Below are 72089 nucleotides of genomic sequence, written 5' to 3'. Positions count from 1 at the left end.
CTTGTGGTTGCTCCATATAGATTTTCTCTTCTAATTCTCCATGTAGAAAAGTTGGTTTTACATCTAACGTTGTAGTTAGGTGTAGTTCCCAGTCTTTGTGAGCTACTATAGCAAGCAATATTCTGATGGAGCTATGCTTTACAACCGGAGAGAATATTTCATTATAGTCAATTCCTTTTTTTTGGGTGAAGCCCTTGGCCACCAATCTGGCTTTATATCTCAGTTGATTGTTGTTGAATGCTTCCACCTTCTTCTTATATATCCACTTGCACCCTATGGTTTTCTGACCATAAGACCTAAGCACTAGAACCCAAGGTTATTTTCTTATACAGTGAATCAATTTCATCTTGCATTGCCCTCAGCCACTTGTCCTTGTCATGACTTCTAATGGCTTCTTTGTATGAAGATGGCTCACGATACTCCATCTCTTCGGCTACAGCTAGAGCATAGTATAACATGTTGTAATCATTGAACTAGAGGGAAGCTTCACCTGCCTTCTAGTTTTCCCTGCAACAATGTTGCGTTGTGTATTGTTTCTGAAATTTCTTCTTGTAAGTGCTTGTCTCCAGTCAGCTCCCTCTCAACTTGAGTGCTTGTGTGCTTATTGGTCAGATAAGACATTTCTTTGTCTTGGAAAGTGACATCTGTATTGATAATTGTTTTCCCATTCTTTGGCAATGTACACCACAATTGTAACCTTTAACTCCATTTTGATGTTCCAACATCACACACTTTAAAGCCCTAGGTTCAAGCTTGCCTTACTTCATGTGTGCATATGCATTGCATCCAAAAATTCTTAACCTTGAATAATCCTTAGGTGAACCATACCATTGCATTATGGAGTACTGGAGTCTAGAGCTGAAGACGTACGTTTATTGATCAAAATAGTAGCCGTAGATGCTGCTTCTGCCCAGAAACTCTTAGTCATCCCAGAGGTGAAAAGCATACACCTTACTCTCACCAGAATTTGTCATGTTAGCTCTTTTTGCAACCCCATTATGTTGGGGATTGTTTAGGACGGTTCTTTGCCTTTTCATGCCCATTTCCTTACAATATTGATCAAACTCAAATGATAAAAACTCCAAGCCATTATCTGTTATTAGGCATTTCAGAGATTTCCCGTTCTCTAACTCTACTATTGTGCACCATTCCTTAAACATAGAGAATGCTTCAGATTTTTCCTTCATGACATATATCCATAGTTTTCTAGAAAAATAATCTATAATGGACAGAAAATACCTTCCTCAACCCATGCTTTGAGTTTGTGATGGCCCCCAAATGTGTGAGTGTGCATAATCCAGTGCAGACTATGAGTTGTGCTTTGCTGATTTAAAACTCAGTTTCTTGCTCTTAGATAGTATGCACACTGAGTGTCTAAGTGTGCATAATCCCGGGGATATTAGATTTCTTTTGATAGTTGGAATATATATGACATCTGAGAGGATCTTCACAGATCCATCATGCATACTCAGCTTAATACTACCAATTTCCTTTACTTCACAGGTGTGATTGTCCCCCAAAAGCACTGATCCCTGAATCATGCAAATCAGAAAACCATGCCCTATTGGATGTCATATGAAAGCTGCACCCTAAATCCAACACCCAAGATCCTAGGATTTGATCATCTGCAATATTAAGGATATGCCCTTCCTCAATTCCCTCAGTGATATGTGTTGTACCAACAGATTTCTCACCTTCTGCCTTCTTCCTTTTCCAAGCATAGCAGTTTTTCTTCAAGTGCTTGGGCTTTTTGCACCAATGGCAAGATCTAGTTTCTTTCTGATCTGACTCATTTGCTGGTTGAGATTTCCCCTTTCCAGCTCCAGTCTTCTTGTTCTTGGGAGGCTTCTTCCCCCATCCTTGATATTTAAGCTCTCAGCAACTGCATCAAGGGGGGTGATTTCTGGAATTCCTTGAGTTTGAGTGCGGAGTGCACTTTGAAGCGAGCCTCTCTATGCGTTCTTGCAAAATAAACAAGTACCAAAGCAGACTGGTCGAGCAGACCGTCTGGACCTAACCGGTCGAGCAGACTACCTAAACCTATCCACGTGTCGTTGGACGCATGATCAGAGACTGCGTTAAAAACCTTAAGCCATAATACTATTAGTACAGGGAAGTAAGGATCTAATCCCAAGAGGAATAATGCGGTAAACATGTGTTCGGGACATCTCGGAAGGGTTTTTGGCTGCTGCCACGCAACTGAGTGGGTTAAGAATTTATTAGACTTGGCATATTAAACAGGACTCCATCTAACTGGTTCGCTAGACGGACTACGTACACAAACATGCATGATGACTAAACTGGGATCAAACACTTAAAATCAAAGATTAAGCAACTAAAAATACCTGCAACTAAAAGACCATGCTGGAACTTTGCTAAAATAGGCAGACAAGGTGCAAAAGTAAGTGGGGACCAATTTTCCTAAACTGACTAGACTGGCAGAAAAGCTAAGAAAGTAAAAAGCATAAAACAAGTTGTAGATCTGATTCTCTAACTTTCACTACTTCATCTTCTTCATGCAATCAAACTGAAAACAGAGTAAAACAAAGCATGGAACAATCATCAATCGAAAAGGATCATAGCATGTTTGCAAATAAGACGTGAATGTGAAATGTGAGCTATGAATGACTGGATCTAAGCTAACGGACCAAGCGGAACAGCGTGTGAACAAGAACAAACCATATTTGTACGTGTTAATTGCTTAGCTGTAATTGAAACTACTGATCGAATCAAGAGGGAGAAGACAAGTATTGAAGTATCTTGGTTTTAGCTAGAAGAAGCTCAGCAGCCGTTGGATGCTATAGATCAAGATGATTAAATCCTAGTCGTAGGATTTGTTGTTTGTTACTGTTAGTTTTGTTAGTTTGAATAGCGGTAGATAAAAGGGGGAAATAGGAAGGGTTAGAGTAGTGGATCAATATGTAATCCAATTCGTTTAATTCAAATCCTCTCCAAGAAACTCAATAAACTTTTTCGTTTTACTCGTCATTTTCGATCATCATCTCCGATTAAAAGTTAACAATTGGAGCCATCCGGTGGGAACAAAGAAAGCTACGTTCGCAAATGGAGATGCGCTTGGAGTCAAAGAAATTCAATGGCAAAAATGACTATGATCTGTGGAAGATGAAGATTAAAGCAATCTTGATCGAGAAAGGATGCGCAGCTGTCTTGGAGAAGCCCGATCCCGTAGATAAATGGAAGGCACCTGCTCTTGACGAGAAGGCACATGCGAAGCTGGCGGAGATGCAGTCCAAGGCCTATGGTGCGGTGATCTTAAACCTTGGTGATAAGGTTTTAAGAGAAATTCAGGAGCAAAAGACCGCGAATGAAATTCTTGAGAGGTTGAATGAGATCTATTGCAGTAAGTCTCTGGAGAATTGATTATATATGAAAACAAGGTTATACTCCTATAGTTTTTCTGGTGATAGATCGATTCTTGAGCAGTTGGAAGATTTCAACAAGGCTATAGATGATCTGGTGGCCTGTGATGTCAACATTAGCGATGAGGATAAGGCTATCTTAGCCCTCAATGCACTACCTGATACGTATGATCAGCTGAGGGATGCGATCTTGTATGGTCGTGATAAAGAGATTACATTGTATGAGGTGCATTCAGCTCTTATGGCAAAGGAATTGCATAAGGGTGTTCGAGGAATCAAGAGTCACAGGCAGAGAGCCTAAACATCAAGAAGTTTAAAGGAAAGAAGAAGAATTCTAAGAAGGAGGACGGATTCAAGTCAGAAAATAATGATCAGAGGGAGACATGGTCCTGCCATTGGTGCAAGAAATCTGGTCATTTGAACAAAGATTGTTTCGCATGGAAAAGGAAGCAGGCACAAGATGCTGGTAACTCAAAGAATAGATCAGATTGCGTGGAAGAACATGAAATCACACATGCTCTAAATGTTATGGAAGATGTGCGTGGTGGTTCTTGGATTCTTGACTTGGGGTGTAGCTTTTACATGTGCCCCAGAATTGAAATGTTTGAGGAGATTTCAGAAGCAATTGGGATAGTAGTGTTGGGAAATAACTAGGTCTGCCTGATTAAAGGCATTGGCAAGGTCAAGCTCAAACTGGACGATGGTTCTGTTGTTGTTTGAAGCGAGGTCACGTACATTCCTGATGTAAAAAGGAATTTGATCTCACTTGGATTATTGGAGAAAAAGGGATGCTCTTTCTATTCTTTTGCTGGAACCTTGGAGGTCAAGAAGAATGGTGTTCTGATGTTGAAAGGAACAAGAAATGGAATTATGTACTACCTCTGTGGATGGGCTCTGAAAGCTAGTAACCAAGTCAATGTAGTGAAATTTGAAACCATGGAGCTCTGGCATATGAGGCTGGGGCATCCAGCTGATGGAAGCATCAAGGAGCTAATGAAAAGAGAAGTTATTCATGGGACTGCAGAGAGAGCAGGTCAGCCATGTGAGGACTGTACTGTATTCTGGGCAAAGCAAAGAAACTGCCGTATCAGAAAGGTAAGCACACTTCAAAAGCCCCTCTTGACTATGTGCATAGTGATTTGTGGGGGCCCTCTCCAGTATTGTAAGTTGGTGGTGGAAAGTATTACATGACAATCATATATGATTATTCTAGGAAGTTTTGGGTTTACATTCTTAAAGAAAAATCTGAAGCATGTTCAAAATTCAAAGAATGGTGTGTTGTGGTTAAGAAAGAGAGAAGTTGTGTGGTGAAGTGCCTTAGGACTGACAAAGGGCTGGAGTTTTTTTCAAAAGAGTTTGAATCATTTTGCCAGACTAAGAGCATTAAGAGACACAGGACTATTCCTCTCAACCCCCAGCAAAATGGGGTTGCAGAGAGAGCAAATAGAACAACTATAATGGAGAGAGTAAGATGTATGTTGGCATCTTCTGGGATGGAGAAGAAATTCTGGGCAAAGGCTGTGGCCATTGCTGTGAAATTGATAAATAAGTGCCCCTCATCTAACATTGATGGAGACACTCTAGATCTCATATGGTATGGAAGTTATTGATATTATTCTCATCTCGAGGCTTTTTGATGCAAGGCATTTGCATATTTGAAACAAACCAAGCTGGATGCAAGAGCAATCAAGTGTGTAATGTTGGGGTATCAACAAGGGGTGAAGGGGGTATAGGCTCTGGTGTGTGGAGCCTGGGAATCACAAGGTCATTATAAGCAGAGATGTCACTTTTATGGAGTTTGAGATGCCCTTCACGAGAGCAGAAAAGACCATTGTTGACTTGCAGCCAAGTTCTGATCTTGGGGTGGAGGATCAGGTGCCAGCTGTTGTTTAGGTGCTTGATTCTTCTGATGAAGAACATGCAGAAGAAGAAGCTGGGCAACCTGATCCGAGGAATTATCAGTTGGCTCAGGATAGAGTCAGGAGGAAGGATGTAAGACCACCATCAAGATATGCAGCCTCTGAAATGCTTTACTTTGCATTGTGTGTAGCAGAGGAGATAGAGTTCTCAGAGCCTGGTTCATACAAGGAAACAATGAATTGCAAAGAGAGAGATAAATGCTTGAAGGCAATGATAGATGAGATTGATTCTTTCATCAAGAATGGTACCTGGATCTTGGTTGACAAGGTGGAGGTCATGAAGCTGGTCACTTGTAAGTGGCTGCTCAAGAAGAAAATAGAGTCTGCTGATAATGAGCAAATCAGATTTAAGGCAAGATTAGTAGCCAGGGGATTCACACAGGAGCATGGAGTTGACTACAATGAGGTATTTTCACCTATGGTCAAGCATACATCTATTAGAATACTACTGGTTGTTGCAAAGATGGACTGGGAACTTGAGCAATTGGATGTAAAAATCGCATTCTTGCATGGAGATCTGGAAGAAACTATATATATGTCTCAACCAGAGGGTTTTGTGAAGTAAGGAATGGAGGATAAGGTATGCCTGCTCAAAAAGAGCTTGTATAGGCTCATACAAGCCTGCAGACAGTGGCATAGAAAATTTGATGATCATGTGCTGAGAAATGGATTTGTGAGATCCAAATATGATGAGTGTGTCTACATAAAAAGGAAGAAGGGAACTGTAGTTGCTTATTTGCTACTATACGTGGATGATATGTTGGTGGCAGGAGCATCAAAGCAAGAAGTTCAGACAGTGAAAGATGACTTGAGCTCAGTGTTTGACATGAAGGATTTAGGTGGAGCCAAGAGGATCTTCGGCATGAATATAGTCAGAAACAGAAAAAAAGAAGAGAAATTTGGCTGAGTCGGACTGACTACATATCCAGGATCTTCTTCAGGATGGGAGACACTAAGTCAACTGGAACTCCAATGGCTCAACATTTCAGATTGTGAATAGAGCAAGCTCCAAATGATGAGAAGGAAAGATTGGAGATGGAGACCATTCCATATGCTAATATTGTAGGAAGCATAATGTATGTCATGATTCAGAATATGGCTCATGCAATCAGCACCACAAGCAGATTCATGAGGAACCATGGCAGAGAGCATTAGTTGGCTCTGAGGTGGAGACCCAGATACCTAAAAGGAGCTGGAAACATTGGGATCTTGTTCAAAGCTGAAGCTGACAGTGGGTGTGATGCTCTGATGGGTTTTTGCGATAGTGATTTTGCAGGGAGCATTGATACCAGAAAATCCCAATCTGGGTACATCTTTACCATGTATGGGGCAGCTGTGAGTTGGAAGTCAAAGTTGCAAAAGGTAGCGGCTCTATCCACAACGGAGACCAAGTACATTGCCCTAACCTCATCAGTCAAAGAAAGTTTCTGGCTCAAGGGGATTGCAGCTGATTTTGGGGTGGAGCAAGAAGCCGTAGCCATAGGCTGTGACAACAATAGTGCTTTGAGTTTAGCAAGGCACCAAGTATTTCATGAGCCTAGTAAGCATATTGATGTGCGACTGCACTTCGTGAGAGAAGTGATAGAAAAGGGGAAGGTGAAGTTGTTCAAAGTTGATACCGCAGTTAACCCCGCAGATATGCTGACAAAGCCACTGCCGAGAAAGAAGTTTGAGCTTTATCTAAGGCTAGTTGGCTTGTACAGTTAGTAATTCTCATCTAAGCAATGAAGGTGGAGATTTGTAAGTGTTAATTGCTTAGCTGCAATTGAAACCACTAATCGAATCAAGAGGGAGAAGAGAAGCATTGAAGCATCTTGGTTTTAGCTGGAAGAAGCTCAGCAGTCGTTGGATGCTATAGATCAAGATGATTAAATCCTAGCTATAGGATTTGTTGTTTGTTACCGTTAGTTTTGTTAGTTTGAATAGCAGTAGATAAAAGGGGGAAATAGGAAGGGTTAGAGTAGTGAATAAAGATCTAATCCAATTCGTGTAATTCAAATCCTCTCCAAGAAATTCAATAAACTTTTTCGTTTTGCTCGTCATTTTTTATCATCATCTCCGATTAAAAGTTAATCATAATCATGCAGATCTAACACAGAGAACACCAGATCTAAGAAATTAAACTCTAATCTAACAAGGATATACTGAAATCAACATCAATAAGCTAGATCTAAGCCTCCTACAAACTACCAATTGCGAAAAGCATCCAACAAACTTGAAATGACATCAAAGATAACCCAAATCCAACAGAATCTGACACTGATATCCAAACAAAACAACTTCAAGATCCAATAACTAAAATGTTCAAACACCACAAACGTCTCAAAGCATGAAAGTTTAAAACAAAAACAGAAAGTAGAGATTGTTTCTTCACTCCTAAGAGCGGTGGAACACCGATTACAAACTTAAATGACGGTCAGAACAAGATTTCCCCCCTCCAAGTGTGGAGGCACAGAGCTGGAGCCGGAGTTGTGGAGTAGTATTTGATCTTGGATGACTTTCAGCTATGAGGAGTTGTCTCATTCTTCAATATTCGTCCCTTTATATAGAGAGGTTCGAGGCTCAAATCCCTAGGGTATCTCTCCTTTGATTTAACAATTGTGGCCTTAAAAGTAAGGGTATCTTCAAATTCTGCTCTTTTCTTCTAATCCTTGCCTCTGTCTTCTTCCGCTAAGATTTTCCCAGGTCAGTTTGGCGGCTTTCAGCAATTTCACTTCAGTTTTGCTCATCCTACATCTACTTGGTCGACCTAGCACGATCCACTGGACTTAGCAGCTGCCTACACACCTGAACTCAGATTTTGCATATTTACTCCCCGAAAGTATATTAATTTAGCCAATAACCAATGCATGAAACGAGCTTTATCACACTTCTTCATAAGTAATCTTGGAGTCTTTGCCAAGGAGTATGTCCTCTTTGAATTGCTCATAACACTTTGCCAAAGAATTGAGAAGCATGAGTGGTTTATCTTCATCCTTGTGCTGCTCATCAATATTCTCCAGATCATCCACACACTTCTCAAAATCCTCAAGCTGCTCCAGAATACTCTTTGACTCTGAAATCTTGAATGTGAATAGTTTATGTTTGAGATGCAGTCGATTGGCAGAAGACTTGGTCATGGAAAGTGACTTAAGCTTTGCCCAAACCCCAGCAACTGTCTCCTCACTCGAAACTTCTCATAATACCATTGAGGCTAAGAATCGAGAAGTTCCTGCATCTTGGGGTCAACCTTTTCATCCGCACTTGTTGCCGGTTGATCCTTCACCACCATTCAAGATCTCCCACAAACTCTATTGCATCATCACCGCTTTCATCTTTAGCTCCATGATTCAAAATCATTTTTCCCGGTGAATTTCTCCATCTTGAACTTCGCCGAAGCCATCGCGCCGATCAATTCCAATAAACTTCTTCCCACAAACGGCGCCAATTTGTTAGAAATCGGCGGAGGAATCCAGCCACAACCAGGAACTTAAACAAAGAATGGAACGAAATGAAGAACACACACAATTACGTGGTTCGGTCGTAAGGCCCACGTCCGCAGAGAAGCTATCAACCTATTCAATACGCAATTGCAATCAGAATCACTAGTTACAATCGCTCGAGAATCACTCGAGAAATCAATCGCTCAAACTCGAGAGCTCACTCTTCAACATTGATTTCCTCACAAAGAAAATGATTCACTCAGTCTTGCTCTCCCTAAACTAACTGATTCTATATGTATGTGTTGAGAGGGCTCGCTGATCGCCCAACAAGATCGAGCTCAATCCCAGCTCAAGATCCCCTCAGTTTCTGATTTATTTAATTGCATCCACACATTACATGTGTACTTTACAAAAAGTTACCTGATCAAAACCATTCCCATTAAGAAGCAGTGTGTCTTCATTGGCAAAGGAGGTAAGCATATGAACAATCTTATCATTGGTCTTATCTGCAACCAACATACTAGTTGGAGCAGCATGTGAAGAGGGAGCTTCTTCAAGCACAGGCTGTGATCCATTTCCAGAATCAGACAAGTCACTTCCAAGTGGCAAACTATGCTCTATCACTGCATTATTGCCTCACTCCCGGGCAGGCTTATGTTCCTGGGAAGGCTTCTTCATCTGATGACGAGTACACATACATTGCACCAGCAGATGAAGGAATGCGTAACGACACATTATTTCTCTTTGGATGTTGCAGTTTTTGGTTACTAGTGCTATGTTTTTTGCAGTGTCACCATCACAAGTCTTCATGTAGGGAGACTATTTTTGAGCAATATAAATCTTCTTGTATAGAGAACAAAAGTCGAAAGAAGCACAACTAGGCTCATTGAATCAGACAATTGCTTGGATGTGACTCAAAAATCCCGGAATCAGGATACGTGGTGAAAGTTGGGACGTTGGATCCAGTGGATGAACTAGATCATGAGTCAGGCATGTTAGATGGTGGTGAGGTAGACTTGGGAGTATACTAGGCACAAAAAGGACTTGCGAGATCCGTTGTTGGAATTTTTAGGAAAATATGGAAAATCATTTCCTTACTACTAATCCATGTTTAAACTATGCCGACGTCAAACTGCCTCTTCTCTCATTTCATCTATTTCTCATTTTGCTGGTTGATTCAGTTTGTGACTGAAGATAAATTAGCAAGTATGTTCCTTTTAATTTCTTTGTATATCTTTTTTACCTGATGCAGTTGATTGTGTTTAACATAGCAGAATCAGAGCTGGTCTTATTACTCAGTTGTTCTTAAGATTTACATTTGAGATTTCAGGATGTAACATAAGAATGGACTTAACATAATCATCAACTCTTGTTTTTTATATTTTTCTCTTATCATTTCAGAAACCATGTATAAGTTACATATAAATAACTCATTTTCTCCATAGTGTAGATGATACCCCCAAGTCTTCCAAGGTGAGAATTTGGAGTATCGATGGATGTTGAGGATTTGTAAAATTGCGAGAGAACTTAAGCGAAAGAAGAAGAATTCAATTATTCCAATTCTTTTTTGTTGCATAATGAATGAAGTAGGACTATTTATAGGACTAAACGGTTCTACTCAAAAGGAAAGAAAATATCTCAAAAGGAATTAAATAATGTAAGCTAATAAACTAAACTTGGAAACAATAATTAATCAAAATTTCCATATCTCTTTGGGCGGTCCACAATTCCTTTTCGGCCTTGCTTCATTCGCCACCAGATGGGGAGGCCGAGGCGACGTCTGCGATATTGGGCTCGATGGCTGTTCCTCCATGGATGTTGACTCCGTATCAACTCCCCCCTCGTTAGCAGCAGCCTTGTCCTCAAGGCGGACACTGGGAAAATGCTGTTGAACATGGTCCTTAGGTTCGCACGTCCCTTTTGTTGAGTTTATTAAACTCAATTACTTCACAATTAAGGAAGAATTATCTAGAATTGCCTAGCATCATCACTAACTGACTTAAGCTATATATTAGCATTATTATATTATTAGAATAGGCTAGAGTTTAGTTAACTAGAATTCTCTAGCATTGTAATGTCGGCAAACTAACCGACCTATACTACTTATAAATAGGCACTAGGCCTTTGTAGCTAAATATGTACACAATCAAGAAAGAAAAGAAGAGAATTGAGTGAGTTAGAGAGAAAGAGCCGTAACTCGCATCTCATAGTTAGAAAGAGAGAAAAGATTTGTGTAGTGCTGAAGCACTTTTGTTTATGCATTTTGTAATCCTTTTGTGAGAAGCCTATCAATACTATTCTCCGTATTTCATCTTTATTGAGTGCTCCTATATTTTGTGTGTCAAATATCCAACAAATCTGGTATCTAGAGCCACTCGATCCTACCTATGGCGGCAACGTTGAATATGGTTCAACCCCAGATTCCCAAATTAGAGAAACACAATTATGGGAATTGGAGTATTCAGATGCGAGTCTTGTTGCAATCACAAGAGTTGTGGGATATTGTTCAAGACGGCTACACCGAACCTGTCTCCCAAGAAGCCGAAGATGCCCTGACAAACAACCAGAAGAACGCCCTCAAAGATGCAAGGAAACGAGACAAGAAGGCATTGTTCAATATCTATCAAGGTATTGATGAAACCACGTTCGAGAAAGTAAGTGCAGCCACCACGTCAAAACAAGCCTGGGAGATTTTGAAGAATTCTTTCACTGGTATTGATAAGGCGATACGAGTTCGACTGCAGATCCTACGTGGCGAGTTCGAAAGTTTGACCATGTCTGAAACGGAGAGCATTTCAGACTATTTCGCAAGAACATTAGTTATTGTGAATCAAATGAAACGGCAAGGAGAGATAATTGAAGATGTTCGTGTCATTGAGAAAATTCTTCGTTCCTTGACGTCAAAATTTGAGCACTTCGTTGCGGCTATCGAAGAATCAAAAGATCTCAGCACTATGTCCATCGACCAGTTGCAGAGCAGCTTGGAAGTCCACGGGCAACGAATGAAGAAAAAGACCGCTCCGTCACTTGAACATATGCTACAAGCAAAGATGTCGATACAAGAAGACAAAAAGTTTGAGCCTGGGACATCACTCGGTGGATACAACCGAGGTCGAGGTCGAGGCCGAGGCTATCGTGGCCGAGGAAGACGCAGCCAGAATTACCATGAAGGAGGACGCAGCCAGAATTACCAAAATCAAGGAGGACGGGGCCAGAATTATCAAAACGATGGAGGACGTCAAAATTCCACCTATCGAGGCAGAGGTCGAAATTCTTATGGACAACGAGGACGATGAAGGGGACAATACAGAGGCGGTTATTCTCAAACCTATAATCAACCAGGGTTTGATAAAGCAAATGTTGAGTGCTATACTTGTCACGAATTCGGGCATTACAGCTATGAATGTCCAACAGCCGGAAATACCAGGTCCAACCAACAAGTCCATTATGCCGATGGAGGAGATAATGAGCAGGTAATTTCAGCCCCTCTTTTTTCTCATAAAGGACTTGAGGGTGATCAGTGCAGCAAGTGATACTTGGATACTGGAGCTAGTAACCACATGTGTGGGAACAAGGAACTCTTCGTGGAGCTAAAGGAGATATCTTATGGGGAAGTTACTTTTGGAGATTCCTCCAAAGTAGCGGTGCAAGGAAAAGATAATATCTTGATTAAGTTGAAGAATGGAAATCATGGTTTTATATATGACGTCTATTATGTGCCTGCCATGAAGAGCAATATTTTGAGTCTTGGTCAATTGCTGGAGAAAGGATTTGATGTTAATATCAAGAATTCTTATATGTCTATCAATGATGCTCGAGGTAGTTTGGTTGCCTGTGTGAAGATGTCCAAAAATAGATTATTTGCATTGAACATGAAACATGATATGTTGTAGTGCATGAATGCTATTGTTAAAGATGAATCGTGGTTATGGCATTTGCGTCTTGGACATCTAACTTTTGGTGGTTTGAAGCTTCTGTCCTCAAAGAATATGGTGAAAGGCTTGCCACATATCGATCATCCTGAAGAAGTTTGTGAAGGATGCATACTGGGAAAACATCACAGGCCAAGTTTCTCAAAAGAAATGAGATGGAGAGCATCACGCCCGTTGGAGATCGTTCATACAGACGTTTGTGGTCCCCTAAAGCCTATTTCTACTGGAGGTAATCAGTATTTTCTAACTTTCATTGATGATTATTCCAGAAAGACTTGGGTGTATTTCTTGAAAAGGAAATCTGAGGTGTTTGATATTTTCAAAGAATTCAAAATTCTTGTTGAAAGGCAGAGTGGGAACTATATTAAAGTTCTCAGATCCGACCAAGGAGGCGAGTTCACATCTGATCTGTTCGAAAAGTTTTGCAAAGATCATGGAATCGTTCACCAACTTACACCTGCATATACTCCTCAACTAAATGGTGTTGCTGAAAGGAAGAACCGAACAATTCTTGATATGGCGAGGAGTATGATCAAAGGGAAGGACTTACCTCGAGAATTCTGGGCTGAAGCAGTCGCAACAGCAGTATATCTCCTGAACTGGTGTCCCACCAAAAGTGTTCGCAACATGACGCCCGAAGAAGCATGGAGCTCGTTCAAGCCCAGTGTTGCGCACCTGAGAGTTTTTGGCTGCATTGTCTATGCCAAAATCCCCGAAGCTCGAAGAATCAAGCTTGATGATAAAGGCGAAAAGTGTATCTTCGTGGGATATGGAGATCGAGTAATGGGTTACAAATTGTATAACTCACTCACAAAGAAGGTGATCATAAGCCGCGATGTGGTGTTTGAAGTAGCTCAAACATGGAGCTGGGAGGATAAAAAAGTTGCAAGCTCGTCAGAAATTGTACCTGATCAGCAAGAAGATGCACGTGAAGTTGAAGAACCTGATTCACCAACATCATCTCAAGGTCCAGTCGGAAGGCCAAGAAGGATGCACAATCTGAACGATATATATGAAGCTACCGAAGAAGTTGAAGAAGCTGTGGAGGAAAATGTGAATCTTATTTGTTTTTATATGGATGCTGATCCTATTGCTTATACAGATGCTGCACAAGAAATGAAATGGAAGATTGCAATGGATGAAGAAATCAATGCGATTGAGAAAAATGATACTTGGTCATTGACAACACTGCCAGAAGGCCGAAAAGCAATTGGTGTGAAATGGGTGTTCAAAACAAAGAAAAATGCCAATGGTGAAGTGCAAAGGTACAAAGCGAGGTTAGTGGCGAAAGGATACAAGCAGAAGGCCGGAATTGATTATAGTGAAGTCTTCGCTCCTGTTGCTCGTCTTGAGACGATCAGATTATTTATCTCGCTGGCAGCCCAACACAATTGGAAGATTTATCAGCTCGACGTGAAGTCGGCTTTTCTAAATGGTTTTCTTGAAGAAGAAATTTATGTGGAGCAACCTGAAGGTTATGTGAAACGAGGAGCTGAGAATAAAGTTTACAGATTGAAGAAAGCTTTGTACGGGCTCAAGCAAGCACCTCGTGCATGGAATTCCAGAATTAATGAGTATTTTCTGAAGAATGGTTTCGTGAAGTGTCCCTATGAACATGCTCTATACTTGAAGAAAGATGCTAAAGGTAACATGTTATTCGTTTGCCTATATGTCAATGATCTTATTTTTACTGGAAATTGTGAAACAATGTTTCATACCTTCAAGAAGAGCATGATCAAGGAGTTCGAGATAACAAACATCAGCTTGATGGCACATTTTTTGGGAATTGAGGTAGTGCAAAATGAAGAAGAGATATTTATCTCTCAAAGCTCATTTGCAAAACAAATCTTGGAGAAATTTAAAATGGAGTCCTGCAATCCTGTTAACACTCCCGTGGAGATTAGTCAAGAATTGAGGAAGCATGATGGTGAAGCAGAGGTGGATCCAACTTACTTCAAAAGCCTCGTTGGAAGTCTACGATATCTAACATGCACTAGGCCTGATATTCTCTACGGAGTTGGATTAATCAGCAGATACATGGAAAAGCCGTCGCAGTCTCATTTGAATGCGGCCAAGAGGATTTTGCGCTATATTAAAGGTACGCTGAATGAAGGTATACTTTATCCCTCTAATCAAGAAGTTAAGCTCGTTGGTTATTCGGATAGCGATTGGGGAAGAGACTTGGATGAAAGAAAGAGCACTACTGGCTACTGTTTTTATATTGGTGATGTTGTCTTTACTTGGTCGTCAAAGAAGCAAGCTATAGTGACACTCTCAACATGTGAAGCCGAGTATGTTGCAGCAAGTTCAACAGTGTGCCATTGCATATGGTTGAGAAATTTACTAAGTTTTCTGGGATTCGCGCAACAAGGCCCGACAGAAATATGTGTTGATAATAAGTCTGCAATAGCACTTGCGAAGAATCCGGTGTTCCACGAAAGAAGTAAGCATATTGATACTCGTTATCATTTTATTCGAGAACACGTGAACCAAAATGATGTGGAGTTGGTTTATTGCAAGTCACAAGACCAAGCTGCAGATATATTTACGAAGCCACTAAAGCATGATGTCTTTAGAAGATTGAAATTTATGCTTGGCATGAAGACCTTAAAGAATTGAGTTTAAGGGAGGATGTTGAGTTTATTAAACTCAATTACTTCACAATTAAGGAAGAATTATCTAGAATTGCCTAGCATCATCACTAACCGACTTAAGCTATATATTAGCATTATTATATTATTAGAATAGGCTAAAGTTTAGTTAACTAGAATTCTCTAGCATTGTAATGTCGGCAAACTAACCGACCTATACTACTTATAAATAGGCACTAGGCCTTTGTAGCTAAATATGTACACAATCAAGAAAGAAAAGAAGAGAATTGAGTGAGTTAGAGAGAAAGAGCCGTAACTCGCATCTCATAGTTAGAAAGAGAGAAAAGATTTGTGTAGTGCTGAAGCACTTTTGTTTTTGCATTTTGTAATCCTTTTGTGAGAAGCCTATCAATACTATTCTCCGTATTTCATCTTTATTGAGTGCTCCTATATTTTGTGTGTCAAATATCCAACACCTTCATCACTACCATCACTTGACCACCTTATTCTCCATTGTTCCTGAGGAACGTCGTTAACCAGCATGGTGCGACTAGCAGTTACTGCGATCGAGCTCACCACTGGCCGAATACCAACTGCATCCCGTGGAAAGGTCGCACTCACAGGCGGCGATGTGCCCACATCGAACGGTCGAAGGAGGCTCACATGAAATACATTGTGAATCCTAGCGTCCTGCGGTAAATCAAGCATATATGCCACCTTCCCTATTTTTTTCGCTACACGGAATGGGCCATAGTAGCTCCGACTGAGCTTTGTCGAGGTTGGTCGTGCTACAGAGTGTTGACGATACGGCTGGAGCTTGAGTAACACCATATCACCCTCCTGAAACTCGACATCGCGCCGGTGTTCATTTGCTTGAACGCTTATTCGTCGCTGCATTTTTAAAAGATTTTCCTTGAGCTCCTGGAGTACAGCAGCCCTTTCCTCAAGCGTGGCTATGACCCCTGGATGCTTAGCTTGGATTGAGAGGGTTGGAAACAACGAAGGCGGTTCTCGACCATATAGGGCCTGGAAAGGGGAGACTCGGAGTCCTTCATGGACACTGCAATTAATAGCTAATTCAGCCCATGGGAGGAGTGTCGCCCAACGAGTAGGTCTGTCAAAGGTAAAGGAGCGCAGGTACTGCTCCAATGTCCTATTCATCACCTCCGTCTGCCCGTCCATTTGGGGATGATATGCTGTCGTATGTTGTAATGTTGTGCCACTGAGGTGCATCAAATCTATCCAGAATTGACTCATAAATATTGGATCTCGATCGGTTAGTAAAAACTTCGGAAATCCATGGTGTTTGGCCAACCAATTCCAAACAACGCGTCCCGCAATCATCGCATACTGACTAACAAACCTGCGGTAATATCCTGTGAGGCCAAGAAATCCTCTAAGCTGTTTAACCGTCGTAGGAATCGGCCAGTCGGTCATGGCTTGGATTTTTGCGGCGTCAGCTTGTAAATTCCCATTGCGAATGATGTATCCAAGGTATTCTATAGTTGTCTTGCAAAACGAACATTTCCCCATCTTCACAAAAAATGAATGCCTGGAAAGTATAGTGAGTACCTCATTCAAGTGCTGAACGTGCTCGAAGATTGTGGTGTTGTAGACTAGTATATCATCAAAGAACACAATCACAAATTTTCGTAGAAAGGGTTGAAAAATTGCATTCATCGCAGCTGGAAAAGTAGACGGTGCATTCGTCAAACCAAATGGCATTACTAAGAACTCATAGTGGCCCGAGTGTGTGCGGAATGCTGTTTTAAATATATCATCATCATGCATGTGGATTTGGTAGTATCCCACCATGAGATCCAACTTCGAAAAGCATCTTGCCGCACCGAGTTCATCGAATAGTTCATCGGCTGTCGGAATTGGAAAATGGTCAGGTTCTGTGGCCGCGTTTAGAGCTCTGTAGTCGATGCAGAAGCGAAACATACCATCCTTTTTGCGAACGAGTAAAACTGGGGAAGAAAAGGGGCTCACACTCGGTCGAATTATCCTCTGATTAAGTATTTCCTGAATTTGCCTGTCGATTTCTATTTTTGGAAATACGGATATCGGTACGGATGCACATTGATTGGCTTTGCTGACTGTGGAAGGTGGATTTTATGGTCCCATGGCCGAGTAGGGGGAAGTGCTTCCGGCAGGCGAAACACTGGAGCATGGGTCTGCAGTACTATCTGAATTGATGGTGGCAGATCTTGGGGAAATTCGACGGTCACATCATTGTTGGGGGTGGAGGCTGTTAAGGACCTAAATCCCTAACGATCTGATAAAACGGACAATAACGAGATAAAGCTAATCCGGCGCCCGTGAGGGTCGGCAGAGATAAAGATCTAGGCAGCTGTGCGCGGGTTACAACCCGTCGGGCAACGGCTACAGATCAGATATACGTTCCGGCTGTGCGCGGAGACCTTCCGTCGGGCAGCAGGTAGCGTAGGGAATTACGGATTCAAAGCATAACTCGGGGCATTTGGCCAAAATAATAATATTCATTGATTCATTGTTGGATGATTAAATATGATAACAAGCTCTCCTATTTATAATAGTAGAATACTACCCTAACTTATTGAATAAGAAAACTAAGATATGGAAAAGATTTGGTGAAATAAAAGATAACTAAATAATTGTGATTTCCTAAGATATGGGATCGTATCAACTCCCTCACGGTTGAATTCTGCCTTGTCCTCAAGGTGGAAACTACGAAGCAACGACGATAGCCGTAAGCAAAAGCTTTGGTGAGGCGTCTCCTCCTGGATCAAACACATACTGAATAGTTGAATGTATCCCTCGATCACTTCCATAAAAAATCAACCAAGGAGACCTAATGTGGCTGCCAAAATTCCGTGCCAAAATGAAAAACCTGTTCACACCTCCAACAATGCTCAACCACAGCATGTCATTGCGCGGAGGGATCAACCTCGCATCGGTGTCGAGCGATGTTGATCGATGATTCATACTTGGAACATCATCGATATTCAAATCCACATAGACACAAGCAAGTGCATGCGAACCGGAGTGAGCATCCCCTGTCTTACCCAATTCTTCCGCGTTTAATTTAAGCTCATCCTCACACAACCTTCGCTGCTCCTCCATTACCTCTTGATTGTCCTGGTTTTTCATATCAAATCCAGCCAGGATGTCATTAACAAGGCTCTGATTCTCCCTACTCTCTCTCTCGCTCGGCTTCTCCATCAACACACTAAAATCTTTATCTTTCGACTCTATACTAGATCGAAGGGCGTCGGCTTTATTTTCTTTCTCTAGCAAAGTCCATGTATCTTCTCTCATCTCCAATTCCTTATGTGTTGGAACACTAAGATCATCAATCTTCTCATCATATGCCCCGACGAGCACTTGCCGCGGCGTATTGCCGGTCTTGACGATCTCTTCTAGGGACTCGTCGATTGGAACATCAACATCAGGATTAGCGTCCCCATTGTGAGTGGTGTTGTTGTGAACATCCTCAACTAGAATATTGGGCAGACCACGCTTCTTCCCCGAATTAATAAACCTGCTGGACTATTGAGGCGGGTGCGTGGCAACGGCAGACAACGGAGCTGTGCGGTGACTCAGCGGTCGGTCATACTTTGTAGGCTGCAAGGTCTGCGGGCAGCGATAGTCGGCGGATCCCAACGACTAAGCGGACCCAGTGGTGGCTGATCATAATCCGAATATCCTCACGATGGTTCCCAATAAGAGGGCTGCCACGACTGTGGTGGGTCGTAACAAGTGGCTGGCCGACTAAACTACTGATCATACCCGCCTATTTGTTGACGATGTTGTTGATATCTTGGTGGGCCCTAACATGAACCCCTGTGATTTCTCCCCTCGCGACGATATCGATCTCTCTGCGGGCTGTCACGTGTGCCAAAATTAGGGTTTCTGGGGCGAGGCCCCCTCTCCCAATTACGTCTCCGTCGTGCCTCGTCACCATCAGAATCGTCGTCGGCATACCCTGTTCGCTGATCATACCCGCGGTAGGGGTTTGGTTCAAGATTATCGAACCAGCGATCCATTTCATCCCTCCAAGAATCCCATCCGTCGAGTCTGTCTATCAAGCGATCTAATTTATAACCCACGGAATCATCGTGGTCCGCATCCTCCGTTGGGCGACCCTCACGGTCCCCCTCGTCGGTCTGCTGTCGGTTAAAACAACGTTGTCTCAGCGGCCAATCGCGTTATCACGGCGCGACGAGCCATTCGGAAAGTAGTCGGGTCGGTTTGCGCCCCAACCTTGCCTACCATTGTTGTCGTATCGTCTCATGAGTACTGGATGAAAGCACCAGTTGTTAAGGACCTAAATCCCTAACGATCCGATAAAACGGACAATAACGAGATAAAGCTAATCCGGCGCCCGTGAGGGTCGGAGGAGATAAAGATCTGGGCGGCTATGCGCGGGTTCCAACCCGTCGTGCAACGGCTACAGATCATATATACGTTCTGGCTGTGCGCGGAGACCTTCCGTCGGGCAGCAGGTAGCGTAGGGAATTACGGATTCAAAGCATAACTCGGGGCATTTGGCCAAAATAATAATATTCATTGATTCATTGTTGGACGATTAAATATAGGGTTGGGGAAAAATACCGAAATACCGGCCTTATCATACCGAAAAAATATCAAAAATACCGAATTTTTGGTATACCGTGACTTTCGGTACGGTATGATACCTTACCGAAAAATTTCGGTAAGGTAACGGTATGGATTTTCAAATACCGCGGTATACCGCTGCATATCGAAATTCGGTATATACCGTAAATTAAGGTATATACCGTAAACTAAGGTATATACCACAAAAATATAAACGTAATTATATATAAAATATATTTTATATATTTTTAAATTATAAAATCTATTGTGAAATATAAATATAATTATGAATAAATTATATTTAATTTATTTTTAAAATTATAAAATATAAATAATATTCTAAAAACTCTAATTTTCTATTTTAATTGATGTTGAAAGTCAGGTATACCGAAAATGAGGTACGGTATCGGTATGAAAATTCATCATACCGAAAATAAGGTATACCGAAGTTCGGTATACTGAAAATTTTGGTAAGGTAAAGGTATGATTTTTTCGCATACCGTATTTACGGTAAGGTATACGGTATGGTGGTTTCGGTAAGGTATACCGTACCTACCCACCCCTATAAATATGATAACAAGCTCTCCTATTTATAATAGTAGAATACTACCCTAACTTATTGAATAAGAAAACTAAGATATGGAAAAGATTTAGTGAAATAAAAGGTAACTAAATAATTGTGATTTCCTAGATATGGGATCGTATCAGAGGCCTTGCATTGAACAAGCTCAAACTTCCGCGATCAGAGCTGTCAAGGCATTGAAGGAAATTAGGCGCGGTTGTGCCTCCGTCACCGCAAATTGAACCAACTTATCTTTCCAATAGAACTTCACGGTCAGATTCGCATAATCGTGAGATACCTTACCCAAAGTTTGCAGCCACTGGACCCCGAGGACTATATCTGGTCCATGGATGGCCAAATCATATAAATCAATCTCGAAGCTATGACCTTGGAGCACAATTGGCGTCTTTGGGCAGAAAGCCTAGCACGTTAGTGAATCCCCGTTTCTGACGTAAACCCAGAATGGGTTCACCGTCGTTAATGGCAAGCTAAGTCGTTCCACGATAGATGCGTGGATAAAATTGTGAGGGCTCCCACCGTCAATTAGGACCTGGAATGGGATGTCATATATAATTCCAAAAATGCGGAGTGAGCGTGGGCTCGGTGCGCCGGCCAGGGAATGTATGCTCGATACGTCTGCAGTTCCTCACTTTGGAAAGTGATGGTGAAATTCAGCAGCGGTGGTGCCATGGTGGAACTCTTTCTAAAACTACCAGATTATGTACCTGGGGAGGTTTCTTCATCTGATGATGAGGACTCAGACGATGCACTAACAGACACACGAATCCGTAACAAAGCAGGGTCTCTCTTTGGATGTTGCAGTGTTTGGTTACTTGTCCTATGTTTGCTCATCAAAGGCCACCCTTCTTCTCTTGCGAGTGTCACCATAACAAATAGCAAGAAAGAGGAGAGACTGTATGTGAGCGATATGAATCTTCTTGTATGGAAAAACAAATCGAAAGAAGCAGAACCAGACTCATTGAATCAGACACTTGCTTGGATGTGTGACTCGAAAATCCCAGAATCAGGATAACTGGTAAAAGTGGTGAATCATGGGACGTTGGATAAACTAGATCCTGATTCAGGCACGTTAGATGGCGGTGATATAGTGACTTGGGAGTATACTTGGGACGAAAAGGACTTGCGAGATCCGTTGTTGGAGTTTTTAGGTAAACATGGAGAACCATTTCCTTACTATTCATCCATGTTTAACTATGCGACATCAAACTGGCTTTTCTCTCATTTGATTTAATGTTAATCTAGTTTGATACTCCCTCCGTCCACGAAAAAAATATAGCACATTTGTCATTTTTGGATGTCCACAGAAAATAGAACATATTTAAAAATTGAAAGTTTTCAACAATTTCTCTCTTACTTTTTTTCTCTTGTCTTTTACTAATAATATGGACCCCACATTCCACTAACACTACTTCTCTCTCCCCCAGGTTTCCTCTCCTATCTCTCTATTTTCCATTTTCCTTAATTTCATTTACATTAAAAAATTAATTATTCTATGTACTCATAAAATTAAAGATTAAAACAATAACTTTAATTTGATAGTAGTATATAGTACTATAATTTCAAAAGTAAATTAACTAAAAAAAATTATAAATATTAAAAAAAAGTCAATGACTGTTTTATAAATATGGTGTATTTATTGAGACAGCCAATTAGCTAGTACTAATATTGATATAATTTTTTCATTTAAACAAAAAATATTGTATAAAACATATCCCTTCGTCTCATTAAATATGAAACATTTGGGAATCGGCACGGAATTTTATGTAGTGTTGTTTTATGAGCTAATGAAGAGAGAGTAAAGTCAGAAAGATGAAAAAGTTGAGATAGAGTTGTTTTCACTTTAGGAAACGTTTCATTGTTAATAGGACAATCAAAAAAGGAAAACATTTTTTTTTAATGAGACATAGGGAGTATATATCGGTGATTGAATGGAGCACCAACTTTCTATTAGTATAAAAGTTTAAAATTTTGGATGTTATTTAAAGAAATTATCATAATTATGAATTTTCAGGGCTATATGAGTAGGCATCTGAACCAATAGGTGTGATCCGTTGCTAACTTTCTTAAGTTACTAACTCATCAATGCAGTATATTAAAAATGTCAACACGATGGCATTGAAATGTCAACATAAACTTAGCAGATATTTAAATACACAGTGTTGACATTGATATTTAAAATGTTGACACAATATATTAAAATGTCAACACAAATTTGTATTGACATTTTAATATGATCGTGTTGACATTTTTTATACACTGCGTTGATGGATTAGCAAGTTAACAATTTAAGAAATGTTAGCATTTAACGCACCCCTCTAAACGCAGGTTTGGTGGAAGTAAAAACTGTTGGTGAAGATGTCCATCACCACGGCCCATCCGGTGTGGACGCCAGTGAACTGGACCTGATTGCAAGCTTGGCTTGAAGAGCGTACACGACGTGCTGGTTTGATATGGCGACGATGGAGTTGTCGTTTGCATTTTTCTGCTAACATTTGTTGTTGTAAGAAAATCGGAGGTGAACGTATTTGTTGTCCGATGTTGCTTGCTCGTCTGCAATCTTGACGTCAAGAGCGGGCTGAACACGTTGTCGCCTCCAGAACCAAGGGAACAGTCGGCCTTGCAGTATACATAAGGGTTCGTCCCACCCCATTTGTCCTGGGGTATCTGTTTGACTGTTTCTAGTAGTTTAGTTTCATCAAAAGGTTGGCTCTGTTTGCTCATTGGTTTGAGTGATCTGATGATATGCTTTGAATAATAAATCTATTAGATCCATCCAGCTATTTTAAGTTTTAGAGTCTGATATTGAAGGAGGGTCGATTTCATCAGCATTTTGGTTTGATTAAAGATGGAGATATCTGCCTCCATTGTTCTACTGTTGTAAAAAGTAAAGTTGCCACATTCCTAGTTAAAGAATCTTGTTTTAGTGGAAAAGGCTGGCTGCTGAATTAATCGGCAAAAATGAGTAAATGCATATTTTCGGGCTATATATATGTGTATATGAAGCAGTCATGTTTTAATGGATGACAACACGAGATATGACCTTCGATTCTTATATAAATACGCCTCAAGTGTTCCAAATTTTATTACAGAATATAGGGTTTTTCGCTGCCACTGCCTCTATTGCATTTACATAGCAGCAGAAGAGGTAAACATTTCCCATATGTTTTTCTTTCCATTACAATTAGGTTGTTTGATCTTCGTATCGAAATAACTGATCGTCTATTTTGTGGTTTCTTCTTCCGGATGGAAGCGTTCAAGCGTGGGATCTCGTAATCGGAGGTTTTGTTCTCTTTTTACCGAGAGGTTTGTTTAAATTCTAGGTATTAATTTATTGCACTCAACTGTAATAATAGATCTATGCAATATTAACATTGATAATGTGTATCTTAGTTAGAATGTTAGATCTTGAACTTTATGATGGCGTGTTTAAATTTATATGAACTTTTCATGTTTTGTGTTATCCATTTTGTGCCTTGTCATAATCTCCTATCTCTGTATTAATGTTCGATATTGTCTTGTTTAAATCTTGCTATCATGGAGTCATGTTGAGGATTGTTTGTGTTTGAACTTATTTTATGGTTTGGGAAGTTTATTTGATTGTAACGAAGCCAACTTAGCCGAATTTATATCTGGTTTGTTTTGTATAATCAGTGCTATCGTGCCTGCACAAAAGGCCAACTTAGTTCACAATTCTTGCACAATTTGCATTGTCTAATGTGTTTTTTTTGGGTGTGTATTTAAGCCGTGATAGATTGTTACTCCCTCCGTCCCATGCTACTCGCACTTTTCATTTTAGGCCGTAAATTTGGGATTGATTTTTTTGTGTAATTAAAAAAGAATTTTAACTGTAATGAGACATCACTTAATAAAAGAGCTCTTAACTTAAACTAACATATTAATTAAATGCATTAATTCTAACTTAAATTATAAATAGTGTAAGGACTTTGTGACGAGCCGAAAGTAAACGTGCGAGTAGCACGGGACGGAGGGAGTATTATTTTTACCTTGCAATCGATCCTTTTAGGCTGTTATTTGAATAGATGAGACAAGTGAAAATGGACGAAGGAAATAGGGTATCTGTTTCTAGTAGTTTAGTTGCCTTTGTTTACTCATTGGCTTGAATGATATGATATGCTTTGAATAATAAACTTATGAGATCCATCCAGCTATTTTAAGTTTTAGAATCTGATATTGAAGGATGGTCGATTTAATCATCATTTTGGTGAAAGCTGGAGTTGCCTCCATGATTCTACTATTTAAAAAAGTTAAGTTGTCATTCCTAGGTAAAGAATCCTGTTTTAGTTGAAGAAAGCTGACTGGCCGAATTAATTGGCAAAATGAGTATACGGAGCTATATATGAAGAAGTCGTGTTTTAATAGAAGACGACACAGAGATATGGCCTTCGATTCATATATAAGTACGCCTAGCCTTAAGCGTTCCGAATTGAAATAAGGAATATAGGGTGTTATGCCGCCACTGCTTCTATTCCATTTACATAGCAGCAAAAGAGATAGACATTTCCCCCATTGTTTTTCTTCCCAGTTGGATAAAAGCGTGGATCTTGTAATCAGAGCCAACTTAGTCGAATTCAATGTCTGGCTTTGTCTTGTTTGATGTTGTCTTGTTTAGATCTTGCTAGCATGATGTTGTGTCGAGGATTGTCTGTGTCTTTAACTTCATTTATGGTTTGGGAATTTTATTTAATGAAGCTAACTTAATGCGAATTCGTGTCTGGTTTGTCTTGTATAGTTCGTGCTATCGTGCTTGCACAATAAATGCTCAATTCATGCACAATTCGTCTGTCTAATGTGTTTTTTTTCCGATTGAACACTGTAACTGTATTTATTGCCTCAGTCCTTACATGGGTATGTATTTAAGCCATGTTAGATTGTTGAGAATTTTGAGAAAAAAATGGAACAAGCAGAAATGGAAGAAGGAAATGGGGTGGATCACTTTGCTCGCATCTCCCAGAGGAACTACTCTTGTTGATATTAAGCCGGTTTGAAAACCTAAAGCATCTGTGTCGATGGTCTATTTTGCTTCGACTATTTATAAAATAAAACCTGTTCATTTGACTCTTCCAACTATTACACACTCCACTGAATCAGCTGATGAGATCTGTGAACTTCTCCCCAAGCTGGCAGGCTTTACCAGTGAAGAAATGAGTGAATTCATCAAGTCCTCACCGATAAAGGAGTTGGGCTTCTTCTCATTCGTTCGGAACTTCAAGGAACTCAGATCTATTTCGCTGGAAATTTTTCTGGAACTACCGGCTTATGTTCCCGGGCAGGCTTCTTCATCTGATGAGGCTTCTTTATCTGATGCGTCTTCATCCGATGACGAGTACACATACATTGCACCAGCAGACCACACATTGCTTCTCTTTGGATGTTGCGAGGTCCGTTGTTGGAGTTTGTAGGTAAATATAAAGAATCATTCGTCACAGCTGATCCAAGTTCAACAATGTCGGCATCAAACTCACTCCTCTCTCGTTTAGTTAAATGTTAATTTGGGACTAACTTTGATATGGGAACGTTTCTACAAATGGTTTTGTTCGTTCAATTCTATTTTCAAACGGATGTTTCATGTTTGTATGATAATATCTCCGTCGTACTTTTGCACTATTTTGCACCATTTTGCTCTTTTAGTCCACTTATTCTATTAATTTGTCTATTCCCCCATTTTTCTCTCATCGCTCTTATTTTTCCATTTTTCTTAATTTCATTAACTTTTTAAAAAAATAAATCTCTCATATACACATAAAACAATCACAACAATAACTTTAATATGATTGGAAGGCCTCGAAAGGGGCGCGAATTCGAACCAAGTTATATTGAAAATAACTGAACCGATTGGATCAGTTAGCAAATGTCGTTGCCACTTGATCGATTCAAACTCGCTCTCGCTCGTTTCCTACCAATGTAATTTGTAAACTCCCATTTTTGCACTACTTTAACAGTAAAGCGGCAAGTTCGGGGTCGATCCCGCAGAGAAGTTGGTGTGTCGAGAGTGTGTGTAGTGAACAGGGGGTTGGCTGCTGCCACGCTTTAACTTGGGAGTTTTTAACTACTGTTTTTACTCTAAGCAGAATTAAACTTTCTAACTTGATCAATGTAAATTTAACTACTGGGTCAAGTGAATTGCAGGTGAAAACGTAACAGTAAATGCGAGTATGAAAACGTAATAACTTTGATTAAACTAAACTGAGAGCAGTACAACGTGAAATTGAAACTAAGCTAATACTTCGGAAAATAAGAAAGCAAGTAAAACCGAGAAGAATCTCGGCGGGTAATTTAGGAATACACCGACAGATAGCAAGTATTCTGCAGCGCCTCTTTAATTCTCATTTCTTACTACGTATTACTTTATCTAAGCTAAATTATTCTAGAGAACTGGACTAAGCTAGAGAACTAAACTAAGCTAAACTAGACGGAAAGTAAAGGATCCGATTCTTTCTTGTGATGGCACACCCTCTATTTATAAGTTCGATTCGGCCTCCAGCTGGATAACGATCTTGATAGAGAATATTCACTCATGCTGAGAATGAGCGACTCATTTATTGTTACGTGCCAATCTTCTAGAATGATGACGCTTTTGAGTAACAGATTCATGACTCAGCTCATTCCTTGCGTCTCATAAGCTAGCACGTGTCCTCTTCTAGAACGTCGTCCTTGATAACAGAATGGTGCGCCACATCCAGCTCATTTCCTCACGTGTTCTTCTTCTAGAAGCCAGCGGTCCCCGCCTAACTGCTTGATCACTCCCCCTTGATCAACTCCCCCGATTCTTGGCCTTTTTATCGCCTTTTGTACTTGCTTGATCAGTTCGGCCTTGCTGCCTTGGTCAAGCGGCATTCCTGCACATTTAACACTTGTTTTGCGCGATAAACCGATCAAGCAGCGTACATTTTACCCTTAAACTGATGCATGAAATGAGCCTTATCAATGATATATAGTATTATTTTATAAATAAATAAACAATGTAAAAAACTGTAAATATTGTTAAAGGCTGTTTTATTTAAATATGGTGTATATAATTGTGGCACCTAATCAGTAATATTCATTACTCTCCATCCGTCCATGAAAAATAGTCTCATTTTGATATTATGGATGTCCACAAAAAATAGTCCTATTTAAGAATGGAAAGTATCTCTCTCATATTTTTCTCAAATTTTTACCTAATTTTTCTTCTTATTTCTTTTACTTTATCTACCATTTTTTCATCTCTTACTTTACCATTTCTCATTAAAACCCGTATCGTCCACAAATGTCACAGTTTAGTATACTAGAAAATACACAGCACCCCGGAAAATTGTGACTTTTTTTATTATTATTTTTATTTGATGGCTTATTTTATTTTAATTAATGTGGATGTTGAATGAGAATTTCTTTTGTGGAAATTGAGTCTCTATGTGTTTGAGTTAATTATGTGAAATTAGTTGTTGTGAGTTATGTGAGTTAATGTGATTAAACTTCCAATGTGTGAATTAACTTAAATGAGATAATGCATAATCATTCTAGCCATTTTATTTAAAATTTTCGGCCCTCCTATTTATTGAAAATAATACTTTCTTTCTTGGATTTAATTAATTTTTTTGGGATATTTATCCAAATTACATCCAAACTAAATTATCCCTATGCTATTCTACATGATTTTCGACCCCTTGGCCATCCCTTGAGATTTTCGAAATCTCCTATTAATTAAGAGAGGGAATTATTTTTGTAGATTTAGTTGGTATCTTGTTTATCTCTTTCCTTGAATAAAAGTTCAATTAAATCTTATCATATTTTGCCAAATCTCTCCATATCCTATGTTAATTAGGATTTGATTCTTTTTTTCCCTAAAACCTCATAATTTTCGCCCATATACCTTTCAATTACTTGTGGGATTAATTTATTTGTTACCTATTTTGTGGGAGTCTTTTCCTACAAGAAATTACTAAATTTAAATCCTATTCCTATTTGATTTGATGATTTAAGTATTTTTCCTTGATTTTTCCCATTATACACGCCCCTTTTTATTTCCCCACTTGTAGATGCTTGAATTATTTTGTTACCTTATTTATGAGACACTCAATATCTTTTTACCTATTTTGTGAGTATCTTTCTCTCCAAGTAAATATCAAATAAATATCTAAGCTAATTAAATAGCAATTTTCAAAAATTACTCCCCCACATACTACACGCCTATTTTCCTTTTAATGGTGGGATTTATTCATTGACCTCTATTTTATTCTTTCACAATTTTAATTGCTTTATTGTGGGATTTATCCTAGACTATAAATTAAAAGAACCCTAACTCTAGCCCTCATATTTCCGTCTCCCTCTTCTCTCCATACCACACGTCTCTCTCTTCCTCTCATTCTCCACCAATCCTTCACCAATTCCTTCTTCTTGCATCATTGTGGAGTTGGAAATTCAAGATTCATCGAAGAATCGCATCATTCGTCATTCCTACCAATCATTTTTTTGCAAGAGAAAGGTATACTTGAATCATCTTTCTCACCTTTACCATTGAATCCATGTTTCTTGATTCCCTCATGCATATAGTGAATGTAGGAATCGTAGATCTAAAAATTAATCGGTTGGGAATGGTGTTTGCATGAGAAAGTATGTGTATGTGCTTGTATATAGGTGTGTATGTGAATTTGTGGATGATTCATTAGTGAATGTTATGTGTAAATATGAAATCAAGGTTGTGATGTCATTTTTGAAGCATGAATATGTGTTGAAAGCGTGAATATGTGTGTGTGGATGAAGGATAGACAAACCCTAGTTTGTGAATGTTGAGCATGATTTCTGTGGTGTTCGGACAGTAGGTTCCGACGAGTGTTTGATCGACCAAACAATCTTATTTTGGCACGAAATTTTAACTGAGTAAAAGTTTTAGTGTCTTCTGTGTTGTGTCAAAATTTCAGCCTCTTTTGACGAAAGATGAATTTTTAACGAATTTTCCAATTAAACTGCGCAGTTCTGCCAGAATCTGTATTCTTGTCCAGTGAGTTTCGTTTTTTATTTGGCCGACCTAAAGATGTGATTTTGGTATGAAATTTTAACTGGATGAACCTTGATGTGTCTACTGTGTGGTTACCAAATTTCAGCTTCAAATGATATCGTATGGATGTTTAATGATTTTTACAAAACGACTGCGTTGTTCTGCCAGATTTCTGTCTTGTTGAAATAATCTTGGTTGTCAAGTTTTGAGTGAATACATGATATATGTGTGAATAAGAAACGTATCCTATGATGTGGCTATGTGTTACACGTTGATGTATGCTTGAGTGTTCGTTTCATTTTGTTGATGAACGTTTGAGATGGGAAATCTAAGAAAACGATGAAAGGAACGATAGGGCATGCATGATAATTGTAATGATGGAAAAAAACATGATTGTGTGGTGATTTTGGCAAGTGTGGTTGTACGTACGTGGGTACCAAGAGCAAAGGGTTGCGTTAAAGTTGTGTTTTGTGTGGTATAAGCAAGCAAGGTGGGCTTTCTTTTACTAAACTCATTTTACGTTTCAAATTATGATGTTGGAGCTATAAGGGTGGTTTAAAGTGTTATGTCATGCCATGAATGTTTTTGATGTTGAGATTATTGTCTGATGCCTAGTTCGTCTGAGCTTGCTCCGTTAGGCTATATGGATGTGTGTGAAACGAATTCGGGTCTGAGTAGGGCCGCAAACCCTATCAGGCTGTGTACACTGGAGGGATCGGGAGCCGTCCTTGCTAGTCGGCCGGTCTCGTGGGCAAATATTGTGGCCACACTTTCGTCGCACTGTGGAAAGATGATGTGATTGTTGGATTGTTGAGAAAGTGGGGAGATTGTTTGCCTGGCCAGGCTATGAAATGTTTTTGTGTTCTCGATGATATTTCTTAACTACATGTAAAACTCGAGTTCACTGGTTTGGATGACATAACTGTTACAAAATGTTTTCGGCAAGAGCCCATTGAGTACAACATGTACTCAGCCCTGCATATGTTTTCCCTATGTGCAGGTTGAGCGGGATGTTGCAGCGGATGTTGAGTGAGCTTTAGGAATTCTCGGATGCATCGTGTCTTAATACATGAGCGTCATCCCATGACTATCTTTGATACTTGTTTTTCCGCTGCCGTGTTTGAAATTAATTTCTAGGAGTCTTCCGCACTATTTAATACTGTTTTATGACATTTAGTATCTTGAGACTAAAATCCGTTGCTTAACTTTTCAATAAACTAAAATATTTCTTTTTGAAGTTAATTGGGTTTTTCATATTAAATGTCGTCCTTTATTGTTGTCTTTCATTGCGTCCCTCTTTTCTTCCCTGCTCCTTAGTCCCTCCCCTCGTCACGTTTTCCCCGTCTTCACTATCCTTAGTAAGAGCGGTAGTGACAACATGCACTTCAAAAATAACTCAATTTAAAGTTATAACATATATCTTCATTGATACTGACACGTGGCACATATAATGCAAAATAATACTTCCTCCGTCCCACAAGAATATGCACTTTTTAATTTTGGAAATTCTTTTCACTATAATGAGGTAGGTTCATTCTCCACTAATAATACTTTAATTACTTTTTATCTCTACCTCTCTCTTACTTTTCTCATTTTGCATCAATACTCATGTCGAATCCAAAGTGTATATTCTTTGGGGACAGGGGGAGTAGCATTATAATGCAAAAAAACGTTAGTAGACTTTGTAGATTGATTTTCACAAATTGCATTATACGCTCTCAATTTTGCATCACAGATAGTTATTTTTGCATTATAAACATTATACACAAATTCATTTTACACTCTCAATTTATTTTACATTACAGACAGTTATTTTTGCATTATAAACATATGTTGTCTATGATGCAAAATATATATAGACAGATTGCATTATAAACAGTTTTTGTTGCATTATTTAAGTCAATGTCTATAATGCAACATAAACTGTCTATTTGCAAAATAAAAAGTTTATAACGCAACCTACGCAAATCCATTATAGTGTTCATTAATGTTTATTTGCATTATTGCATTGTTATTTTGCATCATACATGCCACATGGCATCACATGGTTGGAAGTATGTTATGACTTTAAAGGTGGATAAACATTAGTGCTCCCCTATAATAACTCTTTAACCATTTTTGAGCATATTTATGAGAATGAATATTTTTTAAAATGTATGTTGCTTATTTATTTATTTATAAGATGTTGTAGTGTGTTTTACATTTAAATAGAAGTACATAGGATAGCAAAATGAGTTTAAGTCTTCTGCATAGTAAATGAGTTATGAGTGACGTTCACATTAGGTAACTTGTTAGTTCTTGCAGAAGGAAAATTGTTACACAACCTAGATAGATTTTGACCGCCTATCATGAAAGGTTGTGACATCAGTCCGAATATTTTCTTACCTTGGAAAATGAACGACGTTGTCATAGTATACCACTAAAAGGATCTAACGTTGAGATAAGTCTATCGTGCTATTTACTTAAATACCATTATTGACATAACATTGAGCGTACGATAGTGATTGAGAACTATTTTGACTTATCAAATGGTGAGGGTCTTTCGCTACCCAAGAATCCTAATAGATTGGGTAGTAATGTTATTATCTAGGTAGTGCTAGTGTTGTTAGTGTTTGAGTTTGTATACTAGAAATCACCTTTCGAGTGATTGAATACTGTAAAACTCTTTATTTATTTTCCAATGGATGAAACAGACTATTTTTGTCATAATGTTAGACGTCACCACGGTTCGGGAACCGGCGGTTCACGGTTCGGAACCGCCGGTTCCGGTTCGAGAAATGATGGAACCTGAACCGGCCCGGCCAAGGTTCGGCGGTTCCGGTTCGTGAACCGTGAACCGCCGGTTCGCGTGAACCGCGGAACCGTCGGTGCAAATCCGGTTCCGGGCCGGTTCCGAACCGGTTCGGCGGTTCGTTTAATTTTTTTTTTGTAAATTTGTAATTCCCTTGCCCCGATCACCACCACAACGAGATGAAGACATGATATAAATATTTATGGAAATTGAAAGTCGTGAAGACGATAACGTGAACAACGTGAGAGTAAAGTATGAGCGCAAATAACGTAAACAACTTGAGAGAAGGAGGATGGAGAATAGAGAAATTGAGATTGAGAGAGAAATTCTTATTAATACAAGAATGGGGTGAGTATAAATGAAGAGGAGGGGGTATTTATAGGGGGAAATTGTGATTTAAATTTTTTTTTGAAAAAACGGCCGAACCGCCGGTTTTCCGCCGGAACCGCCGGTTTTCGGTGGAAACCGGCGCTTTTCGTCGATTTTAAAAATTCAAAATTTTCAAATTACCGTTGGAACCACCGGTTTTTCGGCCGAAACCGGTGGTTTCCGTCAATGGTTTCTGACCAAACCGGCGGCCGGGGGAGCGGTTTCTGAAAAGGCTAGGAAGTAGGCCTGAAAAGTTGTCGGGAGGTGTCGGGAACCGCCGAACCGGCGGTTCCGGCCGAACCGCCGGTTACGGTTCTTCAATTTTTTTGAACCTGAACCGGCCCGGCGGTTCGGGCGGTTCCGATCCCGGTTCAAACCGCCGCCGACAGTTCCGGTTCCGGGCCGGTTCGGTTTGGAGACCTCTACATAATGTTGTTATGTTTTACATTTAATGGATGTTTATTGCATGTTTAAATGTATAAGTAACTTAACAAAGTCTATGTCTATGTTTTAGTAGACCGGTTGTGGGCATCGTCCACTTTAAGGTAACACGGTCAGTTCTGAACAAAGAAAAATAAGAATTTTACGACCTAAATAGGCGTAGACTACCTATCGTGAAAGGTTGCAATGTCAGTCCGCATATTTCTAAGCCTTACTGAAATAAGGTGACATTGGTGTGGTAGAGCATTGAATTGGATCTAACAGCGAGACAAGTCTTTATGCTATCAACTGAAAGACGAGGTCTTGATAAATTATTTATTTCTTAATCAATGTACGTTAGCATTGAGCATACGGTATTGATTATGTACTGCTTTGACTTACCAAATGGTGCGGGTTTTTCGCAACCCAATAATCTTGGTATATTGGGTAGTGATGATTAATATCTAGCGGTGCTAGAATTGCTATTATATTTAATCGTGCGCGAGGTGAGTCTCGTTTGATAACGCCCTCAAGAGGAGCTCGAAACAAGGCTTTATTATTCGGAACCTAGCTAGTTGGAGTTTGATTACTCTATGAATAATAAATAAGCGTTTCTTGCTAAGTCCTCTGTTGTAATTAATAAGATGCTAATTAATTAAGTTTATAGTAGGCATTAATTAATTAATTAATGGACGTTTCTATCTTAAGCGCGAGAAATGAACGACAAACAAATGGAAACCCGAATTACTTATAATTTCGGATTTGGATGGGCAGTGCAATATTAATTCTGTAGTAGCTGCTCGTAATATTCCAATATAAGCTTGTATTTAATTATGGGTTCAATTTAATTAGTAAAAAGCTAATTAGTGGAGGCCATATCCAAAATCTTCCATAGATCCTTGAGAGGGCCCAATATTTGACTTAATATAAATAGGAGAATAAAGGAGACATAAAAGACACTTAATTATACTCATAATTTTCGTCCCTCTCTCCTTCTCTGTGAGGGATGATTTTTTTTCCTTCAGCTCTCCTCCGTGAGATAGAATTTCTGTCTTCTATATTTAAGTCCTAGTATTCTGGTAAGATCAGCCCACACTGATATCAACGTATAGTCCGGGAACCAGTCAAAAGATCTGTGGTTTAGTACTCAAGATCTTCACGTGGAGAAGGCGCTAGCTATCTTCAATTCTTTGGAAAATCCTCAAGGTAAAATGGCTAATCCGTAGGAAGCATGTTTTAGGTTTCAATTACGCTAAAGCTTGATTTAATTCAAGTTATGAGCATGATACATGAGATAATTGCGCGAATAGATTTTGTCTAAATAATCTGCTAAATAGATCAGAATTATTATATAATTGATTTATGTACGCTTCCGCTGCCAACCCCTTCAGTTAGTGCAATGTTATGTGTGCTAGGAGAGTCCAGTTTGATAGTAATATCTTAAGAGATTAGGAGTAAGTCAGTATGTAATTTATTCCATGAATAATAAATATGAATTTCTAAACAAGACCCACTCTTGGAAAAAGAGATTAGGAGTATAAGTCATATAGTAGACTTAAATATTAATTAATGGATATTTATATCTTCAATACGGGAAATGATATAATTAAAGTGGAAGTCACAAATTACTTGTAATTTTGGTTTGGACAGACAATCAGTATTATGTATTTAGTGGATGACAATAATATTTAAGTTTGTGCTTAAATTAAATTAAATTTTAAGTTAATTGGTAAGCTAAACGGTGGCCCAAGTTCAATCCTCCATGGATCTCTAATCTGACCCAAAATAACAATTCAATATAAAAGGGGACAAGCCAATAAGATAGAAAAGCCAATAAGATAGAAAAGCCAATAAGATAGAAGAGAAGAGACCAACAGAACTAACGCCTATTCCAGTGGAGCAGATTTCGAAATATCTCTCTCTCTCTTGAGATTTTAAAACATTAGGGTGTTGACGATCTTTGCCACCAAAGGTCAATTCTGAGTTGATGAAACATATCAGAAGATTTGTGGTTCATAACAAGCTCAGAGATTGAAGTAAAGTGGTGATTGAATTTAGTTATTGAATTCCTACGGTACGCTTTACGTGATAGTGCATGAATCGATTAAATTTTACATGATTATGTAATTATTTGCATATGTTTATGTATCAATTATATACATGTTTTAATCATGTTTATGATTTTCGAGCATGCTAGCGTTTTCATATATGTTTAGATGTAAATCACAATCATCTTGAATAGATCTTTCTGCTGCAAACCCAATAATACTTACATTCACATTTTCTCGGTCTAATTAAACATATTAATCAACAACTTCTAAAATCTCATGTCAACTAAAAAATGTGTATCTTAGTCAAGATGGAAGGAGTATGTAAATGTAGAGAATGAAAAGTAACTAAAGCAATTCGAATAAAAAAAAGAGAATGTAATTGGATAATTATTATTGATTTACTTTTTTTTAAACAGTGAAATGCGACATCTTTTATAAGATAATTAAACATTTATAAAATATAAAAAGAAAAATATGACATTTTTTTGTCTGGTTCAATATAATCTTGTGGGTATAGAACTTATACACGTGATGTATATGTTAGAGTTTTGTATATTTTAAATCACCTTTCGAGTGATTGGATATTGTAAAAATTCTTATTTTATTTTTCAAGTAATAAAACATATTATTTTGTCATAATGGTTTTATGTTTTAACATTGAATAATTTTTTTTACATATTTGAAAGTATAAGAAACAAAACAAGTCCACGTCTTTGTTTTAGTAGACCAGTTGTGGGGTGGCGTTCACTTTAAGGTAACATGATCAATTCTAAACAAAGCAAAAACAATATTTCACAACTTAAATAGGCTTGACTACCTATCGTGAAAGGTTGTAATGTTACTCCATATATTTCCAAGCCTTAATGAAATAAGATGACATTGAACGGATTAATAGCAAGACAAGTCTTTATGTTATCTACTGAAAGACGAAAGTCTTGATAAGTCTTGATAAACTATCATTTCTTAATCAATATATTTAGCTTTGAGCATACGTTATTGATTATGTATTACGGAGTACTTTGATTTATCAAATGGCGCGAGTTTTTTGCTATCCAAAAATCTTGATATTTTGGGTAGTGGTAACTAATATCTAGCGGTGCTAGGATGTCTAGTTTGTTGAATCGCGCCCTAGGAGAGTCTGGTTTGAAAATGTTCTTAGAGCATCCGCAATAGCGGACGTTAGCACGGACAAGCCATAGGCTAGCGGGAAGGGCATGGCGAACATCCGCTATTGCGTTAGGCTAACGTGACGGACGTCCCAAAGATGGACGAGCTCTCATCCGCGGACAATAGGCGTTAGCCGATTGCTAGCCTATCGCTGTCCGCTTATTGCATGACGAGCGATAGGCTAACAGATTTTTTATTTTTTAATTTATTTTTAATTTCTTTTAATTTTATTATTCATACTCTATATTTTCAACGCATTGCACTTCATTTTTTTTAATATTTGATAAACACCAACAACTATAATAAATTAATCGTATTTGTGAATTTATTTGCTTGACTAGGGCGTTGGCTAGCCTATTGCAGGGTTGTGGGAAGTCCTTGATGATGTGGCAAGAGGAGTTTTTGGTTATCCTATTGCTAGCCTATAGGAAGTCCGTGCTTATTGTGGATGCTCCAAGAGGAACTCAAAATAAAGTTTTATTATTCGGAAGTTAACTAGTTGGAATTTTTATTCCATGAATAATAAATAGACATTTTTTGTTTAGTCCACCCTTGGAGTAAATAAGATACTATTAATTAAGTCCATAGCAGATATTAATTAGTCAGCGGACATTTAAACCTTAAGCGCGGGAAATAATTATTTAAACGAGGAAACTCGGATTACTTATAGTTTCGGATAGGGATATGTGAATCAATATTATTATTGTAGTGGCTGATAATAATTTTCCAATTATTGCTTGAATTAAATTGGGGTTCAATTTAATTAAGTAAAAGACAATTGGGGGTGACCTGCATCCAAACCTCCATAGATCCCTGACTGAGCTCAATATGTAACTTAATATAAATAGGAGAATAAAGGAGACACGGGAAAGATGTTACAAATAATTTCGTCCCTCTCTCCCCTAGAGATGCCGATTTCTCCCTTTGTCACTCTCTGTGGGATTTCTGTCTCTTCTTTATTCAGTCCTATATATTTTGATAAGATCAGTCCACCCTGATGTTAAAATATAGTTTGGGAACCAGCCAGAAGATCTGTGGTCTAGTATTGAAGATCTTCACGTGGAGAAGTAGCGAGTAATCTACTATTCTTTGGAGAATCAATAAGGTAATCAATTCTCTAGGTAGAAAAGCAAGGTTTCAATTAATCATAAACATGATTTAATTCAAGTTTTAAGCGTGATACATGTGATAAATGCGTGGACATAATTTTTCTAAATAATCTGCTAAATATATCTAGAACTCTGATATATTTATTTTTCTGCTGCCTACCCATCAGTATATATATATATATATATATATATATATATATATATATATATATATATATATATATATAGGATTGTGATCAAGATAGAACCATTCTTAAACGTAGAACCATTCTTAAACGTAGAACAAATGCCAAACAGAGGTCGTTAGATCTTTTAATCCAATGATGTTGATTTGCAGAACAACTTCCCTTTACAACCAAAACTATTATTAATGGGTGAATGCAGATAAGTGAAAAAATAAAGCATGCATGGACTCTTCTTCGTTCCATTCATTCTTCGATCAACATGTGAGTTTTTTCACATGTTGAGTCCGGAATGTCGTGAAAACATAGTCTAATATGTATGATTTTTAATCTTGACCGTCATTTTTTCCTCATCCAATGAATAAAATATGTAGAGTTCTAGGTTCTACACTTAAGAATGGTTCGATCTTTAACGCAACCATATATATATATATATATATATGGACATAAAACATACGTTTCTATAAAAAAATGGTTATATAAAAATTTCCTCCTATAAAATATGTATTCATCTATGTATAAAAATGGAGAGAAATTCATTTCGAATATCCACCAATATAACTATTGATCGAAAATATATCGTTTATAATTAAATATCATTTCTAAAAGAGTGAATTTTATCAAAAGTCCCTAACTTTTTTGGTTGTGACACTACATACCTCTAACAAAAAAATAGCGCAAAAGAACCCTAACGTTAAATATAATCACGAATCATGTTTTTCCGAACCAAAACACCCACAGGCCCTAAAAGGGCAATTTTTTCACTCCATTATATTGCTGACATGTGATTTCCGTCACATATCTGTCAGAAACTTCTTATGTGATTTTCTAATAAATTCGGGTACTTCATACATAATTAAAATTTTGACATTATTTATACTTTCTAATTTTTTTATTATATACAGATTTATCATTATCTGCATTAATCAATATGAAAATAATAAAATGAGACCATTTCTTCCTTATACAACTCATTTTTTGGTATTTTCCGTATTTCTATTTTCCTGAATTTTATTTGTTGTTTATCTTGATTTATGGATCAATTTTATTTATTATGAAAATATCATAATTTTGCAGTATTAATTTATAAAGTTACATTATATTAATTTCAAATACTATTATTAATAAATAAAAATCTCCAAGGATTAAATAGCTAATATACAATGATTAAATGTTCATATGATGTTAAAATTTTCAGTTTGAGCTAAATTAACATTCTCAATAAATATCAATCATAAAAATCGTCTTAAAGTTAAGCTTAAAGTAACAAATTAGTTCAATGATATATAATGAAATAATATTTTAATGTCAGTGTTTTCAAGAAAACAATTAATGTATCATTTAATTAAATGTGAAATATTTTATATTTTGTGTATTATTGATTCGGATTTTATTGCATAAATAACGTCACTTTTCCATATTTTTTTGTTGTTTCTCAATGAATTTCTTACATGATATAACTAGTATATTGTTACCACTTAACTAGAAATAGAGGGATACCGAATTTTTAACTGTATAAATATTGACAAAAATTTAATCACGTATGAAGTATCAGAACTTATTAGGAAATCACATAAGAAGTTGCTAACATGATTCATATGTCAGAAAAGTGGCTAAAAAAACTTCATTCATTCATATGTCTTCTTACGCTATTTTTTTTTGTTAGGGGTCTGTGATGTCACAACCCAAAAAGTTATGAACTTTTGAGGCAGTTCACTCTACAAATTAAATACTAGCAAATAGCAATCTTATAAAATAAAAACAATTCCTATATTAATTTAAGACCAAACTAAGGCTTATATTAGGATGATTAATCGCATTGATTACGCCAGATAACATACTTATTTTATGGATAATCGACATGTTGTAGGTGCATTTGAATAATAATGTAGTGCAATAATATAGTTAACGAGCATGATGCGCTCTTATATGTTGCTGTTTTTCAAATGTTTAATGGCACGTATCATTGAAGTTGACAACCTTTAAATATCTCTATAAATCTTTAAAAATTTTAAAATTTATATAACTCTTTTGATATAAATTAATTTTTTACATACTATATATCAAAATAAATGCAGATTTATGAACAATCTAACAAAATCTGAATGACATGTTTAAACAAAGAAATTTGCATGGAAAATATAATTTGTCAATATCTAAAATAGTACTACTACTCTTTACTGCATTGGAATGATATTCTGCACCAATTTTCATTGTTACGATATTTTGCACCAATTTTCATTAGAAAAGTAGGAGTACGTAATAACCATATAAGATCTGCGACTGCAAGCCCGAGTCCACTCTATGCACATATTCGAACATAAATAGTCAAACTAGAAAACTAACACATACTCCCTCCGTAAATGACACATTCTCCTTTTTGGAATATCTTACTCTAAATGACACATTTCTAAATATAGAAATATCACTATCTTTACTTTTTCCCTCTCTCTTTCTTTATTCTCTTCATTTACTCACAAAACAACACTACATAAAATCTCATGCCGAATTAAAAATACTCCGCTTAAAGTGGGATGGAGGGAGTAGAAACGATACTGAAAAGCATAACGTAGTCAGTAAAAGCATTAGAGAGAAAACGCAAAGGATTCATTCTTCTTCTTAACAATAATGCCACCAAAAAGTCATGTTGCTAATCTATATCCCAAGACAAGTCTCGGGCGAGAGAGCTCGAACACGTGAAAAATGGTGTTCGCACGCAAATGTAGCTGCAACGCGATAAGTAACATGTAATATGCGTGTGTTCTTGCACAGTTAAGACGTGTAACCAATTGGTCTCATTCAAACTTGCACACTTCTATCCAAATGAGCAAATTGCACTATTAAATGTTAAACAAATTTTAGATTTATACACAAATACAACAGAATGCTAGTTAAGCATTTTGGCATTAAAGAATCAAGGCCGAGGATATATGCTGGAGAATTGAAGCCAAGAGAGAGCAACTTATGAATATAAACAGATCAAAGCTTAATGGCAAGGCAGCAAATATACAGGCAGGCTGAGTTCTAGGCCGAGTTCGTACGTACAAAGATCAATTGGTGTAGCAGACTCAAAAATCGTAATCAAGCTTCCGAATAGCGTCTTCAGTGAGTTACACCCCCACCCCGTTGTCAATCACTCTGTACAGTATGGCAACAAAATGTGGATTAAAATGCCGAACCCCTCCTTGAATAATGAAATCTCCAGGTCAGCTGAATCTCTTTCTCTTGAAACAACGGAAAATGGTAAAACAAAAATACGGTAACTCCTCAATAGCTGTTTCATCAGCAATACTTCGATAGAGCACTTCTGCCTCGATAGTAACAAACTTGCTCACTGACAGAAAGGCATCCCGTGCATCACCACCAACCATATTAGCAGTGATGATTTGTCGTAATTGCTCGCTGCCAGGAAACCAGATATGCTCAATTGCAAATAAATACAGCATCTCCAACTGAACTGTCAAGGGTGTGATCCATGCTCATAATATCCCATTTAACACTCTCTGGTAGTAGTCATACTGACGAGTCCGCCAAGCATCCAAGCTACTGCTGATCAGTGAAAGGACCAAAGAGACGCATTGCTGATACAGGAGAACGTTGCTTTGTGAAGGGATGGACGGTAAATAAATTCATAAATAGATTACAACAAAAAGTATATGGGGAGGGGGGATCAAACCTCCTCTGTCAAACTAAGATGAAACCGTTTCCTCAAGTTCTGAATTGTCCGTGGACCACCTTTGAAACAAGGGTAGTCAGAATCCTACAAAGGATGGAAAACTGGATCAGATCGGGTGATCAAAACTATGATGTTGCTAATAACAAATACTCCCTCCATCCCACCACCCACCATAGTTGAGACGTTTCTTTTGGTCACGGAGATGAAGGAATGTGTTTAGTAAGTTGAGTGGAGAGAGAATAGATTAAGAGAGAAAATAAAGTAGATCAATAAAGAAAAAATAAAATAGGAGAGGGAATGGAATATTGTAGGACGGACCAAAATGAAAAAAGGAGACTATTGTTTGGGGACTGAGGGAGTTTGATTTTAATTTTGTTTAGAAAATGGAAAAGATATAAAACAAAATCAGATAATCTCACCTGCAACATCTCTACAAGAAGAATTATGCGCTCTGCATGTTTGCGACACGTTAGAAAACCATGGATGCATAAAACCTGAGAAATATAGGTTGAAAACAAAAGATATAAACACCAACAAACACAATACTGAGACCTGACTCATGCAAATTTATTTTACACTCTACAGAGATCAAGTACACCACCACTTACCTTAAAATAATCGAAAAATTCACTTGGAACTCCCTCAGCATCAGAGTCCATCACCTAGTACAAGAAAGCAACAATTTTTTTTATTCATAAAGAATTTTAGCTTACAAAAAATGTGCCTAAATGAAGTCATGTATAGTTTTGTACTCATAAAGAAAATGTTAGCTTTGTAGCCTGCATGAAATAATATCTTGCCTCAAGAAGTTCACGGGTTAGTTTAAATGGCGCACTTTCAAAATTTACTCCGCCGGGTGAATTTGAAAGCATGAAGCCAAAATCTATGTGTATGATATGGCCTTCTTCATCCAACAACAAGTTTCCATTGTGCCTATCTTTCACCTGAGCAAAAGCAAATAACTTGTGAAAAGAATGGTATATTCTAAGCACAACAGGAAGCCTGGATTCAAATAAGAAAACCCCCCAAAAATAAGTTTTATGACTAGAGACCTTTTAAAATAAAATAAAATATTAACTTGTCAGTAAACTTGATAAATGGCATCAATTAAATACATGCTAATGACTAGATGCCGAGAAAACAGAAAAAAAAAACCCAAAATACATTTTATTAGCTAATTTCCAAAGGTAAAGAGACCTTTTAAAATCTAAAAATATGAACTTGTAAACTTGATAGATGGCACCAATTTAAAACATGCTTATATCAACATGCGAAGAAAATAGAAAAAACATGCATCATGGAGCAATAACTCAACATATTACTCTAGAAGTAGAATAATGAAGTTTTGACATTCTGATATTGAATGAGGTTTACCTGATATAAATATGCTTATATTTGAAAGCTGATATAGAAAAAACATGCATCATGGAGCAATAAATATGCTTTATATTTGAAAGAAGATAGACAACTGATATTAAGTATTGCCTTTTTAGCAGCTGCTCAAGAAAGAAAATGAGGTTTACCTGTAAAAGGTAGCACACTAGAGAGTATCCAGCCATGCTTTCAACAAAGTTCCTCTGCAGTGAAGAAGGAAAGCTCAGAACTACTGAGTCACACACGAGCTAAAAGAAAATTCATATAGAAACAAATAAAAGCAGAATAACAAAACTCATCAATAGTATAATCGTATTGATTTTCTTCACAAATTAGTCCTATGCTAAGAAAAAAGGACCAGTAGTACGTCAGCAGCCCATATAAATTGCATAAATAAGAGACAACTGAATATATTTCGTCACATCTAAGTTCTAGATAGGGGTTGGTTATAATGTTAACTTTTCTTAAGTTGCTAACTTGCTAGCCCATCAACGTAGTGTAGTAAAAATGTCAACACGATCACATTAAGATGTCAACACATATTTGTGTTGATATTTTAATAAACTGTGTTGACATTTAAATATTATTATTAATGTCAACACAATGTCTTAAAATATCAATTTAAGTTTATGTTAACATTTCATTATCATCGTGTTGACATTTTGAATACACTACGTTGATGAGTTAGCAAGTTAGCAACTTAAGAAAAGTTAGCAACGGATCACACCCCTTTCTAGATAAATATGATGTTCTCAAGTTATGTTCTTTATCTGAACATGTTCATTAACATTCTTTTGCATGTTTTACATGCAGGTACATACTACATGTACAGTTTTGAGTATGACCCGAAGACTAAACCAAATCCCAGCCGATGCACATTTATATTCTCAAAACCTACCCAAGTGCAGCAGCAGGTTTAAGACAATACCAGTTTCTAGCGAAGACCCGCTGCAGTCTCCAATCATCAAATGTATAAGCGGACATCTATTTACCATCATAAGAATACCAAGCTGAAACTTTTAATGAAACTACTTATACCCATTAAGTCGTAAAATTACATATAACTCGTCAATCATTATGTATACCAAAATTACACCCTAAGCAGGAATATTATTGGAAGTTCATTTAGCAATAAAAGGGGATCATCATGTGATAGAACAAAATTCTAATTAGACTTTTATCATAATACAACAAAGTAGCCCATGAAGAAGTAGGTAATATCCTACTGAGAAAATTCACTAATCCAGCCTAATAATAGCTCTTGTTTCAAATCCAAGCCATAAAATAGTTATATACAAAAACATACCCAGTGAAGCAATTTTTTTGGAATCTAGCTTGAGTAAACTTCCCAGTGCCGAAGTGTTGAACAAGGCTAGATTTGAAAAAAAAAAATCAATTCATTGGGTATATTTTTTAAATGTTATCTATTGAGTTAAATTTGAAAGCATGAGGTATTATTGGGCTATATTAATGTATTCAAATCAAAATTGAAATTGAGAACAACATTAAATTGGAGAGAAAATTCATCACAACATATTTATGTTTGACATCCATACATATTTTATAATTATTATATGTGAATTTATTATCTCTGATTATCAAATATACTAATTACTAAAAATAAAAATAATAAATCTATAATAGCATCATAAATTATAATCATATCATTGTCAGTATTAATAAGTAACCACGCCTAACTAAAATATATTAAACTAAAAAACACAAAACAAAAAATTTTAATTGTCACATAATGACCAAAAAGTGAAAATTTAAATCTAATTTTTTTATTACAAAATCTAAAATATTATTATAAATTTTAATTGTAATATAGTGAACATTAATTAGTAATTATTAAATTAATGGCAAACACTCTAATGTAACCCAATATTAGCCTTAACCCCTTTTCAAATTTAACCAATAAATGACTTTACAAAAACATACCCTAGGGATCGGTTTATTTTTTCAAATATAAATTGGAACTCTCGGATGTCGAATTGTTGACGCACGTTAGATTTGATAAAAAAATAGTCCATTATGAATGTTATCATAAATAGTCCTTTATTGGGTTAGATTTGAAAACAAGGACAATTAATGGGTAAGATTGGTGTATTTGCCCAATACTACAAACAAGGGAGGGCATTGCAATTATTCTGCTAATTTTTGTCCATGAGTGTAGTAAGAGTACATAAGTAGCTCCTAATCTTTTGAAGATCAAGTATGACATCAAATAAACACATACTACAAAGTACTATGCACATCATATAAAATAATAAAAAGGACAGGTCACAATTTTTTGGTTTGATAACTTAATATTTCACAAAGTAATGGCAAAAAAAGAAAAGCAAAAATGATGCTCCCTCCGTCCCTCAATAAGAGTCACATTTTGTCATTTCGATTCCGTCCCACAATAAGAGTCACATTTCACTTTTACTATAAATGGTAAGTAGGTCCCACATTCCACTAACTCACTTCACTCACATTCTATTATAAGACCAATATAAAAAAGTGAACCTCATATTCCATTAATTTTCCAACCCACTATTCTTTAAATTTCTTAAAACTCGTGCCCACACCAAATGTGACTCCCATTGTGGGACGGAGGGAGTATACAGTTATTCAAAATAAGATGGTCACAAATGACAAAGCAGTTCAACCATAACATAACTCCTAAACGAGAAATTTCAAAGAGCACTACCACATAGACAAGTTCAAGATTTTTACGAATGAAACAGGCCAGAAACAGAATTACCTGAGAGAGCTTGAAGCTGGGAGAATTTTCTTCGTACTTGGCAACAAAGAAGTCACGCAAACTTGAGATGTTTGGAAATCTACTTTTGATTGAATGAAGTGATGCCTAATGAAAATCAAATAACAGAAGATAAGTTTCACTCAGCATACAAGCATTTAATTTAAGTATATTTGACTATATCTATGAAATAGTGCAATTACCGTGTCTGGTATGGTTTCAATGAGAGCTGTATAAGAAGAAGTAACTAAAACTTCATAAACAGTGGGAGACCAGCCTCCTGGAATATATCTAGCATTGCCAGTTACGAAAAAACTAATCAATATTGGCTATGGTAGCACATGATAGTTGGAGCAGAAAGTGAGAAGAGAACATTCATATCCAACATCATAGTTGCACGACTATGTAATTAAACTTGGCCAGATAACCAAGGGAAGTGGAACCAATATAATGAACTCCATGAAATGATTAGATATAAGAAATTCAGAGGTGAATCAGGTGCCTTCATGTGAATATTCCTGATCATCAGAACTTCAGATAATAATTTCCCTTTTGCTCACCGTTCATTTTGTAAATCATGACATGTGAAAACCAAATTAGTAGCACAAATCAAAAGAAAACAATATATATGCAACAGCTAAGTCAGTTATATAACTGCTCACAGATGATGCTATTATGATGCCGTTATTGAACCCTCACATTAAATGCCTGGATAGGGATTATGAGACCCTCACACCCAATAGGTGAAAACAGGTTTAGAAGTTTTATTCAGATAGTTACTAATACAGTTATACCATCATACAACCTTTCAGTTTTTAAAAGATCATCCCTAGATATTACTATAGGAAGTGTCCTAGCAAGTCCAAATCATCAATAGATAAACATTTTAAGTAAGCACACTGCACACGTGATATAGGCTAATGAATAAGGAACAGCTAAAAATAATAACACTAAGGCCAGTGGGCAGGCCGAAAAACATGAACCTAATTTCTCTTGGAGAAGTCACTTACCATAAAAGTGAGAAATAAGCTGCACAGCCAGGTGTTCCTGCCTACAGTCATCCCCACTCTTCACAATCACCTAAATAAAACAAGAATCAGATAAGTAGCAAATCATGGGGGAAAAGAAATATGATGGTACATGTACATTACAATGTACTTCCAGTGGAAGGACGAAGGTACAAGATTAAGAAGTATGAAATTTATACAGGCACAGTTTGCTAGAAAGAGGGAGAAACAGCAATTAAAAACAAATCAGGCATGCAATATCTAGCAAGAATTGTGAACAAAAAATGATATAATCTTAACTAATTTTGTCTACACATATCTGATAAAATATTAATCAAGCAAAGGGATTCCTTGTCAATACACACAGATAGATCTAAGATATGAAGTAGAAATCATATATTGAAGTCATTTGGGTGCATAAATTAGAAGTGCAGCAGTTATACCTCACAGCAGAAATTTGGTACCTATTACTTAAAGTACTAAATAGAGGAAATTTCAAATCAGGGTTTGCGAGCCCACCCTCGGCCCTTCAAATAAGATCTAATAGATTCTGACCCTTCTAGAAAATTACTGAGTCACCTATTATTTGGTCTGGATAAGCATGCATATCAAATGGATCTTAGTGTTCTTTGAGAAAGACACACAGATGCATCCATTTAATAAAGCTCATATCTTGATAAAATTTCTCAGAACATAGTATGAGTTTCTAAAATGTCTAAGAATAATAAAAATACTCAAAGACATAAGAAGTCTGGTAATATTGAAAGCATATGAACAGGAGAGGCAAAGTGAAAAAAGCAGAGCCAGTTGATCACATGCATATATCGGTAGAAACACTTAAAAGTATAATCTTTGGCTTAATTCTGATCATAATTATACAAAATGAAAATAACCAATTCACAAATGTTGGGAAACAAATTCAATTTAGCAAAATAAGAAAAAGTATGTATCCATAGGAATCATGAAGAATGAAGAAAGAGGATTGACAGTTATGCTGGAGGAAGATGGGCACCCAACTAAATGAAAATGACAAAATGTGGCCAGGAGCAGTGTTGTTAGGGTCGCGGGGCGCCCCGGGGCGAGAGACCCACGAATCGGGGAGCCAGAATAGCCGAATGACTCATTTTAATACTTACACTCGACCACTTTTTTCTCTCCTCAATTCAATATTCAACTCTTTTTCTCTCCATTTAATACTTACACTTACCTTTTCTCTCTCCAATTAAACACATTAACCAACAACTCCTAATATCGTGCCGATCAAAAAATGTGTCATCTTAGTCTGGAGGGTGGGAATACTAATAATAGTGGATTATTTACATAGAACAAACATTACAATTTTAAAAAGCATTAGATAATAATTGTTATAGACGAATCGTCATATCTTGAAATTGTAGAAATTTATTTTCACTATCAATTTCATATACTCAAACCAATGACAAACCTATTTTAATAAGTTTCACAAATACTCTGCATCTTAGTATATTTAAGAATGTTTGGAACTAAAGCTAGTTTTCATAATTTGGAATAAGTAAATATTTTGTGATGATTTGATTTTAATTATTAAGGGTGTAATTAAATTATGATAAAAGTATTCTGTAAGATAAAAATTTAAACAAATTAAAGATACATTGTTAGATAATAAATTAAATTTATTAGAGATAAAATGAAAATTATAGAGTACTTTCTCCATTGGACTACAAATATGTCAGGGAGAACAAAATAAATTAAATACTCCTGTGATTAGTTCAACTAGACGGACTATCAAAATTATCTCTATTTTTTCTACCATTTGACACGTCAAATGTTTTACCGTCTTCCAATGTGGAGTACTATTCATCTTTCTTCTCCACGCCGTCGCACCATCCCCTTTTCTTCTTTCCATATTTCCTCTCTTTGCATACACATTTACCGCTATTTCTCTCTGCCTCTTCTCCACTTCATCGCCCAAGTCTTGTGTTCTCCTTCCTAATTAAATTTTCAATTTTAGAAAATCAGGCGGCGGGATTCGCGGGCTCTTGGGGCGGAGACCTGTCGGAGGACGGCCGGGAGTCAGGCGAGACCCAGGCGCTCCACGGCGACCCAGACGACCCAGGCGCGCCCCACCGTCGCTCCACGGATCTCGCACGACCCCGCCGCATCGGGGCGATGTCGGTCTCGACCCTTGCGACCCGCGACCCAGGCGCGCTCGGGGCGCGATTTTAACAACACTAGCCAGGAGGAAGCAAAACGTTTTCTAGGCGCGCCTTGGTGCGGTTCAGCAGAAAAACATGTACAAGGCAGCGCTCACCCTGTTGGGACAGGGCGCACGCCTTAACGCCGTTGAGGCGGTCCGAGGCGGTCCGAGGCGCACGCCTCACACCCCTGAGTACAGTGTCTGAGTTTTTAACCTTATTCATGGGTTTAATTTAATGGGATGCTAAATTTCGCCGTTACTGTTGAATGGGCTGCTGACTTAATCGTTAATTAATAAATTAAATAAATAAAAACATACTTCTATGTTCTCAAAAATAAAATCCCAGCAGAAAGTTAGTCGCTCCAGTTCAGAATTCCCGCATCCCTCTACATCTTTCTTCTCCATCGCCCTACAGCAATCAGCAGAGTGTCGGAACTACCGCACCCTCTCCCTCGCCTCTCCATCTCCTTATTCTACATCGCCCTTCAGCAGACCAGCCAGCAGCAAATAATAGTCCTATATTTTTGTGTTTACACATTTTTATGTGTTTTTCTAGACTTTAACCTAAGGTTCTAATGACTTATGGTGTATAATAAGTGTTAATAACTTAGTATTTTGTGTTTTCATATATTTTCTATGCTTATGTTTTTTATTACATTAGTTATAATTTTGTGTTTTTATTGATGTATGCCTCAGTCTTACACCTAAGACTGCCTCGAGGGTTATGCCCCGTGCGGCGGTAGAAAAACTTTCCACCTCATAAAACGTCCTTTAAAACATTGGAAAGGTTAAGAAGGTGGGAACTAAAAGTATGAAAAATTACATCCAAACAAAAGTCAAGCTGTGCGTATTTCAGAACATTTCCAGCCCTCCACCCATATACAACTCCAAAAACATATAGTAAAATTGTTCATGATGATAAATCATTAACCTTATCAGACATGTCTTACTCATTTGATGATCTAATAAAGGGTAGGGTATGTACCAAACTTCAGGCACGAGTCACAAAAATCGCACATTGCCCTACATTGCCCTATAGGGAACACAGATCTTTCTCAAACACCTCCCAACAGAATATTTTCTCAACTAATTATTAATATGGGTAGAAATATATGATACGTTTAAATTGGGCTTCTCACATGTGACAATAAAGAAAAAAAAAGGATCATCTGGAAACCCTTGTTGATAATAGAAACCATAATACCCGGGAAAAGGGTCAATTCCAGGCCATTCAAGATCTATAATACCTACACAGATACAAACAATTGATCCACATCTGCTACCAGGTTGAATATTTTTGATATTCCATTGCAATGCAGGGGGGAAAATCCCGACCCATATCATAGACTCAAAATCGCATGAGGTTTAGTTCTAGTTCACGGAGCAACTTGAACAGGGTAACAAGCATGCAGCAGAAGATAGAGAAACCCTTAACAAAATTTCTTTAAACACCTGTAGTACTTTCCTAGGCGCCAAGCATATGTTTTTATAAATATCTGTGTCATTTTCTGAAAAAATATTCATCAACTTTCTTGATGTGAGACAACTCAACCATTAGATTGTAATTTAATGAGGCAATTCAGTTCATCTGAGTATAAACAAATCCAAGCTATCCTTTCTGATACATTACAAATGGTTGTCTCGTGTCATATACAGACACCAGTATCCAGCAGATAGTTAAACAGCTTCTGGGAGACTAATATCACCCTCACAATAACTACTCCCTCTGTCCCAAAAAAAAATAAAGACATTTGGGTTGGCACGGGAATTAAGGCATAATTGGTAAAGTAAGAGACGAGGAGAAGGGTAATTAAAATAGTGTTAGTGGATAGTGGGACCCACATTATTATTAGTGTTTAATCGTGGGCCCTAGGGGTATAAGTTGTAAATAAATATATTTATACGGGTAATGAGTTTGGGAGAAGTGTCCTTATTTTTATGGGACGGAGGGAGTATAATTTTTTTTCCAGAAAAGACAATCAAGAATTGGAAAAATCTGTCCCTTTGATGTGTGTGCACTTGTGCAGTGAAAGTAAAGATTTGTATCATACAGAAGCAAAGAGTTGAGGTAACTTACAGAACGCAAGTCCCACCCAGGTAGTTTTCCATACAATGAGGCATGGCATATTCTCTCCTTCTTAACCTCCCAAAGTTCACCAGCTAATGCATCAGTGACTTTGGGGACACCACCGTTAGCAGCCTAATAAAATTGGAACATATAATGACAAACCATGAAAACATAGGCATGCAATGAAATTAGGCATTTAGACTTTTGAGAATATATTCACCTTTGGTTGTGCATCTGATGAATCCTGGCCAGCCCCTTTCAAAGGAAGCCCTGGAGGTGCTTCTCCTTTCAAAGCAGCAGCCTTTTTTTGGGGGGGAGGGGGGGAGATTACAACCAATTAATATCAATATCTCATATAGGAGGGTGGCCCATAAACATCTGGCTGAGTAAAATGAGTTTTACATCGACATGGTAAGATTACCTTGACTTCCTCAATAGCCACAGTGCTTGGAACACGACGGTGCTCCTTCCGACGAGGTGGATCTTGGTCCACTATGTCATCCATACCAATCCCAGGTTCAGCTGACAAGACAACCCTTACCCATTCTGAACCACAGTCATCCTCAGCTTTACATGCACAGTCAGCAGCCTCTCTGGTCCAGCTAGCATTAGCAGCAGCAGGCTCAGCATGGTTTAGTTGCTTCTCCACTGAGAAATTAACATGAACAAATTTCACTTTGGCCTCCCATAATTGAGCCATTGCTTGGTCTATAGCTTCAGAGGTAGACCTGGACATCCTATCATAACCAGTATGGTACATATCCTGCCCTGTCTGCAAAGGATAAGCCCATGGTGGTGGCTTTGGCAAAAGGGCATCTCCATTTGCCAACGGAATTCCTCCTCTGGAAAGCTTTTGTGAATTCGTTGCATCCTTAGAATTACTGTTTGAAAAGATGAAGAAAAATTTACACCAACATTCATTATCATATGAAAGAAGTCAAACTCCTGTTTCCGCCTAGCTTTTTCTGAGAAAAAATAATGACCTGGGAGTTTCACTCTTCAAAACCTCGACACAGATCAAGTAAGGAGCCTTTTCTCTGGAATTTAGAAGAACAGCTTCATCTTCAGGTATGTGAACCACGCGATACATACCTCTTCCTATTGGAAAGCATATTCCTGGGAGATCATACAATTATTTATTTTATTTGGTTGAAAGACCAGTAACAGCATAAAAGCAAATATGCAGACCTCATGCACAATAGACAAAGATGAGAAGAACAACAAATCATGAAGTAATGTTATAAATTAAGAATCCACAGTTGATTCTACTTCAAAGCTTCTTGTCGCATAGTTCTTTAAGCACAATATTTAGGAATCTGCATTGCATGCAGGTATTAGCTTGCAAGAGTCATAAAGTATTCATCTAAATGGAGGAAAATATTTAGCATCTGGGAACACAAGAATTTCGAAAGCAAGGCCTCAGAGATCATCAAAAAGTAATCTTCCACATGAACAGAATGAGCACACTACTTATAAAACTGAGGAAATAAAAGAACAAACAAAGAATCCAAAGCGAAAAGAAAGCAGTACTCCATGCTTTCAGCACTCTACAATTCATTAGACTACAGCAAGCTGTCATAATTAATTAAACGAATAGATTTCTCATTGAACAAATTAATAGGAGTAAAGGCTATTCTGAGATAAGCAGCACGAGTTGCGCTATCAGTTCACACGAATTTGAGGGGAAAGGAAAAAACTGGAAATATTTCTTTATTGCTGTGAATCAACGAGAAATAACAATCCTCCGCAGAGGCCTACGACTACGTCGTCCAAAATACTGATCGCCTCAGAGATACTCTAATCTCCCTAGCTTACAAGTATTTATAGACTATAGATAATAGAGAATAACTGACTTGCATGAAAATGAAAACAGAAAACTTCTCTCCCCGACTTGCTCAATCTACTTTTCTGTTTCACCTGTTTCCTGATTTTTCTCCCCTGGCCAAACTACTCCTCTACCTCCTCGCGTATATGTTTTCCACTCATTGACCGTATCAACTGCCCCGCCCGTCGAAACAGCCTTGTCCTCAAGGCTGAAGAATGGAAATTGACCCTTGACATCTGCCACATCCATCCAAGTAGCTTCATCCTCCTCCAACCCGTCGCATTTGATGAGGACTTGGTCAACTGTTTCGCCCTCCCGCAGATCAGTAGGCCTTGACAACACCTTCTTGGGTAGAATTGGGGGGTCAGCGCTGGCGAGCCCGTCCGGCAGCGTGGCCTCCACCGGTGCATCCCCGATGGCACGTTTGAGGAGAGAAACGTGGAATACCGGGTGGATGCGGGACGAGGCAGGAAGCTGCAAACGATAAGCCGTCGCGCCAATGCGAGCCTCACCCGAAAGGGCCCGAAAAAACGCGGAGCTAACATCCTGTTGCGGGCAGTGAAGAGGGTGGACTGTCGATGGGGGCGGAACCTCAAATACACCATGTCGCCCACGCTGAACTCGACATCCCGTCGCCGCTTGTTTGCTGAAGCTGTCATACGATCTTGCGCTCGCCGGAGATGATGGCGTAGCAGTTCCAACACCTCATCGCGAGAGCGAAGAGTGACTATGACGGCTTGGGCTCGAATCTACCCCGGAAGGAAGGTATGCAAGGTGGGCGGAGCTCGACCATAGACCACCTCGAAAGGAGTCATGCCGGAGGCCGAATGGGTGCTGGTGTTATAACAGTACTCTGCCCATGCTAGCCACCTATTCCACTGCTTCGGTCTGTCAGATGAAAAACAACGCAGGTACGTCTGCCAGCACCGGTTCAAAACCTCCATCTGCCCATCTGTTTCGGGGTGATAGGCGGAACTCATCTTCAATGTTGTTCCCGTGGCCCGAAACAATTCCTTCCAAAATGAGCTGAGGAAAATAGGGTCACGATCAGACACGAACACGATCGATCTTGGAATGCCATGAAGCCGAACCACCTCATTCGTGAACAGCTCCGCCACCTGCCGGGCTGTGAATGGGTGTCGAAGGCCTATGAAATGACCATACTTGGAAAGGCAGTCAACGATGACAAAAATGCAGTCAAACCCCCCTGCCTTCGGTAGACCGGAAACGAAGTCCATGCTAATATCCTCCCAAATACGGTCCGGAATTGGTAGGGGCTGCAAGAGACCGGCGGATGCCTCTGACACGTTGCACAAGCCGCGACGATATTTGTGACCTGCCTCATCATCCCAGGCCAAAAAACATTTGAAGCAATCCCGCGTTACGTTCGGTAGGCGTGATATGGAACTCTGCCAGCAGCCTCGGTATCCATGGGGAATGGGGGGACCACGATCCTCCCTTTGTAAAATAGAGTGCCGTGCACCAGCTCCTAATGAGGGGAGGTTGGCTGTCCGGCCTCCAGCGCAGATTTGATTTTTGATATGGCCGGGTCCGAGGACAAGGTTGCCTGAATCGTTGACCATTCTGGCCATGACGGAATTGAGATGGCCGAGAGTTCCAGCACGTCCTCATCTCGACGGGAGAGGGCGTCGGCCGCCCGATTCAGCTTTCCTTGTATACGATAGTGAAATCGTAACCCAATAACTTTGCCGCCCAATTTTGTTGCGCTGGAGTGGCTAGAGGATGAGCCAACAGTTGACGCAGACTGCACTGATCCGTGTGAACGACGAAGCGGTGGCCCAACAAGTAGGGGCGCCAATGATGGATTGCGAGGACGAGGGCCATGAGCTCCTTCTCATAGGCTGATTTTGCTAATCTGCGAGAGGACAAGGTTTTGCTGAAGTAGGCCACTGGTTGACGTTCATGCATTAATACCGCCCCTAGGCCTCGGCCAGAGGCGTCACATTCAATCACAAATTCCTTCATGAAATCTGGCATCCGGAGTAACGGTGAGGAAGACAGTGCTTTTTTAAGAGCGTCGAAAGCGGAGACTGCCGGCGTCGGCCAGATCCAGGCGGCTTTGGCGTGGGGTGTCAGTAGTTTCTATAAGAGCTCCGTAAGGAGGGCTGCAATCTTGCCGTAGTCGCGGATAAAGCGGCGATAATACCCTGTTAAGCCGAGAAATCCGCGAACACTCTTTAAAGAAGTCGGAGTCGGCCAGCGGAGGACCGCTGAGATCTTGGCAGGGTCCATTTTAACACCCTCAAAGGACACGATGTGCCCAAGATACTCGACACTGTCCCGCCCAAGGCACTTTTTGGAGTTGACGGCGAGGGCGTGAGCATGCAAGGCTTCAAAAACACTTCGAAGGTGGCGTATATGATCTGCCCAGGTCGTGCTATAGACGAGGATGTCGTCAAAGAAAACCAAGACGAACTTGCGTAGCGCCGGTCTGAAGATGTCGTTCATCAAGCTCTGGAACGTTGCCGGGGCGTTGGTGAGGCCGAACGGCATAACCAGGAACTCATAATGACCGGAATGTGTGCGAAACGCCGTCTTGGGTACGTCGTTAGGTGCTACCCGGATTTGGTGATAGCCGGCTTTCAGGTCGATCTTGCTAAACCACTTGGCCCCATGTAGTTCGTCAAGTAATTCCTGTGTCATTGGAATAGGATATTTGTCGGGAATGGTCCGCTTGTTCAGTTCTCTGTAATCGACGCAAAATCTCCAAGAACCGTCCTTACGCACGAGGAGGACCGGGCTAGAAAAGGGGCTAGTACTTGGCTGAATCACCCCGGAAGTCAACATCTAGGCGACGAGCTTCTCCATTTCATTTTTCTGTAAATGATTATACCGATATGGGCGGACAGAGACGGGGTCAGTACCTGGTCGCAGAGGTATGTCGGTGGTCAGTGCTGCGGCGGCTGGGGGGCAAACCCGCGGCCACCAATGTGATCGAAGGGAACTCCGCTATCAGTTTCAGCAGTTGCGATTGGGCTGCCTGCGACAGGGACGAGCTGATCCCGAAGGGCTCCGCCACGAGCTAGAGGAGTGAGAGGGGGATTGGGAGTACCCCTTTAAGAAAGAGCGATCTGGCTGGTTTGCATATGCGTGTGCCGCTGATCAGGGGGGCTAGGCGGATGCCATCATGTCAATGTCCAACGCCAATTCGACCGCATCCTCATAAGTAGTGATTTTGGCGGCCTTTATTTGTAGGCGGACCTCAGGGCAAAGTGCCGCCATAAAAAATCCGGTATTGATGACACGAGATATCTGGAACCTAGGCGAGTCGCGCCTCGAAGGCAGCCACAAAGTCCGTTAGGCACCCAGTGTGACGGACTGCGGTGAATGCTTCATATTCATTCAAAGCTCCATTGCCTCCAAAACGTTTCATCAATTCCCTTGCAAATCGAGCCCACGTCAGATCCGGGACTCGTTGTCGTAACAACTGGTACCAAGGAAGGGCAGCGCCTGCCAGGGCTACCATGGCGACGCCAACCCGGTTCTCGGGAAGGGTTTCCGAGATCAGAAAAACTGCTCTGCCCTTGCAAGCCACGCGAGGGCCTCTGAGCCCTCAAAGGTAGGCATGGGTGACGTCGATACACCACCCGCAGATGTCAACTTTGACTCCCGATTCGCTGAGGTGGCCTCGTCCTCAGGTCCGGACTTATCCTTCAGCTTGAGTGAAGCGAACCCCGCGCGCATCTCCTCGCGCATGGCGTTCAGATCTGAACGCACCTCCATTACTTGGTCGTCGGTGCGGCGGAATTGGGCATTCAGTTCAGTCACCGCCGTGTCCAACAAGATCCTGCCCTGTTCCAGACTTTCCGCAGCCTTCTCCAATTCTTCCAGTCGCGCATCCGATCGAGAGTTAACCATCGTTCACCGCACCAATTAATAGGAGTAAAGGCTATTCTGAGATAAGCAGCACGAGTTGTGCTATCAGTTCACACGAATTTGAGGGGAAAGGAAAAAATGGAAATATTTCTTTATTGCTGTGAATCAACGAGAAATAACAATCCTCCGCAGAGGCCTACGACTACGTCGTCCAAAATACTGATCGCCTCAGAGATACTCTAATCTCCCTAGCTACAAGTATTTATAGACTATAGAAAATAGAGAATAACTAAATTGCATGAAAATAGGAACTGAAAACTTCTCTCCCCGACTTGCTCAATCTACTTTTCTGTTTCACCTGTTTCCTGATTTTTCTCCCCTGGCCAAACTACTCCTCTACCTCCTCGCGTATATGTTTTCCACTCATTGACCGTATCACAAATCCATATCACCCTAGAAGACAAATAGCCAGGCAGATTTGTCAAAGTGAAAAGAAAGAAGGAAAGCAGATATTATGCATATACAGGAAAATATTTTACCTAAAATAATCTAGAACAGTTGAGAAACATATATAAGTCCCCTGGCAACAATTAAACTACACATTTAAAATTAGAACAGGTTTTAGTATAAGGGCAAGCTAATATACCTATACATGATAATTTCATTTACCTCCACTGTTTTGAGCTTCATCTATATGTGCATGGATCTCTACAAGCGACTGAAATAATTTGAGAACAAAATGTTCATTAGATGGATGAGAAATTTGAGGATTTCGAAGGAAGTAAATAGAAAAATTAAGACAACCTCACGAAGAGCAGATTTTCGATCTTCAACAGGAAATATGTCGACGAGGCCATAAGATGTCTCACATAATGTTTGAACAAAGTCAAGTGATTCATGATATGTCCCCTTTCTAAACTGTGACGCACTGTTTGGTAGAGGAGGTTTAGCATTTGACTTTTCATTTTGCTGCTTTGGCGAGCCAGGAGAGTTCTGAAAAATGAAATAATATTGCTATGAATTGAATTTTCTATGAAAACTATTGCTATAGCAATCATTTCATAATAAATCATAGGAATGAATCTCTACTAGAAATATATCCAACTCTATATAAATCAAAGAATACCAAAAAGAATATTTTAGTCAAACATATGAATTATATTACAGTAACCTCCCTTTTTAGAACATAAATGATACATAAAAGGATACTCTCAAATATATCCTGAAGAATGATACCTATAATTATCTCGAAAGGTCAAATGCCACGTTTTACCATATTTCGAATTAAGTAATCAAAGAGAGCAGTTGCATTTTTTAAACCATATTACTTTTACCATCATTTTGCATAATCTTCTAGTATACATTATTTATTTCATCTCTAACCTATCCTACCTCACCGACCAACCAAACGCCTGCTCATCAATAATATTAGAGGGCCTAATCACTTATAAGTAAGTCAGCTACATAAACAGAGATTTTGATGATATACATTGAGGTATAGAAGACCCATGACTCAATCAAGAGCAACAGGACACTTCACCTAACATAGATCAAACATAGAATACTTCATTTTCCCAGAAAACCTGTACACTGAAAATCAATCACTCATTAGAAAATCAATTAAAATTAAAAAGTTAACTTCCTGCCAGTTGCTCTAGACAGCTCTTGATCAATAAAGTATATTTTCTTCCTGGCTAGAGAATCTGTTTCACATGCCGAAGGTAAAATTTATAGTTCAACAGTTTCATCTACTTCCTTTAAAGAAATCCTCGAAATCTATCAGATTATGTTTGCCAGACTTCTTCTGTTACTACAGTAAACAAATATCATTCCCCCTTACTTTCTCTCTATATCTGTAACAAGTCTGATTCAGGTCAGGATAATTCACATATCATAAACATGAGTATTCTCAGAAACCATTTCAAATGTTAAATATGACTCCAGCAACAAAGGCTTTTGTATATAAAAACACAACCAATTATTACTCTGATATTAATATTTATACCCGGGGCAAAAACTATTCCAAAATATAGATTTCCAAGCTCAAATTATGAGCTACTCTACTTCACTAATTACTCTTGACACCAATAATTACACCCAGAGTTTCAAAATATAGATGTCCAAGCTAGAATTGGGAACTTCCTCATAATCACACCCAGAGAAACCAATTACTTTGAAGATGACATCCAAATGTAGATTACAGGTCGTAAAAACATTTCATATTTGGAATGTTTCAGGTTCCTATTTAAATAAGGGGAACAACTGATCATAATTGACAAATATATCATCACATGGAGAACATGAAATAAAAAGGAACAGACCACTTTGTTCTTTCTGGAGCCACAGAGTTCAGAATCCTCAACAGAGCGGTCACGATCCTTGAACAACTTTCGGAAAAAGTTCTCCGTTCCAGGACTGCTTTCATGCACATTACTGTTATTGCAATTAGTATTTTCCCTTGAAGCTTTGGAGTCTTCTGGATGAACACGAGGCGACCTACGGAAAAGCGAAAATTCTGATTGTTCCTCGTCTTCACCATTTGCATGTCCCTTCCTGTCCTCATCTTTCCACTCCAAATCTTTCTTGTCTTCAAAATTTTCTTTGAATAGTTTCTTGAAAAATCCTTCCTTATCAAGATCGTCACATGACTTTGATGCTCTGTCCAGATCATCATATTTATCACTACCATCTCTTCTCTCCTCAAATTTGTCCTTGAATAGCTTTTTGAAAAACCCTTCCCTTTCATCATCTTCTAGAGGTCTAGACAATGTTTTTTCCTCTGCATCACTTTTACTCTCCCGAAACAACCGTTTGAAAAAACCATCTGAGCTAGTGCTAACTTCCTCTTCATCTTTACCACTCAAAGTCCTGCGAAAGAAACCATCTTTCTCCGACTCGTCATCATCCTTATCAACTGCCTGTTTCGCATCTACATCTCGACTGCTACTCAATAACCTCTTGAAAAAACCAGCTTCTTTCTCATGCTCCTCCTCATTTTTACTTTTATCCACCGACTTCTTCATCTCCGCATCCCGACCATCCCTTAACAACCTCTTAAAAAACCCACTTTCCTTCTCAGGTTCCTTCTCATTCTCCTTAGCCACTGATTTTCTTGCATCATCTTCCCCACTATCCCTCAACAACCTCTTGAAAAACCCACCTTCCTTCTCGGACTCCTCATCAAACTCCTTGTTCTTATCACCTGACTTTCTAACATCCTCATCCCGACTATCCCTTAACAACTTTTTAAAGAATCCACCTTCCTTGTTAGGCTCGTCATCTTCCTTCTCCACTGACTTCCTAAACAATAGAGCATCCCGAACCTTGGTCCCTGGGATGAACTTCTTAAAAAGTTTATTACTCTCTGGCGATCCCAATACTTTACCACCATCATCCTGGGATATTGTGTATCCTGACGACGGTGAAAATGTGAAAGACCGTAATGGTGATGTACTACTCGGAGGTGAAGATGTAAAAGACAGCAACCTATTCAACACCGGATTCTTACCGATTGGACTAATATTAGTAGTATTGATATTACTAGAAGACGACATAAAACCACTACTCCTCGTTAGAGGTTTAATCAAAGGAGGCCATTCACCCATCAAAGTAGCTGCAAACTGGCACTTCTCCTGAATCCTACTAATCCCCTCGTTATCATCTACATCTTCCAACTCTGCCATCAAAAACCAGTGCACTTTAAGCGCAATTTTGAGAGATCTAGAGCATATATCGATCACAAACTTATCGAGGGAAGGGCTAGGCTTGTGAATTAACATATAGCAAATTTGAAACAAGTAGCTCTCGATGCCGGAGAGAGGAAGAGTGTACATCCGGTTGCACAAGTAATCCCTCACCCCGGGATGATCGTGCTTGTAGAGGTAGCTGACCGCGATCCATTCGCAGAAAAAGGCCGAATCGAAGAACCTAATCAGCCACCCGCTCTCACCGATGCTCTCACTGGTTGGAATCGTCCGCGTCACCTCGCGAGGTGATTCAGCCCGCTCGCCGAAGGCACGCGTCAATCCCAGTAGCCTCGACATCGTCAAATCCGTTTTCTCATCCTAGAAATGGGGCATCAATCAATCTCAATTCAAAACCCCTAATTTTGAGAGTTTGAAGTGATATCCCCTCAGGTGCAGAATTGAAGATGAGATAAACAAAGAGAATTGGAAATTTGGGGTTGCGACCGGCGCCGTGAAATTGGCCGGCAGCAGGGGTATAATGGGGATAGAAGTGGGAGGAGGAGGTGGCAGTGGTGCTAACGTGCGCGGAGAGTGCTCCGAGGGGGGATTCAACTTAATTTTATTTTTCTTTTCCGATTTTCGAGTTGGCGAGTGTGAGAGAAAAGGCATACTTTTCATTGTTGGTTTTCAAAATAAAATGAAATAAATATCGATTTCAAATTTCTCTGTGATTGAAGTGTCAGAATTTTGGAATCCATTCGCCCACACCTTTGGAGAGACCTATTGAAAATTTTCAAATGTTTTCTTTTAGGTGAATATTTTTCTAATTTATTCTCTTACGAATTTATCTCTTGGATCGGTACGGTATATACCGTACCGAGAGTGTCATACCGCATACCATATCGAAAATAGCGGTATGACAAAATTCCATACATATACCTTACCGAATTTACAAAATTTTGTATTTTCAATACCATTATCATACCGTTATTGCAGTATACCGTACCGTTTTACGGTACACCGAAATATAGTACAGCATACCGTAATACCATTGTACCTGTTATAAAAAAATCTATTATAATTTTATATCCAAAATATAAAAATAACATTTCCAAGTGTTTAACTATTTGAAAAAAGTTCAAAAAAAATTTCAATAATCCAAAACAACAAAACTTATACCCAAAATATTTAAACTAACATTTCAAGTGAGTCGAGTCCTCTTGATTCTGACAAAAAAAAAAACTGTCATTTCAAGCGATTAACACTATCTTCATTTCTCGCAACTTTGTTGTCTTCATACTCACAATCCCACAAGAAATCTTTGAAGATGTCATCATGCATTTGACAATCTATCTATACATATATAAAAGTCGAGTTTTGGTCATATTTTGAATATTTATAAGTTTTTTACAAGTTTCGGGTGATGATTGTAAGATGTTACAAAACGTTTCTATAAAGTTACTTTTGTAATTGCTCAATAATACAAATTGATCACAATAATGAAATCACATAATGACTCCCTAAAGTAAATGCCATTAAAAAAAATAATGTAGGCATATAACTACCGATAGATTAAATTTGATGACTTTAGAAATCAATGTGAATACCATTAATAATAAAATGTAACCCATATGTAACTGCCGATTATAGTGTGATTATGGTATAGTTAAATCATTCGATTTAATGATTTATGAGGAGTTTTCAATTTGTGCGTTTCTTGACTTTTCAAATTTATGACTAAATTACCAATTGTAGTTTCCAATCACAAATTTTGGAATTAATGTATCCAATTGATTAAATCACAAATTAATATTCATTTAAATTATTATTGATTAGCTAGAAAACATATTTTTGTTTCTATAATGTATAGTGGAATTTAAAAGGTTTTAGAAATTATTGGTAGCCTTTAGTTTTTGTCTATAAATACATATTCTTTTATCGTGGAATTATCTTTTCAGTGCAACTATTAGATAAATTTTAAAATTGCTCCCTCAAAGGATTCAACTCCCTGCGACGGTTATTGGAGACGGTTGAGGTGGAGATATAGTCTTGTATAAGGCGAAGAGCAGAAGAAGTGAGTAAGAAGCTATGGAGAGAGGATTGTGTAAGATAAGGTGAAAAGAGAATAGCACTTTTAAATCTTATTTTGAGGATTATTCTCTATTTGAGTGTTTTAGTTCATATTTAAGTTTTTTCTTAATGTTAGTTTCGGGAAGGATGAATTGCTCCCGAAAAGGAATCTATTGTTTTATTTTTTATTAATTTTGTTTGAACATTTTCCATCTTAGCCATAATAGTTATTTTTTCTCAAATAAAGAATTCAAAGAAGCTTACTATTTATTTTCATAGTTTTCATGCAAAGAAAACTCCCAAAGTAAACGAAATGGCGAAATGGAGCAAAGAAGACGAAGAACATAAAATACCACATTTTTTTGCGTGAGTACATAAATCATCAATTTGGAGATTAACTAGATAAATAAGACTGAGGTAAAGAGTCAAAGGTAGTTTCCGATAGAGATAAGCGGGGAGAGAAGTAATTTATGTGTGTTTTGTTGGGCTTTTGTTTTGTTATTTTATTTTCTTTATTTTGCTATTCTTATTATTGTATTTTTAAGGTTGTTTACAAATATGAGTAATTTTTTTCATAACTTACTAATTATAGTTTTATTAACAAATGTTAAAGTTTTATTAATATTTATATGTGTGTGCTTTTTATTTGTTTGTAGTTCCATCATTTTATTTTTTAGACGATACTATTATCCCAGAAATATTTTACTTGTATATTAAATATTTTATTAGATTTATATAATCTTAATATATACTATTACATTTTATTTAATCTAATGTAATGATATTAATGATATTGTAACTTATTTTATTTTATTTATTTATTATCAAAATAATAATAATAAGGAAATATTCTAAGTCGCGCATAGCGTGTGGGTTAACACTAGTCTTTATTAATGGTCAAGCATAATCACAATGACAAATATTATGAAACAACCAAACCAAAATAAATATATGAAGCGTAAAAAATCCATATATTGACACCAACTAATTAACTATGAGGATGAAATGACTAAACTTAAACTTGATGAAACCATCATAAGCTAACTACTAATATTATGTGCCAAATGAAAGTAAAATAAAATAATGGCAACACAGAAATATATTAAATATTTTAAATTTATATATATTATACCGAAGATTCGGTATACCGTATGTACGATATATACCGAAGATTCGGTATACCATGGTATACCGCGGTATAGGATATTTGATACCGTTGCTGTACCGAAAACTACGGTATACCCGAAAACCGGTATTTTCGGTACAGTAAGTCCGGTATTTCGGTATGCCGGTATTTTTTCCCACCCCTACCTCTATTTGTTAGAAATGAAACGTTTTCTTTTATGGATTGTCCCATTAAAAATGAAACGTTTCTTAAAAAAAACACACTCTCTCTACTTTTTCTTCTTTCTTACTTTACTCTCTCTTCATTAACTCATAAAACAACACTACATAAAATTTCATGTCGAAAACTAAATACTCCCTCCGTCCCTCAAGAATATGCACTCTTTCCTTTTTAGTCCATCCCACAAGAATATGCACTTTCTAATATTGGAAAGTATTTTCTCTCTAATGAGGTGGGACTGATTCTCCACTAACAATGTTTTATTTACTTTTTCTCTCTACCTCTCTCTTACTTCACCAATTTTACACTAAAACTTGTGCCGACCCCAAAGTGCATATTCTTTGGGGACAGAATGAGTATTTCATATTTAATGAGACAGAGGGAGTATTTGGTAAGTCATATACTTCTTTGGTGCACTTTTGAGATGAATATTTTTCTAATTTATTCTCTGACGAAATTTATCTAATTATTACTCCCTTCGTCCGGCTTTAGGAGTCCCGGTTGAGTTGGGTGCGAGGTTTAAGAAATGTTTGAGTGTGTAATAATTAGAGTATGTGATAATGGAATGTGGGACCCATTTACATTATTATTTGCTTATTCTTTGGATGCGTTTTAACTTGTGCTTTTTAGTGTTTTATTTTATAATATTTTTATTTCACTTTTTATGGAAATGTCTAACCGGGACTCCTAATGCCGGACGGAGGGAGTATTTGGTAAGTCATATACTTCTTCTTCACCATGAAATATTTTCTTATTAATACGAGATTATATATGATATTATATCGTTTTAGTTTTGGGGCATAAATTTAAATATGTGTAAGTTTTGGAATTTTGAGTAATTATAATGATAGGTTAGCAGTTGAATGCCCATGATTTCAATCAACAATATATAAATGTAAACGTACAGTTAATATATTCAAATATGGTACTCATAATTTTGTAACCGCTTTCTACACCCTAATAAATTAAAATTACTACCAAAACTTTAAGTTATTATAATGATGGTAAGCAAAGTGTCATTACTACTCACAAAAATTGTATAAGCAAATTTCTATAGTTATAAACGCACATTGCAACTTCTCACAAAATGTTAGTAAATTAAAAGGAGGTGGGCTCTTCAGAGTAAAGCCCGGCCTCCGGTATAGGCCCTGAGGTAGACGGGTACTCCTTAACGAAGGGGTCCGCTCTGGTAAATTGGCTAAATCCCTAAAATTTTTACAATTTTCTAGTTTTAGGTTTGAGCAGTTGTTGCTGGTAGTTACCACTGGCCGTGGTTTAGGTTTTCTGTGCTCTTGTCTTCTTTATGCTTCTTGATGGTCTTACAGCTTATCTTGCCTCCGTTGTCACTTTCTGTGAGATTTTTTCTGATTCAAAGTGTGTATTCTAGAGCTTAGTCTCTGTGTCTTGAGTGAATTGTCTATCCACCCTGTGCCTTAACCGCCTTGAGTGACCCCCTGCGCCCCCATACATTGGGTGATTGCGAACTGGGAAATCCTCTTGCCGGGGTACACGTGACAGATAGGGAGGAACTAATTTGGACTTGATTCCTATGTCTGGAACCACTTTAAATTGTTTCTTGTGTGTGCACGCCTTGTTGTAATTGTGCATCTGTGATTCTTGCATGATAAATCCCTGCATAATTGTTCTGAGTGGACTCACTGGTTGTTCTGTGTTTAAGTCCACTTTCTGTGCTAGCAGGGTTGTTTGCTGTGCCTTCTGGGTTGCTGGTTCTTTTGTGTGTGTTAAAATCTTTCTCAAAATGTCACAGCCAGTTGGTATTGTACCCTTCAATGGTAAAAATGATTTTGTTATCTGAAAACAGAAAATAAAATGTATTTTGATTCAGCAAAAAGTTTTTAAATCGGTTGAGGGAACTATCCCTGATACTAAATCTGAAGACAAGGTTGCATAAATGAATGAATTGGCCAGGTCTACTATAATACTCAATCTTTCTGATTCTGTGATCAGAAAGGATGGGGCCATTGAGTCTGCTTCTGAATTATGGGCAAAGCTAGATACTATGTTTACTGAAACCTCAATGTCTTCAAGGATGTATTTGAGTTTAAACTTGATCTTTCAAAGGACATTGAGGATAACATTGATGTTTTTCAAAAACTTGTTCAAGATATTAAAAGGTCTGGTGATAAAACAATCGATGAGTATACTAGCATTGCTCTAATGAATGCTATCCATGATTCTTATAATGATGTTAAAGCTGCTATAAAGTATGGCATGGATAGTGCCCCTCTTTATTTGATCATTAGTTCTTTAAAATCTAAGGAAATTGAAATTAAAGAAAATCAGGCTTTTAAATTTGCTCAGTCCAGGTTTTATATGTTAGGGGCAGATCTAAAACAAGAGGGGGTAATGAGGACAGCAACTCTAATGACTATGGAAAAAGGAACGACAAGAGTAGGTCCAGGTCAAAGAGCAAGAATCCTAAGGCTAATAGAAAATGTTTTAACTGTGGTGAGGTTGGTCAATATAAAAGGGAGTGCCCTAATCCTAAAAAGCAGAAAAATAATAATAATAATCATCTGGATTCAATTGCTAACCTGGCTAAGAATAATGATTATGAAGGTGTTTGCTTCATGACTCATGATATTCTGTCTATTAACTCCTCTCTTGCCTGTTCTTTTTCCATGAATGATTGGCTAATTGATTCAGGATGCACCTATCACACATCTCCCTTCAAATCTGTGCTTTCTAAGTTCAAACCTGTTGAAAATACTTTTGTGTCTATGACAAATGACAAAAAGTGTCAGATTCTTGGTATTGGAACTGTGTGTTTGAAATTCAGCAATGGCTATGCGCTTAATTTGAAAGATGTGAGATATGTGCCCGATTTATGCTACAACCTGCTTTCTTGTACCTGTTTAGAGCTAGATTGGCTTGAGGGTAAGTGGGGGCAGGTGATAATAAAAATCTGTAACGGTGCTATGTGCTTGTTTAAAGATGTGAAAAGATGTAACCTCTATGTGTGTTCTGCTCAGTCTTTGGCCTGTGTGAATAATGTTTCAAATGTGGTCAGGGTTAATAAAGCCATGTTATGCATAATAGACTTGGTCATATGAGTGAGAAGGGTCTAAATATTTTGAAGAAAAATGAGTTGTTGTCTGAAAATGATTTTCAAAATAGCCTCTCCTTCTGTGACACTTGTGTTTTGGGCAAACAACATAGAGTGTCTTTCCCAACACCTGTGACTGAAAATATCAGTCATAGTGTTATTCAGTACCTACACATGAATGTATGGGGTCCAGCCTCTGTTTCTACTCATTCAGGGTTTGTGTATTTTCTCTTTGTTATTGATGATTTTTCTAGAAAAGTTTTGTGTTTTTTGATGAAAAATAAGTCCGAGGTCTTTAAAAAATTTTTGACATTGAAAAATCTTGTTGAAAATCAAACTGGAAAAACCATTAAGGTGATCAGAACAGATAATGGTCTTGAGTTTTGTAATTCCCAAATGAATTCTATGTGTTCTCAGTATGGAATTAAAAGACACAAGACTACCCCTTATACCCCTCAGCAAAATGGAGTTGCTGAAAGGATGAACAAAACCCTTCTAGAAAAAGTTAGGTGTCTTTTGTCTAAAAGTGGTTTGTCTAAAAAATTTTGGGGTGAAGCCTTACTGACCTCAGCCTACCTTGTCAATAGGTCTCATTCTGTTCCCCTCAAGGGGAAGTGTCCAGAATCTATTTACACTGGTAGAAAAATTTCTTTTTCCCATTTGAGAGTTTTTGGCTGTATTGCCTTTGTTCATACCAAAACTGATAAGTTGGACCCCAGATCCAAGAAATGGGTGTTTCTTGGATATCCTGAGGGTGTAAAGGGTTATAGGATTTGGAATAGGAGAGAGTCTAGTTTCAGGGTCACTATAAGTAGAGATGTAGTCTTCAATAAAGATGAGTTTCCCTATCTTAAACCTGCCCCTGATTCCTTTCCAACAAGTGTTGACAGTGAGCCTCTGAGTGAGGTGGAGTCCACTGACACTCTCACTAATATGGAGTCATCTGAGGATACTCCAAGTGAGGTGGAGCACTTCTGGAATTCAAATCCTATCACCCTCACCTGAACCTGAACCTGAACCTGAGATTGAACCTTTACCTATTGACAACCAAGATGTGACCCATCATGATGACCAAGTTGCTGAGACTCAACCTGTTGTTAACCCTGATCCAGATTTGAGAAATTATCTCCTGTCTAGAGATAGAGTCAGGAGACACATTAATGAACCTAATAGATATACTGGTTTGGTCAACTTGATTACTTTAGCTTTTAATGTGCATGAATCTGATGGTGATGAGCCCCAATCTTATAAACAGACTGTTAAATCTAAGTTTTGAAGTCAATGGCAAAAAGCCATGGAAGATGAAATGCTCTCTTTGAAAATTAATTGTACTTGGCTGCTTGTTCCTCTACCTGCTGGTGCTTCTGTTGTTGACTGCAGGTGGCTCTATAAAATTAAAAATGAGGTAGATGGCCTGAGGTACAAGGCCAGACTTGTGGCTAAGGGTTTTACTCAACAAGAGGAGGTAGATTCTACTGAAATATTTGCTCCTTTTGTGAAATTTACTACTATTAGACTAATGTGCATTATGTGCTCATTCTGATTGGGAACTGAAACAAATGGATGTGAAAACTGCCTTCTTGCATGGTAACTTAGCCTGAGGGTTTTGTAGATTCCAAGTATCCCGATCATGTGTGTTTGTTGAAAAGATCCTTGTCTGGCTTAAAGCAATCCCCTAGACAATGAAACATCAAGTTTAATTCTTGTATGCAAAAACTTGGGTTTATGAGAAGTACCTTTCATGCTTGCCTATATGTGAAAAACCTTGATAAGTTTCATGTCTTCCTTTTACTATATGTTGATGATATGCTGATTATGGGACTCTGCCTTAAATCTATAAAGTATGTGCAATCTGCTTTATGTGATAATTTTGACATGAAGGATCTTGGTGATGCTCAAAAGATTTTGGGTATTAATATCCATAGGAGGAGTCTGTTCTTGTGCTTCACCAAGAACTATATGTGCTTAAGATCTTGCAAAAGTTTAACACGTCTGCTGGTAAAACTGCTTCTGTGCCAGTAGCTTCTCATTTTCTGTTGAGTAAAGATTTATGTCCAAAGTCTGAATCGGATATCAATGTCATGAAAAAGGTCCCTTTTGCTAATGCTAGAGGTTCTGTTATGTACTTAATGGTTAGTACTAGGCCTGATATTGCTTATGTTGTGTCTTGCTTGAGTAGATATATGTCAAATCCTGGACCTGTGCACTGGGAGGCCTTGAAATGGCTTATGAGACATCTGAAACATACTTCTAAGTATGGTCTGTGTTTTACAAAGTGTGATGATGGTATAAATCTATGTGGTTTTGTGGACTCTAACTATGCTAATGATATGGACAAGAGAAAATTCACTACTTCTTATGTGTTTACAATATGTGGATCTTGTATAAGCTGGAAATCACAATTGCAACATATAGTAGCCCTCTCCACCACTGAATCAGAATATATAGCCATCATATAGGCTATGAAGGAAGCAATTTTGTTAAAGGGAGTTCTTTCTGAACTCAAGTTCTTTAAATCTGTTCCTGTTGTTTATTCTGATAGTCAGTCTGCCATATAGTTATGCAAAAATCCTGTTTTTCATGATAGAACTAAGCATATAGATGATAGGTTCCATTTCATTAGAGATGTGGTTGAAAAACAAGAGATATTGTTGCATAAAGTGTGTAATAATTGGAGTGTGTGATAATGGAATGTGGGACCCATTTGCATTATTATTTGCTTTATTCTTTGGATGTGTTTTTTACTTGTGCTTTTTAGTGTTTTATTTTATAATATTTTTATTTCACTTTTTATGGAAATGTCTAACCGGGACTCTTAATGCCGGACGGAGGGAGTATTTGGTAAGTCATATACTTCTTCTGCACCATGAAATATTTACTTATTAATACGAGATTATAAATAATATTATATCATTTTACTTTTGGGGAATAAATTTAAATATGTGTAAGTTTTGGAATTTTGAGTAATTATAATGATAGGTTACCGGTTGAATGCCCATGATTTCAATCAACAATATATAAATGTAAACGTACAATTAATATATTCAAATATGGTACTCGTAATTTTGTAACCGCTTTCTACACCCTAATAAAGTAACATTACTACCAAAACTTTAAGTTATTATAATGATGGTAACCAAAGTGTCAGTTACTACTCACAAAAATTGTATAAGCAAATTTCTATAGTTATAAACGTACATTGCAACTTCTCACAAAATGTCAGTTACGACTTTCTAACGTAAAAATCTTTAATAGTTTTAATGTGGAGCCCTAAACCCTAAACCCTAAACCCAATCATGCTATAATTTCATCCATTTATAATTTTGCTAAATATATTCTTTATTAAATTACTATTTATTGGAATCGTGCTTGGCCAAACGACTTTGGCTAATAATAAATGTTACAAGACATTTAATTATGTGAAATTAAATGCAATAGAGTCGATCTAAGTTCCGAGTACCGTAGCATATTCATTTTCTCAAATCGGATTCGCGGTGAGTGAGAAATAATATATTAAAGTTAAGTCACACTAAAGCCAGAAATGAGCTATGAGAAAAAAAACTAAGGGATTAATTAACTAAGTGTTAATTACCCCACATCGGGGATGATAAACTTCTTTGATGAAGTATTTAATAAGATGAATTATTACGTGTAATAATTATCGTGGAATAAGTTGGGTGACAGAGCCCACACGCGCGCACACGCGCACGCCTCCACCGCCTGCCCGTGAGCCGCGCACCGTGACCCGTACCCCGTGTGCCGTGTGCCTTGGATCTTAGCAATTGTTCTATGGGTTGTCTTTGGGCCGACGGACCCCGACTCATGTTGGTCCCGGTCCATGTCTGGTCCCCGCTGGACCCCGACGCATAACGGGAGACAAAAGGTCCCCGATGGACCCCGACGGTCCATGGTGTATCCCGTCGTGTTGTGTGTCCAAATGCATCGTGTCTCTTCAGCTCCCAACGGCTAGTGCACCAGTCAGTAATGTCACGACCGCCCTTCTAGGGTATAATAAATGCGGCGATCGCGACTTAAACGGACTTAAATATAACAAGGAAAATAGGCTAGGGTTTCATCAAGGAGGTTTGACCGACATACTAAATGAACAATCAAGTGTAAAACAAGAAGGGGACCCGGGTTTAAATAATGAGTTGGGCCGGCAATTAATACTCAAAGGAAACGATTAAGAGTTTGACATTATCCAACAGAATCACAAGAAAATAATAACCGGACAAATTTAAGTTCGGCCCGACAACTAATAAGTAAAAGAAATATCGCAGCGGAAAACGACCAAGAGAAGGAGTGACTTCATGTGTGAAGACACAACGACACCCATAATTCAAAGACAAACATTTAATTCTTCAAGTTACTTGCTCAACACCACCAACCTCGGAATTGCCGCCGCTCAACCTGCATGTAAGGAAAACACATGCAGGGCTGAGTACTATAAAGATACTCAGTGGACTTATGCCGAAAACATTTTCATAAAAATTATTATTTATCTATCATGCCATACGTAAGTAACCATCGAGGTTTAGCTGTAGAAAGGTCCGAGGCACTCAAAATCATTTCCCATTGTAAAAAGTCGACTGATCAGTCATTTTCCCATAGACGTTAGCCATATCCGCACATACATGACAAGGAATGCGGCCGCAAACCAGGTCACTAGACCGGCCAACCCGTACGCTGACACACGGTCTACCATTGGTGTACACTAATCCAAGTAGAGTTTGCGGCTCTACGAGGACCCGAATTCGATTTAAATAATAGTGGCAAAAGCCACATCAGATAGGCACGTTAAAACCAAACAAGGCATGATAAACACAATTTCATTCTCATTGGTAAAATACTTAGGACATCGTCCTTATTTAAAAGAAAGCCCACCTCGACTGCTTAGATTTCAAGTATTTCCTTTCCCTTGCTGTCACGCTGAGAGCGCGAGTTATCACCTTTACATTATGTGTATCACAATCAGTCTCAAATACCGACTCAAAATCATGCATGTCCCCAACGTGTCCCTTTTTCCCCATCTTTGAATAACACATCACGTCATCACATATATAAATCATGTATATCACTTATAACAACATAGTTGTTTTTGTAAAGATAGAAATCTGGCAGCACTGCGCAATCATTTTATAAAAATTATTAAAAACTCACCCAACTTCCGTTGGGGATAAAATTTTACCACAATGTAGTAGACTCATCAAATAACTTCCAGTTAAAAATTCATGTCAAAATAACCTTTTTAGGTCGGTCAAATCGAAAATGTAACCTACTGGTCGAGAAAACATTTTCCGGTAGAATTGCGCATTCAACTTCAAAAATTCACCAAAACATCATATTTTGTCCAAATGAGTTGAAATTCACACAAAACACAGAAGACATCATAAAGTTTACTCAGAAAAAAGAATCGAATAAAAAGGAGTTCATTTGGTCAGTCAAAAACGTATCGGAATCTACTGTCAGAATCCACAGTTTTCAATGCTTAAATATTCGAATTAGGGTTTTATCCCCATTCATTCAAACACAACCTTTTCATGGTTTTAACACACAAACATGCTTAAAAGAGTCCTCACACTCAAGTTTTCATATAATCATACATCATTCACCAATGATTCATTAAATCTTCATACAATTTCATTCAAAACGCATACACACATACAAATACAAATTCCCACCGATTAAATCCTTAGATTTGA

General features: G+C 38.2%; 1 pseudogene; it reads right to left on the bottom strand.

Moving 5' to 3' along the window:
• Positions 1-40326: 40326 nt before the first annotated feature.
• Positions 40327-60587, bottom strand: LOC121753576 (annotated as a pseudogene).
• Positions 60588-72089: the final 11502 nt, after the last annotated feature.

Source organism: Salvia splendens, chromosome 11 (assembly GCF_004379255.2).
Source record: "Salvia splendens isolate huo1 chromosome 11, SspV2, whole genome shotgun sequence".
Classification (NCBI taxonomy): domain Eukaryota; kingdom Viridiplantae; phylum Streptophyta; class Magnoliopsida; order Lamiales; family Lamiaceae; genus Salvia; species Salvia splendens.
The sequence above is the reverse complement of the archived record's forward strand: the minus strand, read 5'-3'. Positions and strand labels throughout refer to the sequence as shown.